The sequence below is a fragment of the Medicago sativa genome, chromosome 4 (assembly GCF_051527215.1).
Source record: "Medicago sativa cultivar Bolivia chromosome 4, Bolivia_mono, whole genome shotgun sequence".
In the NCBI taxonomy this organism is placed as follows: domain Eukaryota; kingdom Viridiplantae; phylum Streptophyta; class Magnoliopsida; order Fabales; family Fabaceae; genus Medicago; species Medicago sativa.
In genome coordinates this window covers 33,066,877-33,133,716 of record NC_140752.1, presented here as the reverse complement: position 1 = coordinate 33,133,716, position 66,840 = coordinate 33,066,877, and the positions used below count along the sequence as shown (strand labels likewise).

The 66,840-nt window shown below is 34.8% G+C and overlaps 5 protein-coding genes and 1 long non-coding RNA gene across 16 annotated transcripts; 3 read left to right on the top strand and 3 right to left on the bottom strand.

Moving 5' to 3' along the window:
* Positions 1–632: 632 nt before the first annotated feature.
* Positions 633–3,087, top strand: LOC146928872 (uncharacterized). Its single transcript, XM_085701048.1, has 3 exons — positions 633–795; positions 1,848–2,214; positions 2,823–3,087. The coding sequence occupies exons 2-3, from the start codon at positions 1,857–1,859 to the stop codon at positions 2,870–2,872; spliced, it is 408 nt and encodes a 135-aa protein (XP_085557174.1). The 5' UTR covers positions 633–795; positions 1,848–1,856; the 3' UTR covers positions 2,873–3,087.
* Positions 3,088–9,106: 6,019 nt separating this feature from the next.
* On the top strand, positions 9,107–15,241 carry LOC146928871 (uncharacterized). Of its 8 annotated transcripts, none has more exons than XM_085701032.1 (7): positions 9,107–9,243; positions 9,384–9,493; positions 10,001–11,208; positions 11,460–13,016; positions 13,099–14,043; positions 14,136–14,282; positions 14,360–15,241. In XM_085701032.1, the coding sequence occupies exons 5-7, from the start codon at positions 13,375–13,377 to the stop codon at positions 15,008–15,010; spliced, it is 1,467 nt and encodes a 488-aa protein (XP_085557158.1). In that variant the 5' UTR covers positions 9,107–9,243; positions 9,384–9,493; positions 10,001–11,208; positions 11,460–13,016; positions 13,099–13,374; the 3' UTR covers positions 15,011–15,241. The 8 variants fall into 8 exon arrangements, with proteins under 8 accessions (XP_085557158.1, XP_085557160.1, XP_085557157.1 ...); XM_085701034.1 differs by having other exon boundaries at positions 9,167–9,310; positions 10,372–11,208; XM_085701031.1 differs by having other exon boundaries at positions 9,167–9,310.
* Positions 15,242–15,440: 199 nt separating this feature from the next.
* On the bottom strand, positions 15,441–16,270 carry LOC146928870 (uncharacterized). The gene is made up of 2 exons (XM_085701040.1): positions 16,003–16,270; positions 15,441–15,922 (listed from the first exon to the last, which is right to left on the bottom strand). The coding sequence occupies exons 1-2, from the start codon at positions 16,147–16,149 to the stop codon at positions 15,536–15,538; spliced, it is 534 nt and encodes a 177-aa protein (XP_085557166.1). The 5' UTR covers positions 16,150–16,270; the 3' UTR covers positions 15,441–15,535.
* Positions 16,271–16,449: 179 nt separating this feature from the next.
* LOC146928869 (uncharacterized) lies at positions 16,450–19,023 on the top strand. The gene is made up of 3 exons (XR_015005893.1): positions 16,450–16,834; positions 18,588–18,656; positions 18,777–19,023. It is a non-coding gene; the product is annotated as an uncharacterized LOC146928869 (long non-coding RNA).
* A 228-nt stretch (positions 19,024–19,251) lies between these two features.
* LOC146928868 (putative FBD-associated F-box protein At5g50270) lies at positions 19,252–25,247 on the bottom strand. Its single transcript, XM_085701045.1, has 4 exons — positions 25,117–25,247; positions 20,952–21,957; positions 19,978–20,106; positions 19,252–19,880 (listed from the first exon to the last, which is right to left on the bottom strand). Exons 2-4 carry the CDS (start codon positions 21,936–21,938, stop codon positions 19,593–19,595), a joined length of 1,404 nt encoding a protein of 467 aa, XP_085557171.1. The 5' UTR covers positions 21,939–21,957; positions 25,117–25,247; the 3' UTR covers positions 19,252–19,592.
* Positions 25,248–25,373: 126 nt separating this feature from the next.
* Positions 25,374–34,695, bottom strand: LOC146928867 (F-box/FBD/LRR-repeat protein At3g14710-like). Of its 4 annotated transcripts, none has more exons than XM_085701044.1 (6): positions 34,550–34,695; positions 31,474–31,606; positions 29,280–29,492; positions 27,634–28,636; positions 25,925–26,053; positions 25,374–25,843 (listed from the first exon to the last, which is right to left on the bottom strand). In XM_085701044.1, exons 4-6 carry the CDS (start codon positions 28,615–28,617, stop codon positions 25,535–25,537), a joined length of 1,422 nt encoding a protein of 473 aa, XP_085557170.1. In that variant the 5' UTR covers positions 28,618–28,636; positions 29,280–29,492; positions 31,474–31,606; positions 34,550–34,695; the 3' UTR covers positions 25,374–25,534. The 4 variants fall into 4 exon arrangements, with proteins under 4 accessions (XP_085557170.1, XP_085557167.1, XP_085557169.1 ...); XM_085701041.1 differs by having other exon boundaries at positions 29,441–29,492; positions 34,550–34,683; XM_085701043.1 differs by lacking the exon at positions 31,474–31,606.
* Between the last annotated feature and the right edge of the window lie 32,145 nt (positions 34,696–66,840).

Sequence of the window (66,840 nt, the reverse complement as noted above, 5' to 3'; positions counted from 1 at the left end):
GGACACGCATCATGTGACTCATGATTCAGGAATTGTAGTGCATATACTATCTAATCTAAAATTGACATACATGCAAGTTGACTCTATGATGTTTATGAAGTGAGAGTCATGCCAAAATAAATTAATTACTCCACAATGGCTATATAATACCAAGTCGACACAGAGAATTATATGTAGTTCATGGATCTAATAACTTTTGTTTATTTTGAGGCAATATAGCAACAATTGTACTTAAATATTAGAAAAATATAAAAAATTGTGGAAAGACATTATCCATATATGCTATTGGCATCACTTATATGCATTGTTCATGGATCTAATTGAACGAAATGGTTTCCAGTTTCCACGGCACTTGATTGCCGATGGGTGAAACTGAATTTCGGCAGTTAACTGCCGAGGATTTCCTCGGTAGTTAACTGCAGCCGGTTTTCTTCAGAATTCGGCAGTTAACTGCCGAGGGGTATTTAGGTAATTTACTGGTGTGTCTCAGCCAATGCATATGTGTCAACAGCAATTTTCAAGAAAGAAAGGATATATTGGTAATTTTCACAAATAGAGGCATGATGGTAATTACCAAGGGCTGGCAAAAGGGTGATAAAAGGGTGAGAAAAAAATTCAGACCCTCTCCTCTCTTATATTCTCTCTCGCGATCTGCTCTCTCCTTTCTCTTGTGTCTCTCTCCCTCTCTCTCTCTCTCTCCCTCTCCCTCTCTCTCTCTCACGGTTTCTCTCCCAAAAACCTCACTCACCCAAAATTCTCCATTTTTGACCTCTTTAATTTCTCATTGGAAGCAAGGTAAGTGAGAAGAATTTCTTTCCCCTCTTTTCTTTCTCTCAATTCCAATTTCTTCAATTACATGGAATTAAAGCTTTACATGTGTCATTTTACTTGTATTGAACATGAATAATGGGTGTTGTTAGAAGCTAATTTGAGGTGGGTTGAGACATTCTTATGTTGTGTTTAGTTAGTTCTTGAATTAGATTATTATTGGTTAATAATTAGTTAGATTGTTAGTTTCCTTCATAAAACAATTATTAGGCGACAAATTTTACATAACAAATATGGTTAGTTGATATGTATGAGAGGAAGAATGTCAATGACAATGCTCATGGCAGCTGTTAATTAGTTAGGTTGTTAGTTCCCCTCCGTTGTTCAATCAATGGGCTGAAGCTGTTGTAAAGGTTGTTGTGGAATTAAGGATTGGCATTTAAACTGTAGACTAGACTAATTTTTTATTTTTATTTTATATTTAATTTTGTAAACCGATGAATTTATTATTCATGTACACCTTGAAATAAAACGTACCTTGCAATTATGTTTAAGGCAAGGATTCAATTTTCCCTATAATTCGACTATGTTGTTTAATTATCCAGTATCAAGTTGTAATGTTATGTATAATATTTTAGAAAATTATACGGGCGTTACGGATACAAACACGGACACCGCTAATAATTTGAGAAAATCACATAATTCAGTGTAATTATTTGTGTCGGTGTCATGTCGGACACGACACATGTCCAACACGTGGACACGCCTAATATATGAGTAGTGTCTGTGCTTCAGCCTATCAACCACACCCTCCGGTCACTAATATAAGCAAAAATCCACTTTTTAGATACATTCAATTAATAATGTATGTAGTCTTTATTATGTATCACATACATCATTAATTGAATGTATCTAAAAAGTGGATTTTTGCTTATATTAGTGACCGGAGGGTGCAAGAATTATGGCCTTTAATCAACTAATGTGGTAGTTGTGGTGTAAGGTTATTTAAAAAGCCAATTGTTTTTCATTCAATAACACAACTTTGATTTTTCTCATGCTTAACATTAATTATTACCCAGTAAGCATTGATGGAGACAAATGAGAGCCCACCTGCGGAGACAAATGAGACCCAACCGGCGGAGCCGAAGCAGAGGCTACTCAAAAAACCCTTTTTATGGGGATCGGGAATTATAAATATTAGGAAGCAGGTGTGCCCTGACTTGGAAATGCAGTTAGGCAGCGTGAAGATGATGGACGCTATGGTAAACTACTTCATGAAAGCACTTATTAAGGAAGCAACAAACCATGTTGATTCAAATGGTTTGGATGTAAGGGAGATTATGGCCGCAGTTAATCAAGTCTTTCCTGAACAATTGGCCAAAAATGCTCACCAACGTGGTTTAGAAGCTGTTAATCAAACATTACCAAAAGGGTTGGAGAATCGAGGTAAAGTTGATAACCTAAATGACATGATTTAATATAGTTGTTTTAAGTTTTAAATATTTTTGTTTCTGTTAGGATAATTTTATGTTTCATGATAATCCTTTGTTACTACACCTTACTATCACACCATTGTATGCTTTTATGTATTAGTTTAGCTTATGTGATGGTGTGAGTCAAACTATAAGAATATGTGTCTATAAGAATAATGAGTATCTCAGACCTTTTATCAAACTATTAAACACCAAATTTGTTGTATTTAGCAGATAAATAAACTTTTATGTTAATTCATAAAAGTTCTCAAGAATTGTATCTTCATCCCTTTTTTTCATAAACTACCTTGACAAGCTTATGAATAATACATAAAAGCTTATTTATTTGCATAAATTGTTTTTCTACCTTGACACAAGCTTATGGATAATACACAACAAAAGCTTATTTATTTACATAAGTTGTTTTGCATAAGCTTAAAAATAAGTCAATTCAAACAGACCCTTGTAGTAGCATGTTTCCAATAGTTTTCAATGATTTTCTTTACAATTGTAAACTTAATTATTACAATTTTCTTGACAATTGTAAACTTAATTTTTACACACTTCAATTGTGATATGCAGAGGTAGGTGATGAAGAGGTCACTAGAATCTTGGAGTCAAGACAAATGTAAGATTAACGCGTATGCTAGTTGACTTGGATTTGACTAGGGTTATTGGATAAATTATGTGGTGATATTTTTTATCAAGACTTATTATATGTTGCTGGATTTATTTTATAGTTTGTTTTATGTTGTTGTATGATGGTGTGTTTATTGAGATTTGTTTATTGTATGAGTAATAATGTGGATCTATTTTTTCTAATAAGAGTAGCATTTGTCGCTGTAAATTTGGAATTGTTGTTTTTTTTTTTTTCTTAATAATTGTTCCATGTGGTGACAATCGATTTATCACAGAATCATCCATATAATCATCCAGCCATGGTTATGTTATTCAAACGAACATAATCATCCAGATAATCATACACAGAGCATGTATCATGTCATGGGTCACAGACGAAAACCCGGTGTATAACAAATCACGCAAACCAGACGCCTCCACAAGCTTCCAAAGCCACCTCAAACTCTTCTCCGGCCTAGAAAGATCTCTCACCTTTCTCTCTCCATTTATAGACTTACACATCCCATCATGCCACATCTGAAAATCAAAAGAATTAAGACATTGTCACTACAAATTTTAAAGAATTTAAAGAATTACACTAAAAAAATTTAAGAATTTAAATACCATTATGATGGTTTCACCCAAAGAGGGATCGCCACATGCCTCGCGTAGTCGGACAACAATACCGTGGTCTCAGGACCTCCAGGAAAGGGAGGCCCTAAAACAGGGTAGGGCGGTATCCTCGGAGCACGACGACATCGAGGGTCGGGCTGAGCCTCGGGCACAATATCATCCGCCGCAAGATAATCTGCCTCAACATCATCTGACACCTCCTCATTCTCTCCCTCCTCCTCACCCCCTGCCTCCTCCTCACGCGGCTGATAAAACATATTATCCTCCTCCATCTGATCGTATCCCTCAAATCCCCCGCATATCCGGCATAATCATGCGCCTATGTCGGATCAAGCACCTGCAAGGAGTAATCCATCTGTGACTTTGAGCTATCTCCAACTACCCTCGGGTCCCTGCGCTTTTGAGTCTTTGGAACATACGGGTTTTGCTCCACCCGCTCCCTCCGAGAGCTAGCGGTAGTCACCTGTTTACCTTTGCACATCCTGGCCTCTCTAATAAGCCGCTGCTGCTCATCATCTGACCCAGACATATCTCTGCATATACAAAATAAAAAAAAAAAACATAAATAAATGGACAATGTATTTAGGCATATATGGCTATTATATCATTATGTCGAAACTAATCAAACTTGCCAGAAAAAAAAATGTAAACTTAAAGTCATTATAACATATATATACATTATCAAAATTTAACATATTTACAAAAAAAATTACACAAAAAAAAAAAGCAAGATTATCTCACTTAGGTATTTCATCAAACACCTTAAGTGCATTCTAAATTTCTAACACAGTTAGTGCTATTTGAACATCTAAGCAACAACATTGTACCTATATTTACTCTAATCAACAATTCCAGCAACAATACATTAAAACATCAAAATCATACTTAATTTGCAATTTTGTAACCTAACCTAAAACTAACTTTTTTTAAAAAAATTAAGTAAAATAAAGTCATAAACAACCTACATTGCATGTAAATAGGATTAAGATGACTTGCTTGTGATTTACTTCAAGAAATTAGGATGATTTTCGAGCAAAATGAGGTTTGGGTGATTTTGCATTGAAAATGGAAGTGTTTTGCATGTAACACTGTAACCAGAAACTGGAGTTTCTACGTTCATATCATAAACATTGCAAAAAACTAAGTAGTGAAATGTCTTTCATGGATGCTCAGTAACAAAATACTGTATATTTGGTACCAGAAACAGACGTTGTGTTGAGTAACGGGAAACACACATGAGTCAAAATTGGCATATTATCATATACTTGTTTTTTTCATTGGAAGATCTTGCTTATGATCTGAATGACAACTTTAGCCACTAATGGTGATAGCCCCATTTTAGTTATGAAGCAATGCATAGTTAAATCAATTTCCAATTTTAAACTAAATGAATCATAAGGTCGTAAAAACTCACACACTTTACCATCCAATTTTTTGTTGAAAAACAAGAACAAAGTATTTAAATTTCCACTAAAACTGTAAACATGCTATGTATGGAAACAAAGAAAAAAGAACTATATTTCTACGTAATTATAGTTATATGGAAATTGCATGGTTATTACCAGAAGCCATTTTCAAAAGCTAAACTTGGATTCACAGTTGCTTGAGGAAATGTTTTTCTTTCAAACTGCATATATTCAAATTAAGGAAGACTATGCCATGCTTGTGCTTTGATGATGTCACTCTTTAGAAAGGGACCTTTAACTCACGTTACAAAGAGAGGAAGCAATTGAGTACCGAGTTTCATGTATGATACGATGAGAAAAGCAGTTACATGATCGTGCATTCATTTCTGTTCACATTTTATTATTTTTTAAATATAATATTAATTTTAGAATAGTAATATGATGTGTCAAAGTTATGGGTTTTGATTTATTGAGTGTGTGTATAGTTGTTATACACTTACAATCATTGAACTTCAAATAAATATCATTAGATAGATGGTGGCGTTTATGATGGGAGCATCAGTTAATTTTCCCATGATGGGAAATGTCCACTGCTGCAGTTGATATACTAATTGAATATTGGCTGGCTTAGATTCTATGAATGTAATTTTGTACAAGTTTAAAAACTGTACCAATTTTCATATCCCATTTGACATTACTGCAGCCTTTTGGATTAAATACATGGTATTTCTAAAGCTTAGTTTCCGTAAAATAATGTGTATTTACTTTTTATAAAATGTCGAAACTGAAAATTGGTGAAAATTCTATTAGGATTAAAACCAAAATATTTATATATTGAGAAATGCTAGCAACACTCTCTTTTGAACACTCTCTTTATTACTCACTCTCTTATTGGTTTAAATCATTGTGGGTCTACACTTTGAAAATTGAACCTCCACAAAGTGGTGGGACATACATTGATTTCATCCAATAAACAAGTGAGTGTTAGAGAGAGTGTTGAAAAGTGAGTGTTGCTAGCATTCCTCTTATATATTATAGAGGCTTGTGAGAGGTGGCATTTAGGGTGGGAAGGGGAAAGAGTTTCCCACTATGGGAAAGATTTTTTAAACCATGAGATCAAAGAGGAACACTAATCATATTATAGTCTGCCCACATCATATCTTTTTTCACTTTGTCTTCAACCTCACTCACCCACCCATCCTTCTCTCTTGTCCATACCCACCACCACCCGCAACATCACCCACAACCACTTTCACCATCGGTAAAATCAGAAGAAGCAACACGAATCGGCTAATTACGCTAGCAACACAAATTGGAAGAAGCTGCAAAAAATCCCCAAGATGTGAAGGAAGCAGATGACTCATTTTTTAGTGTGTTGCAATTGAATTAAATTAAATGATTTTTTTATTGTGTTGCCATAGTATTTGCCCCTTGCTCATCGGTCATGTTTGCAACTGAATTGTAAAGGAACTTGTTCTTTGTGAATTTATGAGCAAGGAGATTCTCTAATCTAAGAGTTTGCTTTCCGGCGAAACACCTCCGGTTACAATTCCGATAACTCCATAACTTCTTCCATATCCAAGATCTTGCTTTTTTGACAATGGGAAAAGTTGTATTTTGAGATGCGGTGGTGCGCGAATATGTTGTCGTCGTCAATGGTGAAAGTGGTGGTGAGTTTATGGGCGACGATCCACTTCAATCCATCGTCGACGAGTGGATCTCTGGTATTATAATCCGACACGATTGGTCGGATTTTGGTGATGTTTGCGGCACCAACGAAGGGAGGGAGTATTGTTTGGACGGAGGAGTAAACTGGAGCATGAATCAGAGTTTTGTTGAGAAGTTGATTGGAGATGGTGTCGCCGACGAATATTGGGTTTTTGGGGAAGATGATCGGAGATTATTAATAACCCTTCTCATTCTTTTTTTTTTTTTAAATTGACTAACAAAAAAATCTAGTATGTAGAGAACATAGTAAAATTGTGTACTTGATTAGATCTAATGGTTTGAAATTTTTTTCCCATAGTGGGAAACTCTTACCCATTCCCACCCTAAATGCCACCTTGTGAGACATGATAATTTTTTTTATCACTTCGTATGATATTTTTTAATTAGTAATAGTGCAAATTAATATCTAATTAATATAAATGTCAAATTTACAATAAATTTATATTATGTTTTTTTTTACGAAATCAAAAATCACAACGTACAAAATAAAGAGTTTTTTTTTACTAACAAATAATGAGTTTAATTAGCATGTGTTATTATAAAAGAATTATTTTACATATGCATCTAATGATGTGTTGTCATGTCAATTAATGAACGTGACAACTCATGTCTTTTCATATTCATTAATTGATACGACAGCATATCGTTGAATGCATATCTAAAATAATTGTACATTGACAAGATATATGAATTAAATTCTAAAATTATTTATGGAAGAAAAGAAATAGTCATAATAAAATAAAAATGTTAATTAAGTAAATGACCTTTGAAAATATCTAGAACTCCGTATTTAATTTCAACAAAAACTTGCATTTTTTAATCCTGTAGCATTTTCTTTTAGCATTTTTAGAGACAAAAAAATGTTTATGATTTTTTTTAAAATGATTTAAAATATTGATGGAAAATTAAAAAAAAAAAAGATAATGAATACAATTTTTTTATAGGAACTATAAAGTTTGATTTCATTATAAGACCATTTGCTTTGTTAACTCTAAAATAAAATATAAATTAACGTTTTTTTTAAGTTTGATTTCATTATAAGACCATTTGCTTTGTTAACTCTAAAATAAAATATAAATTAACGTTTTTTTTTTGGTACAGAAAATTAACGTATGTTTATGATTTTTTTTTAAAATGATTTAAAATATTGATGGAAAATTAAAAAAAAAAAAAGATAATGAATACAATTTTTTTATAGGAACTATAAAGTTTGATTTCATTATAAGACCATTTGCTTTGTTAACTCTAAAATAAAATATAAATTAACGTTTTTTTTAAGTTTGATTTCATTATAAGACCATTTGCTTTGTTAACTCTAAAATAAAATATAAATTAACGTTTTTTTTTTGGTACAGAAAATTAACGTTTTTTAGTGTGAGAGAAATAGTAAATGAACTTTGCCCCTCCTGTTATGGTTCAGTCTTGAAAAAAAGTAACACATGGATCTAAGTCATCCAATATATAAATATTATATCAGTGGTTGGATTAGACATTTCCTATTATGGGAAAATTAGGTAACCCTTCCCACCTTAAACGGCACCTAGATAGATTACACCTTGTATCAACATATCCGGTCACATTTTTATAACTTCCATATTGCACCATGAAACAAACACCACCAAATCACTACTACTGTATTTTTTGAAAAGCATGAGCTCTCTTAACCACCTTACGTCTTAACTAGATGGAGTTAACTCTGGTGAGTTATTGAAATAATTTTAACAAATAAAATATAAAAAATATTTACTTCATAAGTGCGACAAAATAAATAAAATTCAGTGCAAAAGAGCTTAGATGAAATGACAATCGTCTCTTCTAGCTTAACCAAAATTATGAGACTCAATCCAGTCTTAGATATACAACAGTATTAAAACTCTTAGGAAAAATTTATCGCCCATTTAGACCCTACAAGTCTCGAATGATTATTCTCCGTAGTTACATGTGCAACGGATACCCGATTTACGCCAAAAATAAAATTAAAAGATAAATTAATCAAAATCAATATTACACAACAAAATACAATAAAAAAATTCGTTAAAATGACATAAAAAGAGACAAGCCGACACAATGGAACATATGTCACTCTTCAAGCTAAATACGTAAGAGACAATAATCAATAATCTTAACCACAGTGTTAAAAAAAAATACCACTGTTGAAACGCGAATAAATTATATTATCTCAGTGTTTGTATATTAAATTAAATGGTATAGTGGCCTTCCTGCATTGAGCATTTTCAAAACGTATGGTTGATTAGTGAGGTTAGAAATGGTAGGTTACGGGGTCTATAGGGTTTTGCGTGCAATAGGTTGGTGATGGAGTTTGTGGTATCCCCAATGACTTTTTTTTCGCCGTTGGATTGTTATTGATCTTTTGACGTGTTGGTGTATATGCCTTTGATTTTGCTTGGCTTGTTTGGTTTTCCTTTGCATTGGGACTATTGCTTTGTCCTTATACGGCTTGGGTTTTATTTTATAATTTTTTCATAGAAGTTGCATTTATGAGACATTGTTGCATGTACAAGTGGTTCCTCTTGTTCTCCTACTATAAAAGTCATGCGTCCACTACTTTGTTACTCACAATTTTACGCTCTCTTTGCGTGGTTTGTTGAGTTATGAAGGTTGTCTTTATTTTGTCCTTTGTCGCAATGGTTATGGATAGCTCATATGATTTGTTGAGTTATGAAGGTTGTCTTTATTTTGTCCTTTGTTGCAATGGTTATGGATAGCTCATACGATAAGTTGTCTGCCGTTGTTTCAGGGAAAGATGCTTGGAGATTTGCTGTTCGTGTGGTTAAGATGTGGGAGGTTTCAATGTTTTTGAAACCAGAACAGATAAGCTCGGTGGAATTGTTCTTGGTTGATCAGATTGTAAGTATTTATTTGTACAAGGCTTATATATTGTTTGATTGTGAGTATTTATCTGACGTAGTCAGTGGCGGATCTTCATTTATTTTCTTGGGGGTGCCAAATGCTTTTGTATACTCCACTTTTAATGAACGTTTATATATTACAATATTTCAAGTAATATCATACAATAATAAGTGATCTGGTGGTTTGAATCGCTTTAAATAAGTGTTGTGTTGCGGGTTTGATTCTCCTTGGGAACATTTTTTTTGATAAAATATTAAAAATGCACAAGAAAATATCAAAAATATACTGGCTAAAGGGTCGAACACACGACCTTTAGCCTTGTGAAAGCACCCCCTATCCGCTAGAACAACTGGAAATTGCTTGCTGTATTATGGATAATACTATATATATAGTAAACCTGGGGGGTGCCATGGCACCTGGTGGTCTCAATAGAGATCCGCCCCTGGACGTAGTGACGTAGTGTGGTTAATTGAAAAAATTTGTGGATGTTGATATTTGTTGCAGGGGACAAAATTCACACAACCATTAGAAAGCAAATGTTATATAGGTTTTAGGACAAGTTATCTGAAGAGGGCGTTTACAAGTTGTCCAATTTCACTGTGTTGCCGAATTCTGGTTCTTATAGGACTACACATAGTAAATATAAGTTGATGTTCCAGACGAAGACTAGAATTCAAGCTTGTGAAAGTGGTTTGATTCCGCTGCATGGTTTCAATTTCACCGTTGTATTGGAAATCACCACTCACACAAAGGATTATGATTACTTAGTTGATGATGATATTATAGTTTGTGCATGATTGGTGATTTGTTGTTTATTTGTATTAGGCATGCTTTTTTTTTTGGTGAGTTTATATTTATACGCCGTGTTTATGTAGATGTGATTGGGCTCTTGAGTGGTATCTCGTCTGAGAGGGAGTATGTTAGAGATGGTAAGATGACAAAGATGATTGTTATTGAGCTAACTGATTATATGTATGTTGATTGTTGGTTTTCTTTTACTTTTAGTAGAATTAATTATGGGTAAACAGTGCTTTTAGCCCCTGTAATATAGGGCACTTTTGGGTTTAGCCCCTGTAAAAATTTTTTTTTTAGATTCCACCCTCGTAAAATTTTTTTGTTTTGGTTTTGGCCCCTGACCCCCTTTAGTCAGCAGAATCTTTGACGTGGCGCTGACGTGGCTTTCTTTTTTTATTTTTCATTTTTTTTCGCTGCCACGTGTGTAAATGCCTGTCCACGTCATTTTTAAATAAAAAAAATTAAAATTTTAAATTTTTTTATTTTATTTTTTTTGTAATTAACTCTTTTTAAAAACATTTTTTTATTTAAAAACGCAAAATCAAAAAACAGAATATGAAGGGATTTTTGGTTTTAACCCCTATCATATCAAATTTCTCAAACAATTGAAAGAGAAAATCTGATTTGAGAAGAAGGTAAACCCTACGTTACTGAGAAGAGTGAAATCCGTACAAACCAAACCCAGAAAATCTAATCGATTCACAGGAAGGACGAAGATCAAGATGAAGTTGAAGAAGAAAAATGTTGCGAAGGAGAAAAATGTTGTGAAGGAGGAAAAGGGTGCGAAGGAGAAAAACGACGGAAGGAAGAAGATGGAAGTGTCTCAGAAGGATGCGAACATGATGAACGAAGGAACATCGAAGAAGAAGAACGACGAAACCTCGAAGAAGAACAAAGAAGTTCATGTGCTTCGTGATGTAAGTGATTTTGTTTCCATTTCTGTATGAATGAGTTTAAACTTTATGAATATACATGTTTAATGTTGTTGTGATCCCATTGACATCAGAAAACGAACCATGTGTAAGGGAAAACTGAATTTGTTGCTTGTCTTGTGTATGCTGTTATTGTTTGTCTTGTGATGCATGCTGGGTATGTGTGTGGGGTCCATTTGTGGGGTCCATTTGTGACACGTGTCTGATTATTATTGGTTTAATTTTTTGTCCAACAGAATAAAACATTGTTCAACTGCATTTTTCACCATGGTGGGGAGTTTTTTAGGGAAGAAACCATGTTCTATAGAGGTGGGGTGGAAACAATTGTCTCTGATATAGAACCTGAGTGTATGAAACCAGCAGTTATTAAGGAACTGGTTAGCACTTGGGATTATGACAAAAACCACTTCAGGATTTGGGGTAAGATATGCAATGAATTTGTTGAAGTTAAGGAGGACCATATTGCAGATGAGATTAGTATTGCTGCTGTTGGTGATGCAGAAGATGCTCATATATATGTGGAGCATAATGTCAGTGACATTAGCGTGAAAGTGTTAGAGCCCAAGTGTGTTATGTTGGGTGGATCTAGTGAGGAAGATGATGACAATTCCTGTGTGTATAGTAGTGATGATGGTGGTGCTAAAGGTGTGAAGTTTGATGACAGTGAGGATGAGAGGGGTGCTCCAATTAATGATGGCTTTCAGGTTGATGAAGTTGATGCACCAGAGAATGGAAGCAACAGAGTTAATCTTGGTGGGAAGTCTGTGAGGATAAAGAAGTGTGCTTCAAAGTCAGCTATGAAGAAAAACACCCCTAAAAAGTCACCTATGCATAAACTTAAACTGAAGGCACATGCACATGAAGATTCTGATGAGGATGATGGAGAAGAGTATGCAAGTGAGGAACTAGATAGTTCAGACCCAGATGCATCTGACAGTGAAAAAGGCATCAAATATGAAAAGTTTAGAAAAGAGCAGTTGAGTAAACACTTTCAGTTTAAGTTAGGGATGGAATTCAAGTTAATAAAAGAGTTTAAAGATGTTGTAAGAGAGTGGAACGTGCTGAATGGGCATGAAATTACCTTTTTGAAAAATGAACCTCATAGGGCAAGGGCAGTTTGTAAGGGTAAATGTGGGTATTTGGCCTTTTGTAGTCAAGTGGGTACCAGCCACACGTTTCAAATAAAGACTCTGAAGCCAAAACACAAATGTGCAAGGGATGTGAAAAACAGATCTGCTAATTCAAGGTGGGTGGCTAACTTTGCAGTGGTCAAAAAATTGCAAACTACTGAGAAAGTGACAATAGAAGACATCATGAATGACATGAGGACAAACCATTCAGTGGGTATTACCATAGGCAGGGCTTGGAAGGCAAAGCAGATAGCACAAAAAATTGTTGAAGGTGATGCTGATAGACAATATGCTATGATTAGGAGATATGCTGCAGAACTTATAAGGGTCTGTCATGGAAATAGTGTGAAGATCAGTGTGGATAGACCAACTCCATCAATTCAACCCAGGTTTGGTTCCTTTTATTTTTGCTTTGATGGATGCAAAAAAGGGTTTGTCAATGGATGCAGACCATTTGTTGGGGTAGATGGTTGTCATCTGAAGACAAAGTATGGGGGTCAACTTCTGATAGCTGTTGGTAGGGACCCAAATGACCAATATTTTCCATTGGCCTTTGGGATTGTTGAAACTGAGTGTAGGGCAAGCTGGAAATGGTTTATGGAACTATTAATGGATGACATTGGGAAGGACAAAAGATATGTTTTCATATCAGATCAACAGAAGGTAACTAATATCTTATGTTCATGATATAATTGCATGTTTTTATTTAATATTATGTTCATGATTTTACTTGATAATTTTTCAGGGATTAATGAGTGTTTTTGAGGAGATGTTTGAAACCATTGAGCACAGAATTTGCTTAAGACACCTTTATGCAAACTTCAAAAAGAAATTTGGGGGAGGTACTCTGATAAGGGATCTAATGATGGGAGCTGCCAAAGCCACATACTATCAAGGATGGAAGGTCAAGATGGATGAGATTAAAAAGGTGGATCATGGTGCCTGGGAATGGTTGATGGGTCATCCAACAAAAACCTAGTGTAAGCATGCATTTAGTTACTACTCTAAGTGTGATGTACTTATGAATAATTTGTCAAAGTCATTTAATGCTACCATCTTAGTTGCTAGGGATAAGCCTTTTTTGACAATGTGTGAGTGGATTAGGAACTATTTAATGAATAGAATGTCTACTGCTAGAGTTAAACTTGATAAATGGCAACATAACATTATGCCTATGCCTAGGAAGAGACTGGATAAGGAGATTTTTATGAGTGGACACTGGACACCAATCTGGTCTATAGATGAGGTATGGCAGGTGCACCATAGTTATAATGGCCAACAGTTTATTGTCAACATTGACCAAAGAACTTGTGCATGTGGTTTTTGGGAGTTGGTTGGGATTCCCTGCAGGCATGCAGTTGCTGCTTTGGGTTACAGGCAAAGGAACCCTGAACATTATGTTCATGATTGTTATTCAAGAAGGTCATATGAACTATGTTATGGTAATGTTGTCAGTGCAATTAATGGCATGGATATGTGGCCAGAAGTTGAAGAAGAAGAAATTCTCCCACCTAACTATAAAAGAGGCCCAGGAAGACCTAAGAAACTTAGGATCAGGGAGTTTGATGAACTTGGTGGTAGGTTTAGAAGACCTGGAGTTGCTTACAGATGCACAAAATGTGACAAAATGGGTCACAATAGGAGGAGCTGCAAAAGTGGAGTTCAGAACCTAGAAGCTACAAAAAGGAAGGTAAATGTGTGATTGATTTATTTTCATATCTATTTTTTGTTATGCTATAAATGCACTTTCTAATGTTATGATCTGAGTCATTGTTGTTTCAGAGAAATCCAACAAAGAAAGACAACCCTGGCACATCAGGAAGCATTCCTGAACCTGAGGTCACTAACCAAACTGCTGCTGCAAGTGAGCCTACAAACACTCATGTTGGAGCTTCAAACATTACTCAATCAGTACCTGCTAAAAAGAGGGTAAGACTTAACTAATATGGTTTTTGTTTTAGTTCCTGTCATAGCCTATTATAACTAACCATAATTTTGGTTTGCAGAGGAAAATTACAAAACTCAGAGACAAAATTGAAGCTCAACCAGTCAACATAAGCTCAACCAGTCAACAAGTAAATGAGCCTGAATATCTCAACACATATCAATCAAGCCAGCCTCAACCTGTCAACACAGATGAAGCAAGTGAGCCTCAAGCAAGTCAATCTAGTATCCCCCAACCTGACAATGTTGTTGCTGATATGTTTGATGACCTACCAGACTCTGTCTTTGCATCTTTACCTGACAATGTACATGAGATCAACAGTGAGAAACATGCTGATCCTGAACCTGAGATCAACAATGAAAAACATGCTGACAAGTGTGGACCAAAGCTGAATGGGCCTAGGATGTGTAATGGCCCTAGGATGCTAAATGGGCCTAGAATGTTTAATGGGCCTAGGATGTTTAATGGTCCTAGGATGCTGAATGTCCCCAGGCCTAGTAATGGTCCAAGGATGTTTAATGTCCCCAGGCCTAGTAATGGACCAAGGATGCTGAATGTGCCAAAGGTTAAGAAGAGATCCAGTGACAGGCTAAGGAAACTTAAGACAAAAAACATCAAGGGTCCAGGTGCTTCTGCTGATGAGCCTTATGAAATACAAGATGAAACTGAACCTGCTGTCATGCCTACACAAGAATCTGCTGTGGCAATATGAAAGAACTTAGTGCATTTTAAGTTATCTATTTTTATTTGTGTAATGACTGTTAGCACTTTATGTGCAGTCTTTTGGTGTAATGTCTTTTGAAACCTCAAGCACTTTATGTGACATCTTTTGGTGTGAAGTCTGTTGAACCTAGCACTTTATATGCAATCTTTTGGTGTGAAGTCTGTTGAACCTAGCACTTTACGTGCAATCTTTTGGTGTAATTTATGTTGAAACCTACTACTTTATGTCTAATATTTTGGTGTAATATACTGTTCAGACATAGCACTTTATGTGCATAATTGTGATGGAATGTCATATTCGAACATACCACATTATGTGCATTTTTGTCTAATAACTCATGTTCTTTTCATTCTTTTTTGTCATTAAATTGCAAGTGAATTAGAAAGATAAGCAAATTTATATACAAAACCAAACTTCATTAATAGAGATAACCATCCCAATTGTCATTAACATCTTAACTTAGATAGAAAACCAATACACAAGGGATACACACTAAGATTAACCAAACTACAATTACATCAAATTAAAGACAACTAAAAAAAACATCCAGGACAACACAAGTGCAATCATCAGTCCTGCATTTTTCTTCCTTTCAAGCTGCAGCTTCTTCTTTGTTTTCATATGCTTCTCTGAGGCCGTCTCCTTCCCATACTCCTTGCCTAGTTGCTTTCCAAATTCAATACCAATTTCCTTTCCAATGTCCTTGCCAAATTCCCTTAGGTTTTCAGACAACAGTTCACACTTCTTGCACAAAACTTCAGCATTTGAAGATAGAATTTCTATGTTGCTCGAGCCACCTTCAACCTCCGAGTTCTTCTCTGCAATTCTTTCAAGCAATCTTCTTACTCTAGGTGTGTCAAGTTCATCGTCCCATATATACAACTTGCAGTGGTTTTCATTCTACACAAAACCAATTCAGTCTTTTTACATTAAAAGGAATATTTTGCTAATTATACAACAACCAAATTGAAATCACTTACCTCCCAATAATTTCTGCATCTCCAAAATTTCCTCTTTGGATTTTCCACTGTGTTTGACACCCACAGTTTCATGAAATCATTGCACCAACATTTGGGTGAGTTTCTTCCATTAGAGACCCCACTGGAAGATGCTTTGCTTCCTCCCATTTCACAAACCCTAGATTAGTGACCGACTCTTCAACCAATTCGAACTCTGCACAAGAATTCGATTTTCAGGACAAAGAAGAGGAAAATCCAAAGAAGAGGAAGAGAATGGAACGGACGAACGAAAGCGAAGGAGAGAAGACAAGAAGAGGATGAGAATTGATCTGGTTTTTTGTATTTAAGGATTTTTGATTTTACGTTTTTAAATAAAAAAATGTTTTTAAAAAGAGTTAATTACAAAAAAAATAAAATAAAAAAATTTAAAATTTTAATTTTTTTATTTAAAAATGACGTGGACAGGTATTTACACACGTGGCAGCGAAAAAAAATGAAAAATAAAAAAAGAAAGCCACGTCAGCGCCACGTCAAAGATTCTGCTGACTAAAGGGGGTCAGGGGCCAAAACCAAAACAAAAAAATTTTACGAGGGTGGAATCTAAAAAAAAAAATTTACAGGGGCTAAACCCAAAAGTGCCCTATATTACAGGGGCTAAAAACACTGTTTACCCAATTAATTATTATTTTTTATTAGATATGTTATTCATACACACGAATGTAACTTGGCTGTGGAAAGATTGAATGTGCATTCTTTGGTGAGTACGTGGATGAGATCAAGACACTTATTGGTAAGGCAATGGAGGAAGGTCCGATTGTTGTTGTTCAATTTGTGAAGGTCAAGATATTCAGGGGTTAGTGTTATTTATTTTTATTTTTTTTATAAGGTAATGTGTTACATAGTTTTGGTTATATGTATGGTACTTCCTTTTTTGTGTTATTTTTATGGGTAAACAGTGCTTTTAGCCCCTGTAATATAGGGCACATTTGGGTTTAGCCCCTGTAAAAAAAAATTTTTAGATTCCACCCTCATAAAAATTTTTTGTTTTGGTTTTGGCCCCTGACCCCTGTGACTCAGCAGAATCTATGAGGTGGCACTGACGTGGCATTTTTTTTTTTTATTTTTCAATTTTTTTTTGAATGCCACGTGTGTAAATGAATGTCCACGTGGCATTTCTGATTTTTTTAATTAAAAATATTTTTTTAAAAAAAATAAAAAAACGAAAAAAATTCTTAAAAAATAAAAAAAATTCTGAAATCTGAAATTTTTTTAAAAAATTGGAAAAACAAATAAAAATGAAAACAAAAATCTGCAAAATTTTAAAAATAAAAAATAAATATGGTAAAATTAAAAAAAATGAAAAAATTCTGGAAAAAATTAATAAATTTCGAAAAATTCATATTTCCAAATTTTTTTCAATACCGGAAAAATGAAAGAAATTCATATTTTTTTTCGGAAAGTACTTGTCATTCAAGCGTATAACGGAAAAAAATTCATATTTTTTTTTTCGGAAAGTACTTGTCATTCAACCTAAGCTCGGAATACACAAAAATTCCCGGAAAAAATACTAATGAAAATTTCAAAATTTCGAAAAATACACAAAAAACCTAAGCTCGGTTTATAAATACACATATTTTTTCCCTTATTCTCGGTTTATAAATACACAAAAATTTCCAAAAAAAAAATTTGGAAATAAATACACTGAAAAAACCTAAGCTCGACATATTTACTAATGAAAATTTTGAAATTTCAAGAAATACTAATGAAGATTTTTTAAAAATGATTAATCTTCAAGAAAATTTCGAAATTTTTTTAAATATTTTCCAGAAGTTTTTCACAATTTTTATTTTTCATTAAAATTTTAATTAGAATTTTTCCAGAATTTTAATTAAAATTTCGAAAATTTTAATTAAGATTTTTCATTAAAATTTCGAAAATTTCATTTTTCCAGAATTTTAATTTTTTTCAGAAAATTTCGAAATTTTATTTTTTCAGAATTTTTCATTATTTTTCATTTTATTAGATTATTTTATTTTTCTAATCATTTTTTATTTTTATTAATTTTTCCAGAATTTTTAAACTTTTTTCCGTATTTTTTAAAAAAATTTCATTTTTATTAATTTTTCAATTTTCCAGAATTTTTTAATATTTTTTTTCAATTTTTTTATTAATTTTTCATTTTTCCAGAATTTTTTAATATTTTCAGAATTTTTTTATTAATTTTCAGATTTTTTTTAAATTTTTTAATTATTTTTAATTTTTCCAGAATTTTTTAGTTTTTTTTTAAAAAAATAAAAAATGCCACGTGTACCCCAAAAAAATATAAAATAAATTTAATTATACAGTCAACGTGACACGTCATCAAAATAGGTGACGCAGCATGCCACGTCAAAGATTCTGCTGACTCAATGGGGTCAGGGGCCAAAACCAAAACAAAAAAATTTTATGAGGGTGGAATCTAAATTTTTTTTTTTACAGGGGCTAAACCCAAAAGTGGCTTATATTACAGGGGCTAAAAGCACTGTTTACCCTATTTTTATCAAAGACAAAGCTTCGCTTTAGAATGTGATGGGACTACTAAGATTTTTGTTAATGATGGTGTCCAGACTTCATCTTCTACTGTGAATGTTGTCGGCAAGGAGGTTTTTCAAAAAATATGAAGGTTCTCCTGGCAGGTAGTTGCGAAATTATATAAGATGTTTGTTTGTTTTACGTTGTTAATGTGATATTTCTTGATATATGTTTTTAATCATGATAATTTAATTAATTTTCATTCTATGCTTTTTTTCTTGAAGGGGTCTGAACTCTGGAGAACTTATTTGGATGCATGACCGAATACAGTCTTTGTCCAAGACCAATAAACGTTTGTGCAGCGTGAATGGTTAAATTAGTTTGTATATGTTTTTGTGGTAGCGTGTTTTGTATTGTTATGCCCGTTTTGGGTTAACAACTGTGCCTTGTTTGTCTTTCAAAAAAAATTTTTTTGTCTTGTTTGAAATTGTGTGTAAGCATTGTATATGTATATTTTGTAGTAATCATAAGTTTTTTCTGCCTTTATTTCCACCCGTGCGCTACACACGGGTACTAAACTAGTTCTTAACAATTGTCCACATACGCGCACAGGTACTAAACTAGTTCTTAACAATTGTACACACAGGGACGGGTGCATATATGTCATGGTGTTGCTATAGCCACACCAAAATTTTGCCAAAAATTATTTACATGTGAAGGGTGTCTAAAAATAAAATGTTAAGAGAAGTTAATGACTCATTTTGTTTCAATTATCAATTGTTAAGAGTTATAAATGAACTTTATGTAATAAAACTATTAAAACTGTTATTTTGGGTGAAGAGAAGTGCTAGCAACACACTCTTTTTAAATCATTGTGGGTCTACACTTTAGAAATAGAGTCAACACAATGTGATGGGACGTACATTGATTTCATCCAATAGAAGAGTGATTGATAGAGAGTGTTGAAAAGTGTGTTGCTAGCATTCCTCTTTAGGTGAAGAGAAGTGCTAGCAACACTCTCAGTTGAACACTCTCTAATACTCACTCTTTTAAGCTAATTTTTATAACATTAATACTTTGGCCACATTAAAACCTTAACTCTATATCCTCCCCACCCTAAAATAAACAGAAACAAAATTGAGGCTACCAAATGAGTACAGCTTATTCGAAAATTCTTCCAATGCCTCAGCTTCGTCAGGGCCTTGGCTTTGACTATATTTGTAGAAATGCATCCTCTGTAGCATCATACAATTTTGCATAAAAAATTTAGCTAAATACAGCTCATGCTCGGCTCCATCAACGTCTACAAAAACCACAGCATGGAGAGATGCAAAACACCTTGGCACAACAGCAGAATTTAAACGCTCTTTCGTATATCCATTTATTCCCTGACGAAAAACCATCAAACAAAGTATAAATAAGACAAAGTATAAATAAGACGCTAAAAGAGCATAAAGAAAAGTGGATAAAAAACTAATTACCAACCTTGAGAACTAGTTTCTGAAGAGCCGGTGATTTTTGAAGTAAAGCTAAGAGAACATCAAAACTAACGAAGCAAACCTCTAATTTCGTCAACATTGAAAATACACATAGTTGTGGTGGTGGTGCCAGATCCTGGGTAACACAAAGAAACTAATTCATATTGCAATACAGGAATAAACTTATATTATAGATTATAACAAACTTATGAAATACATGAAAGAAATTTGGGACAAGTATTTTATGAATACATCAAATTACCGAGGTGTAACCCTTAGGTAGTGCAAGTATTACACGACATGAAGATAAACATCAGCATCTTTATTGAACAATGTAATCTTTGTATGTCGGAGACATACAAATAACTTCAGATTTACATGAAAAGTTTATAGAGATGATTTGACATAGATCATCAATCCAACAAAGAGTTTATCACACATATATATATGGGGGCTTCTAACTTATTTACACTCATTTTTATTAAGGTGCAAGTTAGCAACTTTCACTAATTTACACCCACTATCATCATTTTAAAATATTGTTTCCTTAAAAGTTTGTCTTTATTACATGTTTTGTACCTTAAGCATGTCATTGTCTTTTTTGTTTCTTTTTTTAAGGATCTTTTTTAAGCTAGTTACAAAATTGCCCTTCTATTTAAAATTAATTAGAATATAAACAAAAGGGTGTTTTAGTAATATAAGTGGGTGCAGCTTGCTAACCTGTACCTTAGTGTTTTTAGGTGGGATGTAAGTTAGCAGCCCCCATATATATATATACCGTGAGCTTAGCTCAGTTGGTAGGGATATTGCATATTATATCCAGGGGACGGAGTTCGAACCCGGACACCGCACTTCTCCACATTTAAAATGTGTGAGCTCTAGCCACTAGGCTACTTGACAAAAAAAAAGTTATAAATAAAATATTGAACATTTAGCATCAGCAATGATATCGTTTTTAAAAAAGCTAAATCATACACTTACCCCGAATACCTCAAACCTGATACATTTTGCATGACTGAATTGGCTGAGAATGCCAAAAATTGAGTGATCTGACACATAAGCTGGACCCTTATGTATAATGATTTTAGCATAAGCACACCATGGGGACGGTGTTAAAATGTCTTGTGGTATATAATTACCCACATAAGTGAATTCTTGCAGATGTGAAGAACTTACAAAATTGATAGCAGAGTTGTCCTCACCATACAACATGTGCATGTCATTTTGAATGAGAATGCTTTGAAGTAGAGGTGCATGTACAATGACCGTTCTAGAATCAAGAAACCAAGAGCAGTTTTTAGCCTCAAAATTTATTAGGTGTGGGAATCTAAGGTCAATATGGTTGCGGGATGTGGGTGAGTCGGTGTTAAAGTTGATGCTACACAGCTTGAGATGTTTTAGGTTTCCAAAATGAATATCAGAATTTGAGGGAACTTTAATGAGGGAAATCGACTCAGCCTGCAATTCCAATTCTTCTAATAGCACAATGTTTTTAAAAAGCGAATTAGATGTAAAAGCAGAGGGTAATTCAAAATGTGAATGGATTCGAAGATTTTTTAGTGTTCGGTCTAATAATATGATACAAAACCATACCTCGAGAAGGGATGGGTCGTATTGACGAGAGAGGGAAAGGGAAATGGTTTCCATGGTTAAAGTGCGAGTAAGAAGCAGTGCTCTGGTAACAAAGCTTATAAAATTCTGCAACTTGGGAGAAGGGGAAGAATCATCATGATCATCATGTAAGCAGAGTTTGGTGAGGGAAATCCATCGGTGTTTCCATGGTTTAGATAAGACACAAGTGCGAACGGCATCTTTGGTTGGGAGAAAAGAGATGATATGAGTTATAAGTGATTCAGTCAACTTGTTGTGGAATAAGTCTTCTTCTTCTTCTTCTTCACATGTTGCTTTATTCTTATGACGCTTTCCGCTTTGTGTGCTGCAAGCGGTGAGAGTTAAACCAGACTCCATGTCTCCTTCCAAACTTAATCTGAGACGGAAAGAAAATAAAAAAATATCAATCAATGTCGGGTACAAAAAGGGACCTACGCAATTAACATTCACAAACTACTTTGCTCTCAGATTAAAAATCCTAGATTTTGAAACTTTCTCAAAAATGCTAAAATTAATTTTATAACGATCCAAACTTAAAAATATTTACAGATCTATACTCATACGGACTCACACAATAACATTAACAAAGGTAATGAACACCAGATGGGTTAAAATCATAGATCTGCTGGTTTAAAACTTATAGCTCGATTAAAAAATCATATTTTGAAACTTTCTCAAAAATATTTACCGACTTACATATCAAAATCCTAATTAACACTAACTTGTTAAAAATCACAAACAAACTAATGAGTCAAAATCGTAGATCTGATCTCAATTAAAAATCAGATTTTTGAAACTTACACAAAAACACTAAAATTTTGTAGGAGTAAAAGTATCTGTTTTATCGCCATTCCATAAAATTTTGAAAGAAGGAGAAGTAATACAATGGTGTATGATGTTAATAAGATTATGAGGAAACTTACAATCATTCAGACAATTTTTCACAAAATTCCAATTAAGACGGTCATAAGCCTTCTCAAGATCTATCTTAATGGACATAAACATCTTTTTACCTTTCATCCTAGACATAGAATGCACCATTTCTTGAGCCACAATAATGTTATTAGACAAGGAGATCCGTTGTCTCCATATCTTTTTGTCATTTGTATGGATCGGTTATCTCATATTATTGCTGACCAAGTGGAAGCGCATTATTGGAAACCCATGCACGCAGGTAAGTCTGGCCCTCAAATATCTCATCTTCTTTTTGCTGATGATCTCCTTTTGTTTGCAGAGGCATCTATTGAACAAGCTCATTGTATTATGCATTGCCTTGACCTTTTCTGCCAAGCTTCTGGGCAAAAGATCAATAGTCAAAAAACAGAGATCTATTTCTCGAAGAATGTCGACCAACAACTCAGGGAGGACATTTTACACCACACAGGTTATAAACAGGTCAATAATATGGGCAGGTATCTTGGGGCGAACATTGACCCAGGCAGAGCTACCCGGGGAAAATTTAGTAATATCATTGACAAGATTCAAAATAGGTTGAGTGGCTGGAAACAACAATGTCTGAGCTTTGCTGGAAGACTTACTTTATCTAAATCAGTTTTGAGTTCCATACCCTATTATCATATGCAATATGCTAAGCTCCCTAAGACTATTTGCGATGAGATGGAAAAAATTCAAAGGAGATTTTTGTGGGGGGATACAGACCATTCCCGCAAACCTCATCTTGTGGGATGGGACGTGTGTTGCCTTCCTAAATTTGATGGAGGCCTTGGCATCAAGAGACCTCATCATATGAATGAAGCTTTTCTTATGAAAATACTTTGGAATCTGATTACTAATCCGAATGACCTTTGGTGTAAGGTGCTCTATAGTAAGTATGGTAGGAACAATGATCTTAGGGTATCTATTAAATCTCAACCCTATGATTCTTCATTGTGGAAATCGTTAACAAGCATTTGGGACCAATTTCAGCAGCAGGTTGTGTGGCAGTTGGGGGATGGGAATAATATCAATTTCTGGTTGGATAAATGGGCTCCTAATGGAACTTCTCTTATCTCTATCACTAATCAATCTTATATAGACACGACACTCTCTGTGAGGGATGTGGTAACCCCCTCAGGAGAATGGGATTATAATTTCCTTATTTCTAATCTACCTTCTACCTCTGTCTTTCAGGTTCTTGCCATCCCTGCTCCAAAAGACATAGACGGAAGAGACAACATTGGTTGGGGAGGAACAAACACTAGGGAATTCACAGTTCAAAGTGCCTACATTGCTCATAGTAGTACAGTTCAACCAATAGAGGGTGATTGGAAGGCCTTGTGGAGTTGGAAAGGCCCTCACAGAATCCAAACTTTTATGTGGATGGCAGCCCATGAGCGTTTGCTCACTAACTTTCGGAGAAGCAAATGGGGTGTAGGAGTGTCTCCTGTATGCCCTGGGTGTCAGAGGGACAATGAAACTATTCTTCATGTTTTGCGGGATTGCCCCATTGCAACCCAGACATGGAATATGTTAGTACCTTCAAATCAAATCACTAACTTTTTTTCTTTTAATTGCAGGGACTGGATCTTCAAGAATATTAATCATAAGCTGTTTGGCGCTCAAAGTAAGAAGTGGACATCAATTTTTATGGTCACGTGTTGGTACATGTGGATGTGGAGGAACAAAGCTATTTTTGAAGATGATTTTCAGCGTCCGACAAATCCTACCTTCACTATTTTCAAGATGGTGGAAGATATAGACAACTACACCAACCATCCTTTGAACCTTCGCAATTACGACACCATTTTCATTGGTTGGACAAGGCCTGAAGAGGGGTGGATTAAACTTAACTGTGACGGATCCTACAAAGATACTTTGGGTCTAGCCGGTTGTGGTGGTCTCTTAAGGAATTCAGATGGTAGATGGCTTAAAGGGTACTGTCGCAAAATAGGCACTTGTGATGCTCTCACTGCTGAAATGTGGGGAATGTTCTTGGGAATGCAGCTTGCTTGGAGACTAGGATTTCATCGCCTTCAAGTAGAAAGTGATTCAAAAACTTTGGTTGACATGATCAAAGGGAACGTCAAAATTAATGGCAAAGCACCCACCTTGATGTGCCGTATTCAAGAGCTTTTAAAGTTAAACTGGCAGGTGCAATTCAACCATACTTGGCGGGAAGGAAATAGAAGTGCTGATTGGCTTGCTAATTTTAGCTTCTCTTTAAATTCTTTTGCCATTCATGTCATGGAGACTCCTCCTAGTGAGGTTTCGAGTCTCCTTTTTGATGATATTTCTGGGGCTTGTATGCCTAGGAATATTCATGTAACTTTGTAGTTTTTTTTCGCTTGGGGCTTTTAGCCCTCTTTTTCCACCAAAAAAAAAAAAACACTAAAATTTTATAACGATCCAAACTTAAAAACAATTCGTTACTCACAGATCAAAATCCTAATTAACATTAACATGTCAAAATCAAAGATTTTTAAACTTTATCAAAAAACCTCTCCTTTGTACAATAACAATCCAATACAAAAAACTTGCTATCAAAAAAAAAAAAACAAGTTTATCTTCGAGAAATCAGAAACAAAACAATTATTACCTGCTGCTGCAATTCTGAGAACCTAGAACAAAACCAGCGGCGGCGTGAGTATAGGAGAGAGAAGGATGTTTAAGGTTTAGAGGGAGTTTTGGTAGAATTTATTTTTCTACCAATAGGACTAATTTATTAATGATTTTATTACACGAGTCACGAAACCATAACGCTAGAATCGATTTTGGAGAACCTAGAATCGATTTTTTTTTCTAATACACGAGTCACGAAACAAACCCATGACCACATGTTTAAAGTGACCAAAATTCTTACCAATAGGACTAATTTATTAATGATTTTATTACACTTTTTATTTTTACATTGGACAAAAATTATTTAATATCTAACCCGGACAACGCCGGGTCTCTAAACTAGTAGTACATAATTTTTAAATTTAATAAGCAATAACATTAATATTTTAGCCACACTAAAACCATAACGCTATTTTCCTCCCTGAGTGCACATGAAAATAAACAAAAACAAAATAGAGGCTACCAAATGAGTACAGTTTATTCGAAAATTCTTCAAAAACCTTAGCTTTGTCAGGGTCTTGGCTTTGACCATCACTGTAGATATGCATCCTCTGTAACATCGTATAATTTTGCATAAAAAATTTAGCTAAAAGCAGCTCATGCTCGTCTCCATCAACGTCTAAAATAGTCACAGCATGGAGAGATGCAAAATACTTTGGCACAACAGCAGAATTCAAACGCTCTTCCGCATATCCATATATATCCTGATGATAAACCATCAAACAAAGTATAAATAAGACGCTAAAAGAGCATAAAGAAAAGTGGATAAAAAACTAATTACCAACCTTGAGAACTAGTGTCCGGAGAGCCGGTGATTTTTGAAGTAAAGCTAAGAGAACATCAAAGCTAACGAAGCCAACTTCTAATTTCGTCAACATTGAAAATACACATAGTTGTGGTGGTGGTGCCAAATCCTGGGTAACACAGAAACTAGTTCATATTGCAATAGAGGAATAAAATTTGATTATAACAAACTTATGAAATACATGAAAGAAATTTGGGACAAGTATTTTACGAATACATAAAGTTACCGAGGTGTAACCCTACACCTTACACCTTAAGGTAGTGCAAGTATTACTCGACATCAAGATAAACGTCAACGTCTTTATTGAACAACGTAAATGTTTGTATGCCAACGACATACAAATAACTTCGGATACATCTCATATACTCCCTCCGTTTCAAAATGTGAGCAAAAAACAACTCATTTCTTTGTCCTAAAATGTAAGAAAAAAAGACGAACTTTTATCCTATTTACTCTTGTTTCTATAATAAAAAAAAACATTTTTTCCCAAAAAAAAAAAAAAAAAAAAACTTTGGCTTATTCTCATGAAATTAAATGCAAACATTCCATTTTCTTAACAACTGTGATTTGATTTTTTTTTTTTTTCCTTACAATCTGGCACCGAGGGAGTATATATATTATATATATGAGAAATGATATTTGTATATGACAACTTTTGTGACAATTCTTTCTCTGGTCACTATTATAAGTGAAACTTTGTATTTTAGATTCATTCAATTAAGGATGTATATCGTCTTTATTATAGACCACATACATCATTTAATGAATGGATCTAAAATGCAAAGTTTTGCTTAAAATAGTGACATATGAGGGTGTATGTTTTTATCTATCTCTCTATTGCTAAATCCATTTTTTCATTGTAAATATATGGTTGTCAACCAAACAGTTGTTCAAATATTATTGAGTAATATAATACAACTACAGTGTTACACTAGTGTAACTGAGTTGTCTGTTGGTCTAATACACACAAGAAGTTATAAATAAAAGGCTTATTCCATCCAACGGTCCTTCAAGTTTATTGATTGTTGCAAAGTGGTCTTCTAACTAAAGAAACGTCTTAAAATGGTCCCTTATAGTTTCTTCCGTTAAAGGTTTTGCTCTATTTCGCCAGTTTTTAACTCTAAATGTCTAAGCTGGACCAACATTATAGGTAGTCCATCATAGACATTATTAAATTTTTTAATTTAAACTCGGACAGTTTGGATTGTGCGTGTCTATTGTATCATATCATGAACCACCTACATCTAATTTCCCCCCTCTTTCTTCATTTACTTCCGCCCACTTCTTCATTATTTTCAAACTACCATTCATCTAATTTTTTCTGATAAATGATAGTTTGAAGATGATGTAAAAGTGGGAGGAAGAAGATAAAGAAAGAGGTGAAAAATTAGATGTAGATAGTTATAATACAATAGACACGCACAACCACGGTTAACTTTTTAAATAAAAGATTAAAGAGTTTAAATTAAAAAATTTAACGAGGCCTACGGTGAATTAGCTACAATGTTGATGCACCTTAGACATTTATAGTTAAAAACTGATAGACCAAAACCTATAATGGAAGAAATCTTAAGCGACAACTTTGAGACGTTTTTAAGTTAGATGACCACTTTGCAACTATCAATTAAGTTAAGGGACCACTAGATGGAAAGAATGGAAGAAAAAGAAAAAAAAAAATCATACACTTACCCCGACTACGTCAAATCTGATACGTTTTGCATGACTGAGTTGGTTGAGAAGACCGAAAATTGAGTGATCTGGCACATAAGCTGGACCCTTCTCTATAATGACTTTAGCATAAGCACAACATGGGGACGGTGTTAAAATGTCTTGTGGTATACAATTACCCCAATAAGTGAATTCTTGTAGATGCAAAGAACTTACAAAATTGATAGCAGAGTTGTCCTCTCCATACGACATGTGCGTGCCATCTCGAATGAAAATGCTTTGAAGTAGAGGTGCATGTACAAAGACCGTTCTAGAATCAAGAAACCAAGAGCAGTTTTTAGTCTCAAAATTTATTAGGTGTGGGAATCTAAGGTCAATATGGTTGCGGGATGTGGGTGAGTCGGTTTTAAAGTTGATGCTACACAGCTTGAGATGTTTTAGGTTTCCAAAATGAATATCAGAATTTGAGGGAACTTTAATGAGGGAAATCGACTCAGCCTGCAATTCCAATTCTTCTAATAGCACAATGTTTTTAAAAAGAGAATTAGATGCAAAAGCAGAGGAGGGGAGTTCAAAATGTGAATGGATTCGAAGATTTTTTAGTGTTCGGTCTAATAATATGATACAAAACCATGCCTCGAGAAGGGATGGGTCGTATTGACGAGAGAGGGAAAGGGAAATGGTTTCCATGGTTAAAGTGCGAGTAAGAAGCAGTGCTCTGGTAACAAAGCTTATAAAATTCTGCAACTTGGGAGAAGGGGAAGAATCATCATGATCATCGTGTAAGCAGAGTTTGGTGAGGGAAATCCATCGGTGTTTCCATGGTTTAGATAAGACACAAGTGCGAACGGCATCTTTGGTTGGGAGAAAAGAGATGATATGAGTTATAAGTGATTCAGTCAACTTGTTGTCGAATAAGTCTTCTTCTTCTTCACATGTTGCTTTATTCTTATGACGCTTTCCGCTTTGTGTGCTGCAAGCGGTGAGGGTTAAACCAGACTCCATGTCTCCTTCCAAACTTAATCTGAGACGGAAAGAAAATAAAAAAAATATCAATCAATGTCGGGTACAAAAAGGGACCTACGCAATTAACATTCACAAACTACTTTGCTCTCAGATTAAAAATCCTAGATTTTGAAACTTTCTCAAAAATGCTAAAATTAATTTTATAACGATCCAAACTTAAAAATATTTACAGATCTATACTCATACGGACTCACACAATAACATTAACAAAGGTAATGAACACCAGATGGGTTAAAATCATAGATCTGCTGGTTTAAAACTTATAGCTCGATTAAAAAATCATATTTTGAAACTTTCTCAAAAATATTTACCGACTTACATATCAAAATCCTAATTAACACTAACTTGTTAAAAATCACAAACAAACTAATGAGTCAAAATCGTAGATCTGATCTCAATTAAAAATCAGATTTTTGAAACTTACACAAAAACGCTAAAATTTTATAACGATCCAAACTTAAAAACAATTCGTTACTCACAGATCAAAATCCTAATTAACATTAACATGTCAAAATCAAAGATTTTTAAACTTTATCAAAAAACCCCTCCTTTGTACAATAACAATCCAATACAAAAAACTTGCTTTCAAAAAAAAAAAAACAAGTTTATCTTCGAGAAATCAGAAACAAAACAATTATTACCTGCTGCTGCAATTCTGAGAACCTAGAACAAGACCAGCGGCGGCGTGAGTATAGGAGAGAGAAGGATGTTTGAGGTTTAGAGGGAGTTTTGGTAGAATTTATTTACGGTAGCTTTTAGGGTACAATTTGTGTACTTGTAACAAACATATAACAGGGATTACCTCATGCTGTTTGGGTTCTGTTCTGCCCTCTCTGCTGTGGTTAATCCAATGGCTGAAAAACAATAAAGAACATATAAATAAATGAATGGTTGAGATTTGAGAATCCACATCCAAAATTTTATGGTTTGTATTTCTTAAAAAAACAAAAAAAAATCTACTGTTTGGATAAATGTTGGGCCCAACTTTTTTCAATGCTAAATGGTGCACACAATTTTGTTAGTTATAGGTTTTTAATTTCTTTTATCTTTTTTAATAAAACTAATAATGTTCTCTATTTGAAAAACTAAAGTTTGTTATTTTTAAACAAAGTTTGTCTTTTTTTAACAAAGTTTGTTTTTTGTTTTCTTGAAAATTCAAATAGATGTCACATATTGTGAATCTAGTATTAGTTGAAACCATAATTAAAGTCTTAATTTTGTTTAAAGGAGTTGGAGGAAAGTTAATTTTTCTAAACTTTTGATTATTTTGCTTTAAATTATTAAAAAATATGTGTGCAATATTTAGATTATTAATAAGAGTAAATTACACTCCCTCTTTCAGAAAAAAAAAAAAAAGAGTAAATTACACTCTCCTCCCCTAAAAGATTTTTGAATTACACTTCCCTCCCCTCTTATGTTAAAATATATACTTCCCTCCCTTGAAAAGTAAAATTTATACTCATCTCCCCTTTGAGATGCTTGAATTGCAACCCTCTCCCTTAATAATTAAATATGCCATACACTTTAATCTATTTTAACATAAATAAATATTTTTATGATATATGCTAATTTTAAACTATCATTTAAGAAAAATAAATTCATTTCTTTATAATTTAAATGTGAATGATAATTAAATTTAAATATTTTATTATTATTTATAATTTAGAGTATAAAATTCACTTTTAAATAACATAACCTACTCACATAACCTTTTTATCCTTCTCTCTGTACTAACTATCATCACCACTAATTCATTTCATTTGCAAACTCAACTCCTCATGTCACTTTTTTTTTTTTTCCTTCTACTTTCTACCAATTCTTACCATTATTGTGATACTCATTAGCTTTTCACGATTGTCACAAGATCATTCAAGTTTCAAGGTTCTAAACAAAGTGTATTTTTTCATTATCAACGTGTCATGGAGTAATCACATAGGGAGTTAAGTGTTCTTCAAGTATGTTGTCTATTTTTATTTATTTTATCAATCTATTGTATTCTTCAATTTTCCTTCTTCTATTATTTTTTTTTTCTATTTTCCTACTCTCTTTTTTTTCTTTTCATTTTTCAATTATTTGTTTTTATTTTCCTACTCTCTTTTTTCCTTCAATTTTTTGTCTTATTTATTGGTTGGATTTTCTTTTGAGCAGATTTATTGGTTGGATTTAACCACAACACTTATTCAGTCTTGCCATGCAAGCCTGTAATCAAAGCAACTTACATTGAAACACACTCAATAAGCATTGTTTAACAAATTAAAAAGGGAAAATGAATTAAGAAATTTAAGTAAAAGAATTGCTTAAGAAGAATGATGTTAAGCATCTTCATTTTTTTCCTTGATTCCATTAATTAAATTAAATTAAAAAAAAATCACTACCCACGTATCTTTCCAAACTCTCTTTCTAATAAATTCATCTATTAATTAACTAAATAAAAATGGAAATGGATGGAAATAAAATATTATCAATCAATCAATTAAATAATTAAATTATAAAACTCTCTTCCTATTATCAATTAATTAAATTAAAAAAAAAAGTATCCTATTAAACACACACCACTCCTTCTATAAAAAAACACACATCATTCTTAACCACAATTTTCCAAAAAAAAAAAAAAAAGGTAAGAGGAAAATAACTACCCACGAAAAATGAAAAATAGCTAAGGAGAAAATAAGTAACTACCCATAACCGTGAACCGGGATCACTGTAATTAAAGTAACGCCACCATAAAACAATCAAAAAGAAACTGAAAATTGAAATAGTAATATCAATGATAATTAAAAAAAAATGAATGCAGAAGAAAAAGAGACATGTAAGTGAGAGCAAGAGTGAGACTACCTATTGCAAGAATGTGATGAAGGAATATATAGAGACTAAAGGATAAAGGTTGTAGAATGGTGCCAAAGTGCAAGGACTGTGGGAGCATGTGAGAGAGAGGAGACCAAAGTTGCAGAAAATGCATAAGATGGTGCTGCAATTTCAGTGATTTGTTTCACAAAAATAGGAAAGGTAAAAAGCAAATGGGAAAGGATAAATTGCGATGAAGCTCAAAATGTAAAAACAGTGTTGGGGTGTATCTCTCTTCTGTTATGTTTTTTCTTTAATTTTATTTTGGCATTCTGTGAAGTTTTTGTGTGTTTTGTGAGACAGCTCTTTTCCTTTTGCAATTTTCTTTTTCAAAATTTGTATTTTTTCTTGTGTTTTAAATTTGTCATTTTATTTTTGTTTTAACTAGCAACATTATATTATGAGTAGATAATCCCAAATAAACTCTAAGTTGAACCCCTTATACTATCAAGCAACATTTTACATATAGGTTGTGTTTTGTAATACAAATAAGCTAGTTTATAGCTTCATGGACTAGCTTATAAGCTTGTTTTGATAGAATGAGACGTGTTTGTTAAAAAAAAAAAATTATTAGCTTATAGCGTTTTTTGAAAAGCTATTTCAAGTAGCTTTTGAGCTTATAACTTTTAGCTTTTTATACTTTCTTCCAATTTTAACCTTATTAATTTAATTTTATTATTTTTTTTTTCAAGTAGCTTTTGAGCTTATAACTTTTAGCTTTTTATACTTTCTTCCATTTTTAACCTTATTAATTTAATTTTTTTTTTTTTTTTTAACAAATCAAAATGAGATATATACTAAACCACCGATGATTCCCTCCGCACAAGGTGTGCAACGAGGGAACACCGACAAAATAATTACAGAGTTAAGGTGTCAAAAAGAAGCACCAACCAGAAACAACATTACAAAAAGGCACCCATACAAAGAGTGGGATGTCTCCACCACTCATGAAAAGAATAAACACGAACCACCTGTTTTGATTTCAGCCAAAGGAATGAATGGAGTTTAACTTTTTCAATGAGTTAGAGAAGAGGACACCGTATTTTTGAACACCCGGCTATTCCTTTCCCTCCAAAGCACCCAAATAGTGGCAAACCAAATAATTTTATTATTTTTTAATAAACAAAACTACACACGTTTTTTTTTAAGGAAAAACTACCCACGTTTGATTTCAATTTCTTATAGTGGTTGTTTTATAGGGGTGTTTTATATCACTTTTTTTAGGGAGCATTCTTTAGGGTGTGTTTGGTTTAAGAGAGAAGTTGTGAAGAGAGAAGTTGTGAAGAGAGTATAGGAAGAGAGAAATAGGTGAGAAATAGAGTAGATTTGACTTATTGTTCGGTATAAGAGAGAAATGAGAGAAATAGAGAAGAAAGAAGTGTGTAAGAAGTGTGTTAAACTTTTGAAAAGACCAAAATATCCTTACTAAACTTTAATATACAATTTTATTATATATGAATTAATTTCTTATAAAAATTGATATAATTTTTTACATTAATTTAATTAAGAAACTAAGTAATTTTTTTACAAAGAAATTTGATAACTTATTTGCTTAATTAATTATTTATTTACAATTTTACAATTTAGTCGGTTAAACTATTTCATTAGTTAACTTTTTTTCTGAAGGATTTAGTTAACTAACTACTAGTTTATAAAGTTAACTTTTTTTTTGAAGGATTTAGTTAACTAACTACTAGTTTAATTTTATTTATTATAATAAAAGAGGATTCAAATAAAGAGGTAAAAAGGCAAGAGAGTTGCGTATTAGTTTTTGTATTTACCTGCTACAACAAAAACCATGAAAACAGTACAATAGTGGTAACAAAAAAAAAAAAGGACAATAGTTTTATATCAGCCACAATGTCAGGGATAATTTTGGAAAACAGAAGAAAGTTCACATCTCTACACTATTTCTTCGTACATCAAGAGAGAAATAAAACAGGCATGGGTCCCACCATATTTGGTCTCTCTCTTCAATCTCTATTCTCAACCAAACAGGAGAAGTTGCTTCTCTCTATCCAACTTCTCTCTTCCCTCTGTCTCTCTTTCTTATTTCTCTTCTACCAAACACTGTTAATGTCTTCTCACGCTTTTTATACTTTTGTTGTTTACTTTTTTTTTAGTTTACAATAAATAGTGAATCAATTTTAGTTAAATAAAATTCAAAAAAAATATCTTCAATAAAAAATGTCAAATTCAATTTATAAAGTACATTTATCATTTTGTTGATGAAAATAATTAAAAATAAATTTAAATAATTAAAAAGAAATACATTAAGTAAAAAAATATTATATGTATAATTTATGAAGAAAAAAAAAAACAAAATAAAAACATATCCTTTTATTTTATATTTATCAACCACTCCAACAACTGATTTTATGAAACACTTTAATTTAATCACATAGGGAGTTAAGAGTTAAACCAGACGCCATGTTTTCAGATATCAATCAATGCCGGGTACAAAAAGAGAGCTACGCAATTAACATTCACAAACTACTTTGCCCTCAGATTAAAAATCCTAGATTTTGAAACTTTCTCAAAAATGCTAAAATTAATTTTATAACGATCCAAACTTAAAAATATTTACAGATCCATACTCATACGGACTCACACAATAACATTAACAAAGGTAGTGAACACCAGATGGGTTAAAATCATAGATCTGCTGGTTTAAAACTTATTGCTCGATTAAAAAATCATATTTTGAAACTTTCTCAAAAATATTTACCGACTTACATATCAAAATCCTAATTAACACTAACTTGTTAAAAAACACACAAACAAACTAATGGGTCAAAGTCGTAGATCTGCTCTCAATTAAAAATCAGATTTTTGAAACTTTCTCAAAAACGCAAAAATTAATTTTATAACGATCCAAAGTTAAAAACCATTCCTTACTCACAGATCAAAATCCTAATTAACATTAACATGTCAAAATCAAAGATTTTTAAACTTTATCAAAAAAACCCCTCCTTTGTACAATAACAATCCAATACAAAAAACTTGCTTTAAAAAAGAAAAAAAAACAAGTTTATCTTCGAGAAATCAGAAACAAAACAATTATTACCTGCTGCTGCAATTCTGGGAACCTAGAAGAAGGGCAGCGGCGACGTGAGGATGGGAGCTGTTGGATTAAGAGATAGATCCAACCCGGAGAGATGTTTTAAGGTTTAGAGGGAGTTTTCGTTGAATTTATTTATGGTAGTAGCTTTAGGGTACAATTTGTGTACTTGTACACAAAGTACATATATGGACAGCAGCATAGAACCAACACGAGAGAATCTCACATCCAAAAAGATACAGTAGAAACTCTTTGAATTAATACTCGCTAAATTAATTTATTAAAAAAAAATACTCGGTAAATTAATAAAAACTCTAAAATAATAAATTTGTCCGGTCCCGACTTGGGCCAATGTAAAAACTTGAAAAACTCGATCAAATAATAAGATAATTAATTTTTAGAGAGATCCCTTTATAATTTTCGGTCTTAAGAAAATCATAAATTAATAATTCATAGAAACTGAAAAAAAATATATTAAGAATATATTGAACATATTTGTTTCTCTTGTTTACATTACATTTACTGTACTTCAAAAGTCATTATTGATTTCCAATGCATATGAACACAGTAGTTACTAATTTACGTTGAGTCTCAAGGTTCGCTACAACATAATTATAAGAGTCATAGACTAATTTGCCTTTTTGTTTGGAATGTACAGTATAATTACTTAAAAACTCTTTAAATTAATAATTATTAATTTATCGATAAATTAATAACTCTCTAAATTAATAAATTTATCCGGTCCTGACATTATTAATTTATAGAGTTTTTAACTGTATATGGTTTGGATAAATGTTGGGCACAACTAATGCTAATTGATCTCTAAAAAAAAAAAAAAAACTAATGCTAATTGCTAAATGCCCCGCACAATTTTTGTCACTTATACTTTTCTAATTACTTTTATCTTTTTCAATAAAACTAATAATGTTATGTATTTGGAAAACTAAAGTTTGTTATTTTTAGACAAAGTTTGTATTTTGTTATATTGAAAATTTAAATCTATGTCCCAAATTGTGAATCTAATATTGGTTGAAACCATAATTAAAGTCTTAACTTTGTTTAAAGGATATTGAGGAAAGTCAAATTTTTCTAAACTTTTGATTGTTTTGCTTTAAATTATTAAAAAAATATGTGTACAATATTTAGATTATTAATAAAGATCATATATGACACAACATGAAAGAGAGCAAAGCGAGAGCGAGTGGCGGGCAACCGCTCCGGAGCACTTCACCGGCTGTGAGATACACTGGGGGGGTCGGGGTCCAGCCAGGGTGGCAGAAATTGGGGGGATAGAGGGGATTGGTCTGTGGTGAGGTCAAGGAAGAGGAAAGCAACGTAACCGGAAAGCGGAAGACGGGGCTGGTCAAGGGATTTAGCGCGGCAAGGAGGAGCGATTTCGGATAGGGTTCAGCGGAGGCAATCACATGTTCGGTTCCATGGGGTTTCTCATCATCGGTCTCAGTCCAAAGGTTATTCCGATCGCAATTATGGAGGTAGGGTTTCCAAGAATGTGGGAGGGCAGTATTCTTCATCTGACAGGCGTGAGGGTGCTCATCAGCAGGTTTATTCACGTACAGAATCTGTCTCCAACATTGGCAATAATGTATCATATTACTTCACGAACTTCCCTGAATTTATGATGGTCTTTAGACTGCGTCAGTGCTCTGAGGTGTTTGGGATGTTGTCTATATTTTTGTGGCAAGGCATCGCAACTCACGTAGACAGTCTTACTGTTTTGTGCGGTTTGCAAAGGTTAAGAACATAGAGAAATTGTCGCAAGCTTCGAATAATGTTTGGATTGGTGAATTCAGAGTTTGGGCTCGCGAGGCACGTTTTGATAGGTTTTCTCAGTACGATGCGGAGCCACCGATTTCTAATCTTGGTCGGCAGGGTAAGGAGGAGGGGAGAAGGGAGAGGGTGTCGAAGGAGCGAGTTGAGGGAGAAAAAAATGATAGGGCTGGGAAGGAGAAGGATGGCGCAGGAAGGAAGGGGGAAGTGGTGAAGGAGAAAAAACAGTGCAAGTGGGAGGGTTGTGGTTCGGTTAGAGGGAGAGGGAAAGAAAAAAGGCGTTGAAGTAGGAAGAAGAAGGAGGGGGTCAGTGTTCCGGTAGGAGAGAAGCTGGTGGCTGATGGTGAGGGGATGAGGAAGGAGGAGGGCAGAACGGTGGTTGAGGGTGAGGGAGGTGGCGAGGTGCTCAAGAATGGGAAGACGAAGGCGGAGGTGAAGGTTTCACTAGTGGCTGGTGCGGCTGTTCAAGCTACTTCTTTTAAACATATTCATGTGTATCAGTCTGTGCATGAGGATCGTTCATGAGCGAATTTGGGGCTGGTAGCTACGGTTGTGTCCGGGGACTCAACTTTATCGTTACAGCAGAGGGTGGAGGATGCAGGGTTCATAATGTTTGTGTTATGCCTATGGGGGTGATAGGGTGTTTCTTCATTGTTCTGGCGAAGAAGATATGCTTCATGTATTTAACGAAACTATTCTTTTTTTTTAATGTTATTTTCTGAATTTCATAGATGGTCGTCGAAAGATGTTAGATATGAACGGGGGGCATGGATTCATGTTTATGGGACACCGGTGCATGCATGGAATGCTAAGTTCTTTAAATTGTGTGTCATGGACTGTGGTAGGTTTATAAAGGCAGATGATTGGAGGATGTCCGTGGGGAGATGAAGGAGCTAGTGAACGGTATTCATAAAGATTGGTGTCCGAAGGAGATTTCAAAGAATGTTCTTGTGCGTGATATTGTTAGTTTCGATGGGAACCAATCTGTTGAAGTTACGAAGGTTCAACAAGATATCATTGAGCCTCAACTTGTTCATAAAGAGGTGGCAGTGGCGTGTACCCAACATATTGCTACGGTGGATGTTCCTGTTGAGGGGAACACAGGTTTGCTTCGGCCTCACCAAGCTGGAAGTAAACGTGCCAGTTCTTGTCCTCCAAAAAGATGCCGTTCGCAAAATTCGGGCCCTTGGAGTCTTGATTGATTGACATAATTCTCTCATGAAGAGGCAGGGGTTGTTTTTTCATCCAAGTTAAAGAAAGCGGACACCAAGCAAGGTTCCCAGTTGAAGCCGGTTAGCAAAAAAAAAAAGGTAAAGGGAGCTTTGAAGCATCTGGTTCATAATTTAAAACGTGTAGTTTGAATGCCGGCTCAAGATAGAAAGGAAGTCTTGAAGGTTTTGAAGAAACAGGCTAAGAAGCAAAAAGTGAATAATTCATCAAACTCTACATTTTCAGAAAATAAGGTTGTTTCCGAATCTTCTAATCATTCTAGTTCTTCAGTTAATAAAGATTGGGAGAATTGGGTTTTATTACATGGTAATTCTAAAGTGGCGGATGAAGATGTGTGGGGGATTGGTAAGGCGATTGGAGTTAAATATAAAGGTGATAACATGAATCGTTTTAATTTGTTGTCGAGAGCGGGAATACATGAATGGAGGGCGGCTTATGAGGTGGAGGCCGTGAGTGGAGGTGTGGATGAGGGTAGGGTTGGTGGCGACGGGATTAGGTGTTGGTGTCTGTGTTGGTGGGGTGGTGTGAAGTTCTCAATGAGGGTGTTATCATATAATATTCGTGGTTTAGGCGGGGTTGAGAAGAAACATGAGGTGTGTCGGTTGGTTTCTAAGAAAACTCCTTTTGTTTTGTGTTTGCAAGAGTCGAAGCTAACTTTAGTGGATGATATGATGGTTAAGTCTATATGGGGTAATTCTCCATGTGGGTTTTCGTTTCAACCTTCAAATGGCGCCTCTGGAGGTTTACTATCTGTGTGAGACAACAATGTGGTAGAGGTGTGGTCCTCCATGAGCTTTGATCACATGTTGGTGATTAAAGGTAGAGTTGTTATTATCGGTCAGAAAGTAAGTGTAGGGGATCGGTGTTTCGTCAAGGTGACACGAATATCTTCAATAAATTTATTGATAACTCTATGTTGATAGATTTGCTAATTTATGGCTGTTTATTTACTTGGTACCGTGGAGATGGGGTTTCAATGAGCCGCTTGGATAGGTTCCTGTTATCGGTTAATTGGTGCGAAGTGTGGCCTAATAATATGCAAGTGGCGCACCAAAGGGGATTATCTGATCATGTCCCTTTAGTGCTTCTTATGGATGATGTGAATTGGGGACCTCGACCGCTCAGAATGCTAAACTGTTGGACTGACTTCCCTGGTTATTCTAAATTTGTGCGTGATAAGTGGGGCTCTTTTGATATTCAAGGATGGAGTGGTTTTGTGTTAAAAGAGAAGCTTAAGTTAATAAAGGGATGTCTGAAAGAATGGCATCAAGAGCACTCTCAAAATATGGTGGGTAAGATGACAGTGGTAAAGGATCAGATTTCATGTCTAGATGCTAAAGGGGAGGAGGCCGATTTGGTAGAGGAAGAGGTGTTGGAACTTCGTGAGTTATCTGTCAATTTTCACTCTTTGTCTCGGATTCATGCTAGCATGTGTTGGTAGAAGGCGCACATGGATTGGTTAATAGAAGGCGATTTTAACTCTAAATTCTTCCATAGTATTATGTCTAGCAAACGTCGTCGCAATGCTATTCAAGTAGTGTATGTTGATGGTGTTTAGGTTGATGGGGTCTAGAATATCAGAACAGCGGTTTTTGATCATTTTTCTCATCATTTCAAATCCGAAAATTTAGAAAGACCATGCGTGGAAGACCTTAATTTTGCAACTTTAACAAATGCGGAATCTGTTTCTTTAATACGGCCTTTTTCGTTGGAAGAGGTGAAACTCGATGTTTGTGACTGCGAGAGTTTTAAGAGTCCGAGGCCAGATGGTATCTCTTTTGGTTTCATAAAAGAATTTTGGGATGAGGTGAAGGATGATTTTATGAGGTTTATGAAGGAGTTTCATCGAAACGACAAGTTGACTAAAAGGGTTACATTTATTGCTCTTATACCAAAGGTCGACAGTCCTCAGCGCCTTAATGATTTTCGACCTATTTCTCTGGTTGGGTGCATGTATAAAGTATTGGCTAAGGTTCTTGCTAACGTATTGCGGATTGTCATTGGAAATGTTATATCTGAGTCACAGTCAGCGTTTGTTAAAGGGAAACAAATTCTTGATGGAATTCTTATTGCTAATGAGGTTGTTGATGAGACACGTCGTTACAATAAGGAGATGCTTTTGTTTAAAGTTGATTTTGAAAAAGCATATGATTCTGTCGATCTTAATTATCTTTATGTCGTAATGGTGAAAATGAATTTTCCAACGCTGTGGAGGAAGTGGATTTCAGAGTGTGTTGGAACGGCGATGCCATCAGTGTTGGTGAATGGCAGCCATATAGAGGAGTTTCCTTTAGAGAGGGGACTTCGGCAAGGGGATCATCACTCTCCTTTTTTATTCTTAATAGCGGCGGAGGGGTTCACTGTGTTGATGACATCTTTGGTGGGCGCTGGTCTCTTCAAAAGGTATAATGTTGGCCGTCATAATGAAATGCATTTAATCCACTTGCAGTTTGCCGATGACACTTGCAGTTTGTACGGTCTATGCGGACTGTTTTGCCTATGTTTCAGGCTATTTTTGCGCTGAAGGTTAACTTTCACAAAAGTATGTTCACGGGAGTGAATGTTTCAGATTCGTGGTTGACTGAAACTGCTTCCGTTTTGAATTGACGCAAGGGTTCTATTCCTTTTGTGTATCTGGGGTTGCCTATTGGTGGTGATGTGCGTCGTCATAGCTTTTCGAAACCTGTGATTGATCACATATTATCTCGGTTGTCAGTATGGAGGAGTAAGTTTCTTTCTTTGGGGGGCCGCCTCATTCTTTTGAAGTTTGTCCTATATTCGCTTCCGGTTTACTTTCTTTCCTTTTTCAAGGCACCTGCAGATATAATCTCTTCTATAACATCTATCTTTAATATGTTTTTATGGGGGGTTGTGAGGTTCATAAAAAATTACTTGGGTCAGTTGGGACTCTATTTGTTTATCGAAGGAGGAGGGAGGTTTAGGTGTCAGGAGGTTAGAAGAATTTAATTTATCTTTGTTGGGAAAATGGTGTTGGAGGATGTTGATTGATAGGGAGGGTTTATGGTATCGGGTCTTAAAGGCTAGGTACGGTGAGGAGAACGGGAGATTGAAGGAGGGGGCAGTGTAGTTCTAGATGTTGGAGGACAGTTGTTGCTGTCCGTGAGGGAGTGGGATTGGGGGTAGGAAGTTGGTTCGATGACAATACTCGTCGGATTGTGGGAGATGGTAGTAGTATGTACTTCTGGACAAATAATTGGGTTGGTGGAGTTCCTTTAAGAGACAAGTATCGTCGGCTCTTTGATCTTACTGTGAACAAACATAGTACGGTGGCGGAGATGGCGTATTTAGGTTGGGAGGTTGGGGTGGAGCGTGGGTGTGGAGAAGATGACTTTTATCGTGGGAGGAGGAAAAGTTGAAGGAGTGTTATGCTTTACTATCTGACATTGTTTTGCAGGAATATACTAATGATAGATGGAGGTGGTTGTTAGATCCTATTCATGGCTATACAGTTCATAGGGCATATCAGTTACTAACATCTTCAGATGAGCTTGCGGATAGACATTATTTATTCTATGTTTGGCATCGAAATGTTCCTTTAAAAATTGCTCTGTTTGGGTGGCGGTTACTGCGCAATTGACTTCCAACAAAGGACAATCTTCTACATTGGTAGGTTGTTACACCCGACGATACTTTATGTACTAGTGGTTGCGGCAATGAAGAGACATCTACTCATATTTTTCTAGACTGTTTGACATTCATACGTCTCTGGCATCTTGTTTGGCAATGGCTTCAACTTACATCCATGTCTCCTTTGTCGCTTCAAGATCATTTTCTTCAGTTTAGTCATATGGCGGCGATGCCGCGGTTATCTCATTCTTTTTTCAAAATCATTTGGCTGGCTTGTGTCTGAGTGATTTGGAAAGAGCTCAACAACCGGGTTTTTAACAATAAGATGGCTGATCTGTTGGAACAAAATGTGTTTAACATTACCCTTTAAGTTTTGATGATAACAAGATATTAAAAAATGTCAATTGGATATGCTAATATTTGTTCAAGTGTGCAGGACCATAGATAAAAATTTAAATGTCTTTTGAAGAAAAGCATAGGTTCTGAGTACAAATGAAGAGCAATTGAAGAAACAAAGGAAGCTTGGTCAAGAAGGCATCTGAAGAAAAATGATTCTGAAGTCAAAGAGGTTCTGAAGACTAGAAGTTGACGTCATCAGAAGCACCCTCATCAGAAGCAGATCACCAGAAGCTGACGTCATCAAAAGTTCTGAAGATCATCAGAAGCTGAAGGACATCAGAAGCTAGGAGATTGAAGATTCAAAAATGGTTTGAAGATGTTATTCACTTGTCTTTAATCGAAAAGAGTTAAAAGCTTGGATCAACGACTATCTTAGAAGGATGTGAAGGCATTGAATGCTTGCTCGTTGAAAACGCAGAACAAGACAAAAGTGTACAACCACGTTCTCCACTACTCTATTTTTGTGTCTGCATAGTACAAGACATCTTCTGAGAATCAAACTGGTAACTTTCCATACTTGGAATCGATTTGAAATTGATCCTTCATAGGACAATAACCAAATCAAGCAAAAGATCATTGGTGATTGATCAAAGCTCCTACAACGACTACAAGACTCAATTTGATATGCTGGCAAGTTTACAACGTCTCTTTCACACCTCTATATAAAGGAGTGAAGACCTGAAGCTAAACAACACTCTTACAACATTTTACAAGTGCCCAAACTCTGTCAAAATCATTGCACACCAAAGTTTACTTAGAATTTCTTAGCAAAACTTTCATATCTTAGAAATTCTAGAGTCTTAAGAGTCGTATCTGATTTGTATTGTGAACATCACTGATTGTATATCAAGTGTTCAACCTCAAACATTTTTCTTTGTAATTCTATTTGAATAGAAGTCTCTTGATTTAGTGCTTGAGCATAGGAAGTCTCTTGCTTGTGTCCTTGAGCATAGGAAATCTCTTGCAGTTGTGCTTGAGTTAGTTTGAAGTCTCTTGCTTGTGTGCTTGAGCAATTGTAATCAGATATTGATTTTAGTGAATTCTCCTCGGAAGTGCAACAAGGGGGACATGACTACTTCCGGTTTGTGGAAGGAACCTGTATAATTGCTTTGTGTCCTTTCTCTTTCCCTATCTCTTTTATCCGCTGCAAACTTTATGTAACATCCCGCTAAATTATCGACATATCGCAGTATCACTGAACATGTCGGAGAAGAAATATTATGAAGGGTTAATTATTTAATGGAGAATATTTAACATACAGTGTCAGTTACACACACATGTTCAATTATCAGTGTCAGTTATAGTGTGGCTTAGCAAGACTTTTAATAAAAATAAAGAGCAATGATTGTCTTTATAACTAAGCACTATATTTAGGCCACGTTTTCCCTTTTCTTTTCCCCTTCTATTATTTATATAAACTACCCCACCTTCTTTTATCCATTCCTTCTCATTTATCCTCCACATAAAACAATTTCTCCTCCTTCCTCTCTTTGTATCTCACGCCCCTCTCCCATACTCTTTCCAAATCATCATTTTACCCTCCAATTCCATAGGAATCAATTTGTAAGCTTTCTTTTGGAGTACCCATGGGTGGAATAATCACAAGGTAAATGTCAATAACTTTTTCCCCTTCCTTCAATTTGCTAGCCGATTCCCCATATGAATTACCCATTTTTAATCTTTGTTGGAATTGTTTCATTTAAGTCTTCAGGAGTACAATTATGTTGTGCTGATGATGGTGGTGAATTGCTATGATGCATAAAGAGCTTAGAAATCCCTCTCAAGGTGAGTTATTAGGAAGTTTGAATTTTTGGAGAATGAACTAGAAGTAGAGAATTGGGATTGAAGGAAATTAATATAGAAAAATGGTATCAGAGCAGACCTCTCCCAGTACGGTGTGGTTCGGGGACGAACCAAGCGGAAGCTGGTGGGCATGTAACACCCACCCACGTCGTGGCTTTCGATATTCCGCCAGTTGGATACGAAAGGTTCTCGCCAGTTGGAACGGGCACTATCCGTAAGGATGACCCCACGATAATAGGAGGAACTGAATCACATCGGAATGAGAGGGATCCAGAGGCTGTGTAGGTATGGGACTACATGGTTGAAGGAAGGCTTATAAGAATTGTTAGGTACTACCCATATCAACAAGATGCATCTTCTTTTAGGTAGCTCATTCCATAAGAACTCCACAGTTAAACGTGCTTGACTTGGAGTAGTCTTATGATGGGTGACCTACCGGGAAGTTTCCCGGTAAGCATGTGAGTGAGGACAAAGCATGCTGAAAAGACTCGTGTTGGTTTGTGGGGTCAGTCGACAATCCTAAAAGCAGTCTAGGATGTTTGTGGGGTCTGAATCCTTCCTTCAACCATGTAGTCCCATACCTACACGGCCTCCAGATCCCTTTCATTCCGATGTGATTCGGTTCCTCCTATTATCGTGGGGTCATCCTTACGGATAGTGCCTGTTCCAACTGGCGGGAACCTTTCGTATCCAACTGGCGGGATATCGAAAGCCACGACGTGGGTGTTACATGCCCACTAGCTTTCGCTTGGTTCGTCCCCGAACCACACCGTACTGAGAGAGGTCTGCTCTGATACCATTTTAAAACATCCCAGACTGCTTTTAGGATTGCCGACTGACCCCACAAACCAACACGAGTCTTTTCAGCATGTTTTGTCCTTGATAGGGCCAAACCGCAAGTGCACGACCTATCGAAGTAATAGTAGTAAGAAGAGTATCGTTCCGTTAGGGAGTTGTTCAATCTAATTAACTTTAATAGAATGATTAGAGGATGAGAAAAGTTATAAAAAGGGGTTTTGTTGCTGAAGGTAATTAACAATAATAATAAAAGAGCCTTGGGATCATTGGTTCGTCATAACAACGAATCCTCCACAATCAAACCTTAAACTTATAATTCTACGTTATTCTTAATTTCTAAAGACAAGTTTCTCTTTAGCATATCAAAGCTTCTCTCGAAGTCAGTGAGTGTATCCCTCCAACAACCACACCTATTCTCATGGGTGATTGCCTTTGGGACCCTTGAAGATCGAAACTTTATGTGTCTCAAGGTTTGCTAGACTATTCTCATGTTTCGCAAACCTTGTCTAAATTCACTTGTTCGAATATCAAAGCTCCGCGTTCGCTTTATGAATTGATATTTGAGATGATGAATTAACCATTATCAAACCCTCCGCGTTCGCTTCCACAGTTTGATAATAATTAATTCATGTTAAAGCGGTGAATTTAGATTAGGAATGAAGGTAACATATAATTAGGGTTTAAGGCTTGGATTGATTCGGATTACGTCATTAGACTTATCCAACAATCCCAAGACAAAGAAGTCTACACACTCATGTTCATCGTAGACATGGGGGAAGAAGAGAGAAAACAATAAAGTAAATTGCAAGAAAGAAAGTAAAGGAAAATAGAGACTTTTATTGAAATAATTAACTGAAATATTCTAAGAAGAGGTGAATGTTTATGATGGAGAGCCACTCTATTTATAGCTTTACAATTGACTTAAAAACTAAGCAACTATAAGGGCAAATCAGTAAAGCTGCAACGGAGTAACTTGGGCTTGAAGAAAAGCAGCAAAAGTTGGCCTGGAGGGTGGCACGGCCGTGCCAGATGTTGGCACGGGCCGTGCCAAGCTTCTGACTTTGTAGAGACATATTTTTGTCTCGTATCTTCGTATTTTTGCACTGCATTTGCTCCAGTCCTCTTTCTTTTGCTCCAAGACACCTTCCATCATATATTCATTCCTAAAATAAAATAAAAAACAATTTGAAGTAAAATATTCAAAAAGGAAATAAAACTAAAATAAAATAAAACTAAATCTAAATAAAACGGTACTAAATAAAGCATTAAAATAGACTAATCTATGACTCATCAAACTCCCCCACACTTGAATCTTTGGTTGTCCTTAAGCAAAAGGCAATAGATATAGCAGCAACAAAAGATTAATTATGGCAATACTATTGAAAACATATGTCTCAAAAGAAAGGTTTTGTTCCAAGTACACTAATCACAATTTCAAACATTCCTCGTGAACCTATTCAACCCAACATCAAGTCTCAAGTGAGTGTGTGTGTGGAGTACAACCTTTTTCTTGCTCCTGTATAAGACAGATATTATGACGAACAGGTTCTATCCTTAATGCTAAAGTAACCGAGAAAAGTCCTTTCTTCATTTCATATAAGAGTGATGGGAATTTAAGTTAAAATTAAATTAAATTAACAATTAAGCACAAAAGGGTTGCAGGTGCTTAGGGGGCTATCCATCCTAGCATTGATGAATTTATTTGTCCTTTCCCCCTAGCATTGATGAATTTATTTTATTTTGAGTTCAAATTAGGGAATCACCACCACAATTAGGAAGTTGGGGATTGTCATTTCCCCCACATGTTGGTGTCATTCTCCCGCCCCATTATAACTTTAACAATTAAGCATATAACAACTGAGAACATTTGATTATTTTCCCACACAAACTTATATTACTTTTACTCTGAAGACTTTAAAGGGTCTAAGTTAACACTAAAGATAGAACGTGCTCCTTAAAATACCTATTCATACACTTGCTCAAAGATTGCAACTGGGTGCTTTTCTCATTGGAGATTTTTCACAATAAAACAAGATGTGGGTATAGCAAGAACATAAGAAACACAAGAAACTACTTTCATGTACAAGAAACAACCTTTAAAGAAGAGACAAAACAAAAAAATTTATGCCATATTTGACATTAAAAACAAGCTACTAATCATGCCTCTTGCTATAAAAACAAAACAAAAGAATAAAGTTCAGGGGAGTTTGGGAACACTACGACTCTAGACACTTTATTAGCCCCCCCCCCCCCCCCCCCCCACACACACACACACACACACTTAGGGGAAGCATTGTCCTCAATGATTCAATGGAAAAGAAAATAATAGAGAAGAAGAAGGAGTGGAAGAAGAGTATGAGAAAGAGAGAAGGGAAGAGAGGAAGAGGAAAGCTCACAATGTCTATTGAGGTCCATAAGGAGGACCTTGGAGTTGTAGGTGTTGCATCATCTGGCGGAGCATCTCATTATTTTCTTGTGTTAAGCGGTTGCCCCTTTGAACATCGTTCCTTATTCCGGAGATTTCAACTCCTTGTCTTTGTTGCTCGGTGCTCATTCTTTCAATTTCATTGTGAATCCATGCCCATCTTTGATCTTCATTAAGGTCACCGGCTTCATGGCCATGGTGTTCCTCATGGTGCAAGTTTGCACCTTCTCCTACATCATGGTGCAAGTTAGCACCTTCTCCCTCATCATCATCTTGCTCACCAAGAACCTGCATATCATCAACATGCAACCAATTTTCTTCCACCTTGGTGGTAGTCCGAGATGGGTTAGGAAGTAAAAACATGATTGGTACATTTAGCTTGAGTTGGTAATGGAGGGGTGGACGATGTTTAATGAAATTCATAGCAATGAGGGTTTCCATGTTAAGCCTATTGTTTCCCTCAATTGGTTTGATCCCCTCATCCTCACCAACACCAAAACACCTAGCTATGTATGTAATGATGCCTCCCACCACTATGTTTCCCCTACCGGCTGGTCTAGTACCTATAAAGTCTAGGTAATCAATCAAATAAAAGCCGGTGTTTATGGGGTGGTTGTAGAGCATTGCCCATAACATGAACAACTCATCGGTTCTAGTGTTTCCTAGCTCGGTTCTACCCCAAATAGTGCAAGCCATGACCCTCTGAAGGTACCTAAGTACGGGGTTGTGAATGTTGCTAGCTTTGTTGGCTCTAGGGACATAGTTGTCAAGGCCGGTTATACGTTTCCAAAAGTCAGCTGGGTCATAGTTATCCGATTTTAGGCTAGGGTCCCAATGATCATGAATATACCCTCGTTGACAAAACCTAAGGCTTCACAAAAGTGCCCAAGTGACATATCATAATCAATATTCATTAACCGGAAAGAAACTCTATGGTTTGGGTTATCAAAATTCAACTTATCTTTGGTAAAAACAATTGAGCTCAAAAATTCATAAGTGAAATTTTCATAACCCCGCATAGACTTCAACATATCAGTCCAACCTAACTTTCCTATCAACCTAGAAACATCATCTAAAAGCTCTAGCACATCTAAAGTATGAGAATTAGGATACCGAGAAGGATGCAAGGTTTTAGAGATGAGATTTTTATACATGTCTCGTTGCTTGTTGTCTCGGAATTGGATTCCATGATTCTTAACTTGTGCTTGCTTCTTTGGGGGAGGACCGAAAGATCTTGCTGGTTCCTTTCCACTTCTTCTTCTTGAAGCCATTTGACCTTTGGTGTGGATTGGTTTGAAGGTTTAGGGTTTTAGAAGATTTTTGGTGGGAAGGATTGGTTTAGGGTTGAGGTTTATGTTTTAGTAAGGTTTATGAGTTGGTTATGTGATTGTTTGAGAATTTGTGGTTTTTGGGTTTGTAACACCCATACTAGACGTATCTAGAAAGTCTAGCAAGTGCGTTAATTTAGTACTGGATACATTAAAAATTTACAACAAATAAAACTTCGAATGAATACATTATACAACTAAATGTGTTCGTACATAAAAATATAGCTCAACATGTCCAAAACATAAAAGATGCAACCTTGTACGTCCATCTCATCCTTCAACGGTACGAACGAACACTTGTTGAATCATCCATTCGGCAACTAGCTTGACGTCCATCCTGTTTATCTGAAACAAATAAGGATTGGGATGAGACATAATGTCTCAGTGAGTTCCACCTAATCCTAGGCTATAGGCAACCTCAAAGGAAACCTACGGTCACCACGTGTCTACTTTACAACCTGACGGTTGATTATACGTGTGTGGAGACTTGCATGCTTAGACTATAACTTGCTTCTGGATGGAAATCCAACAGCCAAGACTTTAGAAATGGAAATTCACAACAGAATGTTGGTGAAATTCTGCACTGATTGCTTCTTTCAAAGAGGAGGAGGGTCTGATCAACCTAACAATCAACAGAAGCTGGCAATCTATTTCATGGCTACATTTGAGAAGATCTATTTTCCAAGATATGTCATGGATCATCTTTGTTGGGCAATTAATGAGGGCATCAACAAAGAGAGAAAGCAAGTACCCTATGGGAGATTGTTGTCTGAAATCTTCCATCAAGGTAGAGTGCTGGAGACTCTAAAGAAAACAAGGGATGCTTCTAATAAATGCTTCAAGGTTTCTACAGTTGAGAAGACAATCAGTAGCAGGTCCTTGTACTCTATGCATGTTATCAAGAAATCTCCTCAAGATGAGAAGTGGATGAAGATGACCACAGCAGAAACTGAGATTATCAGGGATTTTCCTTCCATCTTTAAGGAAAATAACCCTGAAATCTTAGCTGAATCAGTTGCTGCCTATGTCATAGGATCAGGTGACAACTCTCAGGAGGAAGTTGCCCCTGTTAAGGTAAAAGGCAAGAAGGTCAAAGTGGTTACTGTATCAGAAGCTGCTGCTGATGTTAAGCCTAAGAAGAAGAAAGTTACTGCTGCTTCTATTCCTAAGAAAAAGAGAAGTAGAGAAGAAACTATCATCAGCGAGAAAGATATAGGACAAGCTTCTGATGAGGTAGAAGAAGAAAAGGAAGAGCCTAAGAGGAGGAAGAAGAAGGTTGTTGCACCTATCTTCACTCCTATGGATGAAGTTACTTCTGATGAAGCTAAAGCAGCATCTGACTATGCTAACCAGATGCTAGCAAAACAGAAGGAAAAGCAAGCCAAAATCATTCAGGATAGGGATGCTAAACTCAAGAAAGCTGGTTTAGATAAGAGTGAGGACTTCTTTGAAGAGAAGATGGCTGAAGTAAGGAAGATTGCTGATAAGTCTGCAGAGATAGTTAAGAAAAAGGCTGGTGCCTCAGAAGCTGAAGTTCCAGAGCCCACTCCAGAAGCTGCTGATAACTCAGCAAAGATTCCTCAAGTATCCAACGACTTCCACACACCTTGTACCTCTTCATCTATCCCCTCTGAAGACACCTCTCTCTTAGATCACCTAGAAAGCCATTACTTAGGTGAATTACCCAAATCTAGCTTCAATCTTAACTCACATACAACCTCTGAAATGGCTTCTGAAGCATCTGCTTCTGAAAAGGTCATTTCAGAAAGCCCCCAACAATAACAACCTGAACCAGAAAAGCCTTCATCACAAAAACAACCTACACATACCTCAGCTGAACCACAAATGACCACCCCAACAAGTCCAAAACAGACCGTTCCTGAACAACCAGTTCCTGAACCTGAACCTGAAACTGTTGCTCCTGAACATCCTGTTCCTGAGCCAACCCAAATGCTTCCAATTTCAGTACCCTTTCAAATAACCCGTTTTGATGGGATCTCCCTAGCCACAAACATGGATACTGACTCTGAGGATGATCAATATGATCATGCCTCTGCCATGGCTATAGATCCTGACCAACCATCAACCAGCAACACCCTAACTACAAATGGACAATCATCATCTAACCAAGCCATTGTACCCATAGCCCCTCCAAAACCTTCTAAACAACCTTCACCACCCACCATTTTCCTGGATTCTCTCATATTGCAAGGTGTGTGTGAAGACATTACTTCTGAAGTTCATAGGCTGATTGAAGGCAGAAGTGACTTGGGTCATAAAATCAGCTATCACAAGCAATGGAGGAGGATCAAGGAGATGGTCATCAATCTAATTTCAACTCTGCATGATTCATGTCTACAAGCTCAGGAGGAAGCCAAGCAGAAGTTGAAAAATTGGATTAATGGGTTTGATGAGGATATAGAAGATATATAAGTCCTTGGAACTTGAGTGAAACATCCAATGAGCATTAGAGGAAGAGAACCTGAAGATTTTCTTCCCAACTACATTCATCCCAAGGATCTGGACTTGACATTCCTTTCCAAGATTAATCTGAAGAATGTTGCACCTGATCTGGCTCTAGTTCAGAAAAACAAGGTGCTGAAGGAAAGGAACAGAGAACTAGAAACAGAGCTACAAGAGCAGAAGCTGAAGATAATGAAGTTGGAAGCTGATATGGGAGAAGCTAGAATTAGGGAAGACAAGTACAAGTCAGAAATGGATCAGAAGTATGCTGATACTCAAGAGCTTCTGAAGAAGATTTTAGAGAATCAGCTTAAGCACATCCTTTAGTTGCACACCTTAAGCTTGTTTTGTTTCTATATGCTTCTGAATATATGTTGTTTTATTTCTGCTTCTGACTTAGTTTTTCGCTCCTGATTACTTTATGCTTTTGAACTTCACTCTTTGCTTCTGAACTCTGTGTCCATTTTTTGCTCCTGAGTAATATTCATTGTTTATATCCTATGTATACTCAGTTTGTTCTCTGATAATATTGTTTGATATTTATGCTTAATTTTTTTTTTAAGATGGTTTACATTTTTTTTGCCCTGAACCTTTAATCTTATGTTTTTTCTCATCTCTTCTTTTTGTTTATTTCTTTTTGTTAATGACAAAAGGGGGAGTATATGTGATAGTATTTAAAGGCTCTGAGCCCCATTAATGATATTTGAAAATTATTTTGAAAAACTTCTATCATTTTTACCTGAAAGGTATAAGCTAAACGAAAGAAGGAGTATGAAATTTCAAATAAAATTAATTGAACCATTCTTCTTATCTCTAATCTAATTCTTTTAATTTTATTTAAGCTCTGATATTATTGTGCGCAAAATGAATTTAATTAACCTGGATAGAACTTAGGGGGAGCTTACAAACCTCACCTTAAAGACTATAAGACTCAGGGGGAGTTAGAGCTTACAAACCTCAGACTCTGAGCTTACAAACCTCATAACCCCAAAGTCAACTTGTTTATTAGATTAACAACAATTGATCGATTTTAAATACTATTGTTTTTCATCATCAAAAAGGGGGAGATTGTTGGAACAAAATGTGTTTAATAATGAACCTTAAAGAGTTTTGATGATAACAAGGTATTAAAAAATTGTAAATTAGACTAGCTAATATTTGTTCAAGTGTACAGGACCACCGTTAAATTTTTACATCATTTATTGGTTCTGAATGAGCAAATAAAGAGCAAAATAATTCAACAAAATTGAAGCTTAGGCGCTCCTGAAGGCAAAGTGCTCCTGAAGACAAAAAGCGCTCCTGAAGTTAATCTGCTCCTGAAGAGAGAAAAGCGCTCCTGAAGTTAAGTGCTCCTGAAGATTAGTGCTCCTGAAGACTAGAGGTCCAAAAGCGCCACATCATCATCAGAAGCTACATTATCAGAAGCTACCTCATCAAAAGCCATTTCACCAGAAGCTGAAGTTCAACTGGATTTGCAAAATCCAAGGATTCAAGAGTTGTTTCATGGATCGAAATTAATCAAAGAACATCAGAAGATTAGTGAAACTTTGCAATGGTTATTTCAAAGGTGTTTGAAGGCATGTGCTTGCAATTTTGACGAAAGCGTTGACATTGTACTATTGTACGAACTATACAACCACCTTCTCCACTACTCTGTTTTATGTCCACGCTACAAGACAAGAAAACAGCTCCAGAATACGGCTTCGCCTGCAAAGATGTTCCTTTGGATTAGGAATGGATTTCAAACTGGTTCTTCATAGGACAACAACCAAATCAGGCAAAAGATCATTGGTGAAAGATCAAGCTTCAACAACGACTCTTTTGATGTGCTGGCAATTTCACAACGTCTCTTTCACACCTCTATATAAAGGAGTGAAGACTGAGAGATTTGGTAATGCTGAACGAAAGACTCTCAACATTTTAATAAGTGCCAAACCTCTGCTGAAATTGTTCTGCATTCACTTAGAATTTTTGTGTCTCAAAGTCATATCTTAGAAATTCTTAAGTCTTAGAGTCTGTATCTGATTTGTATTGTGAGCATCTCTGATTGTATATCAAGTGTTCAACCTTAAACAATTTTATGTGTAATTTTGTTTAGTTAGAAGTCTCTTGTAGTTGTGCTTGAGCAGGGAAGTCTCTTGATTGTGTTCTTGAGCATAGGAAGACTCTTGCAAAATGTGCTTGAGCAAAGGAAGTCTCTTGCTGTGTGCTTGAACATTTGTAATCAGATATTACATTCTAGTGAAATCTCCTTGGAAGTGCAAGGGGGACTGGACTACTTCCGGATTGTGGAAGGAACCAGGATAATTGCTTTGTTTCGTTCTTCTTCTCTCTCTGTTTTATTCCGCTGCATTTAGATTCTGATTATCACTTCAGAAGCTGTCTCACTTAGCTTTTGACTAGTGTGTTCAGTTTTTAGGAGAAACGAAGAATTTTCCAAAACACAATTCAACCCCCTTCTTGTGTTTTTCTCACCTTCAGTGTTTTCTTTTGTGATTTTGTCATCTGAGTGTGGCGTTGTGTTGTTCGTCGTCTTGTGCGGCGTTGTTTTATTTTGCGTCTTGTTGCGGTGTTCGTTTGGTTCATATTGAAAGATCAGCTTAAGTCAATCACAGATTCAATCGATGATTTGGACGCCAACGTTGCAGATCTGGAAGAATGGGTATTATGGTGATTTAGATTGCATCATATTTTTTGTAGGCAGTTTGCCGTTATATGCTATTAACTTGGGTGTTGTGAGTTTGTTCGCAGATTCATCCTTTACGTTTTTAGCGATGTTGATTCTGATGTATTCTATCAATTTGAATGAATGAATATCGTTTTGTTTTTGTCAAAAAAAATATAAGTAAAATATTATTTGAGCAAATTAAAACTAAAAAATATGATGTAATAAAACCAGAATGAGGCACTATGATTGACTCAACAACATAAAAATGACACATGTTAATTTTTCATTGAATTAAAAATGACCACTTACGTATAAAAGTCAATTGTTTTACTTGATTGCTTTATTTTTTTTTTTTTTTGGTATAGTAGTCTAGTGGATGGATCTCACACAATTAAATGTGGAGGAATAGGGTGTCCGGGGTTCGAACCCCGGCTCCTGCATAAATTATGCAATGTCCCTACCAACTGAGCTAAGCTCACAGGGACACTTGATTGCATTATTAATCAGGAAATCAAGGAAAAGATATCATTATTCATTTACCACAGTTTAATGATTGCCTAATCAAAATTAAAACAAATTGATGCAAATCAAAACATTGCCTATTTAAAATAAATTAAAACAACAGCAAAATTTGTCAATTTTTTTTGTCCTATAAGATCCAAGATTTGTAGCAACACCAAAATAACGTATAGAATAGTCTGTTTAACTCCTTCTTAAAGTTGCACACCAAAATAATGTATCTCAAGATTTCTTCTTTTGTGTTTTCTTTTTGTGATTTCGCCGTCTAAGTGCGGTGTTGTGTTGTTCGTCGTCTTGTGCGGTGTTTGATTTCGCGTCTTGTCGCGGTGTTCGTATAGTTCCTATTGAAAGATCGGCATCAGTCAATTACAAATTCAACAAATGATTTGGGCATCAACGTTGCAGATCCGGAAGCATGTGAATTTCGGTGACCTAGGTTTTATCATATTTTTTGTAGGCATTTTGCCATTTTATGCTATTAACTTGGGTGTTGTGAGTTTGTTCGCAGATTCACCCTTTACGTTTTTAGCGATGTTTGTATCTGATGTACTCTATCGATTTGAATGAATGAATATCGTTTTGTTTTTGTCAAAAAAAATATCATAAGTAATAATAATGAAAAATAAAATAAAACAATGAGAGTAATAATTAAAAATTTATACATTTATGAACCAACATTTTTTTTGAGCAATTTATGAACCAACATAATCACTATAATTATGACTTTTTTTTTTTATTTTTTACAGAAACCATAATTATGAAATTAAAAACATAAGTTTCCAAAATATCTATATCTAAAACAAATGTTGTTAAACCAGACTCTTTTTTTAAGTCAACAGTGACTGAAACTAACATTTTAAAAGCCTCCTAATGTCTGTCTGTCTCCCTGCTTAGCAAAAAAAAAAAAAAAACTAACATTTTAAATGTAGAGAAGTGGGGTATCCGGGGTTCGAACCTGACTCATGCATATACTGTGCAATGTCCCTACCAATTGAGCTAAGTTCACGGGGACAAAAACCGGACATGTCGATGACGTATATCTTAATCTCATATCCGATATAAATTAGATAAAATGAAATGTACAATTTTTTAGTATGAATATCATAAAGGCATTGTACCCTTCTTTAAAAAAAGATCAAAATAATAATAATAATAATAATAATAATAATAATAATAATAATAATAATAATAATAATAATAATAATAATAATAATAATAATAATAATAATATGTTTTTATATTATACAGTACGATCTCATCAACACATTTATAAAGAACAATGGAAAAATTGCTTCAATAAGACATATATGTCACAATGTTACTAAACTACCATAGTCATATGTAACATCTCATTGCTCACAAAAAAAAAATCTCATTGCTCACAAAATAATTATAAATAAAATTTGAAATATAATCTATTTTGTAAACGTTCATCAATTCTAAATCAGCTAATTTACAAAGAATGTGTCCATGCTTTATTAGAATAAACATTAGAACGACTTCAAGTAAATTTGAAGTTACAAAAGAACAACGTAACAAATTGGGTCTCTCATCTGCATCATATTTACTATAAAAAAAAAAAAATTCTTCTCATGCTCCAACTTTTGCTCTAATATATATATATATAGGTCTTTTTTGTGCCTCTATCTTTGAATAAAATGAAACAAATACACAAAAGTCATCCAAAATCAAAGAGTCATTAATTAGTCATAGATCAAACCACAAATATTACGGTTGAAATAGATAATAAAAAACTTGAATATAAAAGCCAAGAAAATAGAGGCAGAGGGCTAAGCAGAAATGTGTTTCACTTAGTTAAATGTTAATATTCAGTGCTTGTGTGGAAATGTTGAGACTCGAAAGCAATATATATAGAAAAATTAAATCGTAAGAATTTGAATGATGAAAGTAAGATGACCGAAATCAATGGGATATGATCAGTTAATTTCATTTTATCTAAGAAATAGAAAATGGATTGATTATGAATTTAGATTGATGGGGAGGAGAAATAGATGAATGAGACAATTGAATAAGAACGTGGTATTTATAGGTTAACGGTATAAATGAAATATTATGCAAAACAATATAAAAATAAAAAATATGATGCAAAAAAGACAAAACGATACATTACGATTGGTTCAACAACACATAATGACACACGTCTAAATGTCATTGGATGATAATTTTTAATGACATGATTATGAATTTTCAACCACAAATGAGCTTCTGTTACAATTTGATTTAAATTAATAATTGAGCAAAATTCTAGAGATCGTGAAATCATTGTACTGTGAAATCATGATATCAAATAAAAGGATTTTTAATTAATGATATAAGTTCCTTACAAAAACTTAATGATATAAGTCAACATTATTGTACCATTTTTGTGTTGATTTGAAGGTGATTGACTACATAAAATGATAAATATTTGAATTAGTACATATCTCGTACATTAATACATATACAACTCTACAAATGTAAAGATTCATTAAAATATAGAATTTTGCACAAAAAAGATTATATATAACTTTAATCAATTTTGTAAGATATACAACTGTACACTTTTCTTTTTCTTCTTCTTCTTATGAGAAATCACTATAGTATCTAACTTCAATTCTTACAATCTCGTGCTTCTTTTTTTTTGGTAGTGTGCAATCTCGTGCTTCTATCTTTGAATGAATATAGATGACTTAAAAAAATCGAACAAATCAATGAAATTGTATCAAAAGATAAAAAAAACTATCATATATCTCTGAGAAAAACCCTCACACACACACACATACTCCCTCCGGTCTCATTTATAAGCAAATTTCTACTTTTTAGATTCATTCAATAAATGATGCATGTGATTTACAATATAAACCACATACATCATTTATTGAATGAACCTAAAAAGTCAAAATTTGCTTATAATAGTGACCGGAAGGAGTGTATATATATATATATATATATATATATATATATATATATATATATATATATATATATATATATATATATATATATATAGACACACACACACACACACACACTCCCTCCGTCCAATAATATAAGCAAAAAAAAACTCATTTTCTTTGTCACAAAATATAAGCAAAAAAGACAAACTTTTATCCCATTTAATCTTGTTTTTTAAAAAAATCTCTTTTTCAAGAAAAACTTTTGTTTATCTCATAAAATTAAATGCAAATTACATTCAATTTTCTGTCTCTTTCATTTTTCCATAACCAATAGCCAATAAAAATTGTTTTTACAACTTCCTATAAAACTTTTTTCCAAAGAAAAATCAAAAAACTATACTCCAAATTCTTATGTTTTAGTTTTCTTAATAAGTGTGATTTTTTTTCTTATAATTTAGGACGGAGAGAGTATAATATAGATGCCAACCAAGTATACTGCTGATTCAGCTTGTGGCTCTTGCAGAAAAGGTGAAGCTCCAAGCGTATTGGTGGTTGAAATCGCACTATGTTTTGTTCGATTTTGATTATCCCTATTGGAGGTTAAACCCCTTAAGTTGTATTCAAGCAATTGTGTAATTTTTTTCTGATTCGGCTGGTTGTGGCCTAACTTTGTTGTAATTATTGTGGACGGTTTCTTTAGCACACCTTGTGCTTGAGGAGTTGTCTGCTTTTTTAATATAATTTTGCTTAGTTTCTTCAAAAAAAAAAAAGTATAATGCTGATTATACTTACCAAAAATAAAAAATACTGTATTTACAAAGTTATATATGGAATGTACATGAAAAACTACCTAAATGATTTCATTAAAAAAAATACTCCCTCCGGTCACTATTATAAGCAAAACTCCACTTTTTAGATACATTCAATAATTAATGTATCTAGTCTATAACAAAGACTAGATACATTAATTATTGAATGTATCTAAAAAGTGGAATTTTGCTTATAATAGTGACCGGAGGAAGTACATGGTATCTCATTAGGATTCATTTTTTTTTTTTATGGTGTTAAATGTGTCATTTATTACGGGTACACTTTAAAAACATAACATTTAATACGGATATAAAATCTTAAGTGTTAAAAGTGCCATTTAATATTCCTTCATAAAAGTGTCATTTAATATAGATATAAAATTTCGATTTATTCGGATACACTTTATTATGGTGTTAAATGTTGGGTTCCCTTATATTTCTATACAAATGCCAATTAAGTCCTCTTAAAAAGACAGGAAAAATACACAATCAAGTATACTACTGATTATTCTTACCAACCATGTTACACTAGTTTAAAAAATAAAACAAATACCGTGGTTAAAGTGTTATAAAAAGAAAATATTTTTTTGTTTACTCTTTTCAGAGGGTAAAGAAATTTCATCGATACAATTTAAGCGTAAAAATATAAAATAAAATAAAAAAGCAATCACGTATCATATCAATTGAGCCAAAAAATTATGAAAACAAACAAACTTACGAACAAAAGAAAAAAACAACCAAAAATACGAAAAAAAAAACTATCTACTATAAAAACGGATAAAAAAAGATAAAAAAAATGAACAACCACCTGATATTTCAATTTTCTTTTGAAGGAGATATATCAAAAACGAAATCAATTTTCAGAGCCATTTGGATCGTAAAGAGAGATACAAAGAAGACATATAGAAAAAGAAAAGAAATAGAAAGACAACTGGCTTTCCAATAGGTCTTATTTATAGTATATTTTACAGGATAATTTCGTAAAATAACAACATTTAAATCGACCAATCATATTTAAGCTCATATCTTAGTCATTAAGCAATACATATTAATGTAATTTTTTTTTTGTTAAAGCGTATTGGCCAATCATATTTGCGGTTGACATCATAGTCATTAAGCAATATACATTTTATGGCATCAATTCCATAAAAAATATATTATTATTAAATTCCTACATTAACCTGACAATCAAAACGTAAGATTATGTTTCCTAAAAAATAAAGTAAAACTATGTAGTAAAAAAATGTATTATTATTATTATTATTATTATTATTATTATTATTATTATTATTATTATTATTATTATTATTATTATTATTATTATTATTATTATTATTATTATTATTATTATTCTTATTATTATTAACAATAAAAAATGAGTATTGTAGCCAAATCCATTTATGGGCATGATCACATATTATTAACAAAAAATATATTTTTACGTCTATTGATATCATTATTTTTTGTAACAAAACTATTATTATTAAAAATAAAAATTAGTTTGTTATATGAATTCATTAATTTCATAAATTCATTAGTCTATATTTACATTTGAATAAAATATATTCATCATAGTCTTAACCAAATAAATTGTCTCATGTTGTTGTTGTTGTTGTTGTTGTTGTTGTTGTTGTTGTTATTATTATTATTATTATTATTATATTATTATTATTATTATTATTATAACGAAAATAAAAATATTGATTTTTGTTCGTATTTCTTTGGCATTCAATAAAATACATGATATTAAAATTATATCATAATATTTCACAATATTATAATTATTATAAGAATAAAAATATGGCTTACATTTTATATTTTGTGATAAATTACAAATTTGCTAATCTTTTTAATAGGCTAAAAATATATGAAATTTATTCTTGATATATTTTTATGTTATAATTGAAAATATCATATTATATAAAACAACCTCATTAAAATTTCATTCCTTAATATCAACTATAAAATATATGATAATTGAAAATATCATATTATATGAAACAATCTCGTTAAAATTTCATTCCTTAATATCAACTATAAAATATATGATAATAAAACATTACATTACACGATTATACAAATAATATAATAATACAATATAATTGGTCTTTCAAAAAAAATACAACATAATACACATGGTAGAGGAAAGAAAAGAATTGATATGAGAGAGTACAGAGAGAGAGGCGGTTCTTCTAGGGTTTTTCTAGGGCAACCGCGCCGGAGCATATCGCCGGCAGTGAGATACAACGGGGGGAACGGGGTCCAGCCAGGGTGGCAGAAAAGGGTGGGGATAGGGGAGATTGGACCGTGGTTCAGTCTAAGAAGAGGAAAGCGGCGCAATCGGAAGCTGGAAGACGGGACAGATCAAGGGTATCAGAGCGACATGGAGGAACGGCACAGATTAGGGTTAGGGATAGGGGAGGGCAAGAGGACAATGGTGGTTTTCAACAGTACAATTCAAGGTGGAGGAGGTATGATAGGCAAGCAGACAGTAAGGTTTCCGAAGGTCAGGGAGGTCAGTATTTCCCACATTCCAAGCGTGATGCAGCTACTGTACAGACAGGTGCAGTCGCCTAAAATCATTCTGTTACAGGCAGTAAGGTAGCATTTTATTTTACAAATTTTCCTGAAGGATTAACTGTGTTCCAATTGCGCCAATACTTCGAGGTTTGTGGTATCTTGAATGATGTGTACATTGCTCGGAATAGAAATATTAGAGGACAATGTTATGGATTTTTGCGATTTGAGAATGTTAGAAATGTTGAAAAGTTGGCCTTGGCATTGAACAACGTTTGGATAGGGCAGTGTAGGATATGGGTGCGTGAGGCGCGGTTTGATCGATTTTCTTCTGTTTCTGATGTGGTAGTGACGGAGGAGAGAAGGGAAGGGGATGGTAGGAATGGCCAGGCGGTGGTGAGGGTGAAGAATGTTGGTATTAGGAATGTGAGAGTGGGGAAACAGACGGCAGTGGTAACAGGTGAGGGAGAAAAATCTTTTACTGTGGGAAAGGTGGATGTGAAGGTAGATGGTGATAGGAGGAACCAGAAAGTGCGTAAGGTGGAGGAGGGTATTAAGATAGGGAAGGTTGAGGGAGAAGGGAGGAAACCGAGGGAGGGATAGGTGGTTGAGAAGGCTGTTGTTACGTCTCTTTCACAACCATGTGGGGAGGAGTTGGTGGCGAAACCAAGGGGTGTTTATATCAAATCAGTACCGGAGGTAATGTCACGCTTCATTCCTACCTACAAATCAAAAGAAGCGGATCTTGAATGGGCAAAAGCTGGTATGGTGGCCTCGGTTATTACAGGAGATACAACGTTGGCTTTACAACAAAGAATTGAGGATGCGGGGTTTATGTCGGTACTTGTTACACCTTTGGGCGGGGACAAAGTATTTTTACATAGCACCGGTGAGGAGGACATTTGGGAAGTCTTCAATGAAGCCATTCATTTTTTTGGAATGCTTTTTAATAATATTCATAAGTGGTCGGTAACGGACGTCAAGTATGAACGAGGGGCATGGTTACGAGTGTATGGTATTCCCGCCCATGCATGGAATGATGATTTTTTCAAACTTTGTGTAATGAATAGTGGTAGGTTTATTCGCGTGGATGACTGCACTTTGGAAAAGGCTCGGTTGGATTTTGCATGAATTTTGATTTCTACGCCTAATATAGAAATTGTGAATACGAATGCAGAATTTTCTATAGATGGTTGTGTTTACGTAATTAAGTTGGTGGAGGAATGGGGCTGTCACCTTGGGGAGGATGCTTTTTTGACAGAGGTGGAGCCGGATACTATGCCGGAAACGTATCCGCATGTGAATAATGTTCCCAATTTGGAGGAGGTTCAAGGGGAGTGGGAGTTAGATGACTTAGTTGACGATTGTTTTATCTTGGTTTTCGGGTGTCAAACATTGATTACGTTTGAACCTTTTTAACCGGTGATATCTTATTTTTTCTTGGGAAGGGAAAAAGTAAGCAAAACCCTTGAGAATCGAGGTCCGGGAGTTGTTTTCGCTACGGGAAGGTGTTAGGCACCCATAACGACTATAGTATTCTATAGGAACCGTCTTTAATTTCTACGCGCGCGCTTTATTTTTAAATGCTATTTTGAAAATGTTATTAATCCTAAGAGTTTTCTAAGTGAAGAATTGGAGGGAGAAGAATGTTTTTGGATTTTTATTTTAGTCGAATTGAAGGAATTTTGTTCCTTGCCTACGTACCTGTTTAAGGGATCAAATCCACCGTAGTTCTCTCTCAAAAATGTTTTTGTTTTTGTTGGTTGATTTTAAGTTTGAAAATTGGATTTTGAAGAATGGAAAGAGGCCTCAAGGGCATGAGATTGGGAAATTGTGAGGTTGAATTAGTCATTTGCAAAAATAAGTCAAAGTATGATTAAAGTTTATTGAAATTTGATTAAGAAAATGAAAAGGAAAATCAATGGGGTTTTGACCCCAAGGTTTGTTGTAAAAAAGATTTGGGTGAAGTTTGTTCATATTTTTTTAGAAAGTTGATTTTTTTTCTCTAAGTATAAAGCCTAAACATTCATCTAAGCATACAATCCTAAACATACATCTAAACATGCATATTCTAGCTATATCTAAAGTGGCGTGTGTGCATGTGTCGGTGCTTGTGTCGGTGTACATCATTAGAGTCCATTTTCCTTTACATCATACCCTAGATACATTCTATGGCCTCTTTGCCAAGAAAATTAAAAGTGCATAAAGGAAAATATTACAAAACTCCTAAATGTTTACATTCTAACTTTGGTACAAATTAAATTGCAAGAAAGAAATAGAGATGAATATGGGATGAAATGGAAATGCTTATGAAATGATGAAACATGAAATGAAAGGAGTTAGTAGCACATGACAATATCAAAAGAAATAAAGCAAGAGAAACACTAGAACATAAAGGATAGAAAATGAGTGCAAACATGGCTAAAATTTGTTCATAGAATGCAAGAACCATATGACCTATAATTCACACATTCCAATACATTTTTAAAGGTTTAGAATCAAGTCTTGGAATGGGAATTAAGGCAACATGATTTACTTGGCATTTTAAAATAAATTTTAAGCATATTTGCATTATTAACTACTCAACTAACTTGTAAGCTAAGTAACCAACTAAAATTCACCATTATGCAACAATATTAAACACAAACAGCAACTAAAACCCTATGAGACCAAGTGGTATAGGTCACAAGTGCTCATCAAGCAATTGGGATTGAAATCAAGCAAAGTTTCACTCAATTTTAGCACAAAATATCACAAAATAATAGGAAAATTAGCCACATTATCTTTTACCAATTTTTATTATGCAAAATTATCACAAGAACACCACAAAATTATCAAGAAATGTGTATGAAAATTTTTTGGAATTTTTAAGGAATTTTTAGACACAAAAACATATAAAATTTTCACAAGTTTTTAACAAAATAGTAAACAATTGACAAGAAAATATCACATACTTTTTAACCAAGATTCAACATATAACAATATTACAAAAATATCAAGAAAATGATTAAGAACACATAGGAATTTTTTAGGAATTCTTTAAAGGATCTTTTAGGCTAAAAAGTGCAAGAAAATTACTAATCCTAACAAAAAAAAAATGGTAAACAAATAGAAAGAGTGCTACACATATTTTTTACCAAGATTCACCACATAACAATGTCACAAAAAAAGTCAAGAAAAATGATTAAGGACACGTAAAAAAATTTTTAGGACTCTTATCATGAAAATCTAACACAACAGGGGGTACGAATAGCAGAAATAGCAAGAAACACGCAGGGATGGGGGGCGCAAAGAGCAGCATATGCACAGGCCAGGCAGAATGGGCTCCAGGGAGGAAATGGACCGGGTTAGGGCTTGGTGTGGGTTAAACCGGTTCAGGGAGAGTATAAAATCCACAGAACCGGTCCAACTCACATTTCCCATTCCAACTTCTCTCTCTAAGTCCATCTAGAGAGAGAGAGAGTCTGCAACTCTCCTTCTTCCTCTTTGTTCTAAGGCCGGTCATCTTCTCCGATGAGAGAAGGAACTCCGGCGACGGTTACCGACGACGGTTTCCGGCGCCGGTGACTCAAACTTCTCCGATTCGAAATATTTTCATGTTTTCTGAAATCCTTTTTTTTGTGGCGATGACGAATCCGACCTTAGAATTCTCAGACGAGCCTTGGATCCTACTAGATCTAAAGAAACAGATTCGAACAAAAACAAAATAAGAACAGAAGAGAGAAAGAGGTTTACCTGATGAATATTTGGAGGTTATGACGAAGGAAGACGATAGAGCAAGTTGTTGCCTCGTCCTGGCTTCTGGTAAGTATCTGAGTTCAACCTTTGGAGGTTCTTCCTCTTCTCTCTCTTCGTGTTCTTCGTTTTCAACGAGTATGATGAACCGGTTCGCCTTCGCTTTGATTCCTCTTCTTCTCTGACTCACGCACGCGCCTCCTGTGATCGGTGCTTGAGTTTGTCACGCTCCGTAACGAACTCGCACTCGAATTGCAACGTTCGCGTGATTCTTGCTCGATGATGATGATGTATCTGAGAGCTGCTACTGATTCTGATCGATTAGATTGAACTTAGGGTTTTGACTCATGGATTTTGACGGAAAAATTGGACAAATTAGGGTTTGTTACAATACGTAACTAACTCTAATGGTGTTTGTTTCTCTGGAATTTTTGATTGCGGTTCAATGATGATTCATGTTGATGATGAATGTTAGTGACGAATTGTGATGATTTCTGGGGAAATTTGATGAATTAGGGTTTGAAGATGATGAATTCGTTCATCATGTTCTTGAGTTTTTCTGCGTTTTGATCTTTTTGTGGTGGAGAGAGAATGAAATTTCTGTTTTTTGATGATGTGTACAGAAAATGAATGGTGGTTGCTGACTTTGACTGGTGAGTTGGCTTTTATAGCTGACACATGTATGGACTGGACCAATGGGGTTTTGATACGTGGCATACCCTTGTAACAAACTTCTGTGGACCACTAAGACTCTGACACGTGTACATAATAGATGATTTGGACAAAAGAGGACTAAATTGCAAAATAACAAAATTAAAAGGCCTAAAAAGAAAATTAAAGGGACTTGAATGCAATTTTGGACACCTTGGACTTAGAAAAAAAAAACTAAAGATAAAATTGGAATAAAAAATGGTAACTTGACTAAACGTAAAGTGAAACGATTAAAATTGACAAAACGGACTAAAATGAACCAATGGCCTAAATGAGGTACTTTAAAGTACCTCTCTGCCGAAATTTCGTGTGAAATGACCAAAATGCCCCTGGGGCTGAAAATGACTCAGATGCAATTGAAAAATGGATTTTTAACAGAAATTGAATCAAAGACTCATACAAGCAAAATTAAAAGACTCAGAGACAATTTTTTAGGATTTAAACAGGGTTTTAACACATGAAAAGACCAAAATGCCCCTAGGGGCAAAACTGACTCAAAATGACTTCAAATGCAATTTTTGGCAAGGGTTTCGACATAGAATGAAACAAAGACTTATTCAAACTACTTGAAAAGACTCAAACAAAATTTTGAAAGACTGAGAGACATTTGACATAGGAAATGACTAAAATACCCTTGCATGTAAATTTTGCAAATAACATTGAAATAAAATGCAGAGAAAGATGCAATTGATCAGAGACATATCAGATGACTTATAATGCAAGAAAAGAAGAATTGAACAAGTATTTTTAGGTCCAAAATTAGGGTATAACAGCTGCCCCTATTTAAGTTTCTTTGTCCGGAGAGTCAAGAGACGAAGTCTTCGATTTGACGGGACGAAGATACTTAAATATTAACATTTGCACTGCTTTTGGACATAAAAATACATTTTCAGATTTTCAAAAAAAACATGAAGGCCATGCAAGATTTTGATTATGAATGCAAGACAAACAACTGGAGTCTATGGAACCTGTCACGTCACTGGGGATTCGAGTGAACATTGACAGGGTAGACAAACCAGGGAGTAGAAAATAGGGTACAAGTTGTTCTTTGGGTCGAACTAGCCACTTGACCAAGGAACACAAAACAAGAGATAGGTGCAAGCTGTTCTTGGGATTGAACTTGGCACTTGACCGGAAACATAGACATATAGGCAGATACAAGTTGTTCTTTGGATCGAACTTGACACTTGGTTGAAGATACAAACAGACAGGCAGACACAAACTGTTCTTTCGGATTGAACTGGCTGTTTGGCTGGAGACATAGACAAAAGGGTTGATACAAGCTGTTTCTTTGGATCGAACTTGCTTGTTGGATTATCACCACGTCATGTGGGAAGGTGCAAACTGTTCCTTCAGATCGAACTTGCCGTTTGACCGATAACAAAGCATAAGCTGGGTACAAACTGTTCTTCAGATTGAACTTGCCGTCTGATTGATAACAAAGCATGAGCTGGGTACAAACTGTTCTTTTGAGATCGAACTTGTCGTTTGTCCGGAAGCATAGGTATATAAGCAGGTACAAGTGGTTCTTTTTTGGATCGAACCTGGCGCTTGACCAATAACAAGATACAAATTGAAAGTCTGGTTTAACAAAATACCGATTGAGGGTAAATTGTCATTGACTTGATTTGAGGGTAGACATGGCCATTTTTGTTGGCCCAAGAGTAAATTGAGAGTGAATTGACATTGATTTGAATTGGATTGACATTGAAAGAGGGGCTGTAAGTTGAAATTGAGCAGAGACATAAACATAGACATTGGATTGGAGAGTTGCAATTGACATTGAGATTGGATTGGAATTGAATTGAAAGTTGAAATTGACATTGACATTGACATTGGATATTGACATTGACATTGACATTGACATTGACATTGGATATTGACATTGAAATTGGAATTGAAATTGGAGATTGGAAATTGCTTCGAATTTGACGTTGAATTGAAATTGAGATTGGAGATTGCATCGAATTTGACAGTTGAATTTGAATTTGACAGTTGGAATTGAAATTGGAAAGTTGAGATTGCATCGAATTTGACAGTTGGAATTGAATTGAATTTGTCATTGGAGTTGGAATTGAAATTGAAATTGAGTTTGACAGTTGACAGTTGGATATGCAACATGTATGTATGGTGTAGCAAGATTATTGGATGTATGAGCACATAAAATGCATGTTTATGCATGTATGAATGCTTGAAATGCATGATTGATTGGCAGTTTGACAAGGAAGTTTCACAGAGATAGACAAAACATTGGAAGATTGGGCACGTAGTGGCTCGTGCTGAAACATATTCACAGGGGGAAACCTCTTTGGAGAGACCGTCGTCGAGACGTATCGAAACCATGGCTGAAGGCAATAAAACTTGTAAAGGAAAGGATCCTTGGAAGGTTCTTGGATACAGGTCGCCGTTGCTAGGCGTGTCAGTGCTGGGTAAACATTGGATGTTCGCATCTGTGGTCAATGCTTTTTCAATATTCTTTTCATTTTTCATTTTCAATCCCATTTTTGCCTGAACCGCCCTTTCGGGTTTTCGATTCACCGGGGAATAAATATTCTTTTCATTGCCCCATTTTTGCCTGATTTGCCTTCATAGGTGGTCAATCAGCGGGGTGCTTATTTT

What these genes read in the sequence shown, in the direction of transcription:
- LOC146928872 (XM_085701048.1), top strand. Translation starts at nt 1,857, where the DNA reads ATGGAGACAAATGAGAGCCCACCTGCGGAGACAAATGAGACCCAACCG. An exon ending in AAAAGGGTTGGAGAATCGAG is followed by an intron (nt 2,215 to 2,822) that starts GTAAAGTTGATA and finishes TGTGATATGCAG; the next exon opens with AGGTAGGTGATGAAGAGGTC.
- LOC146928867 (XM_085701041.1), bottom strand. Translation starts at nt 31,597, where the DNA reads ATGCATTTTCTGCAACTTTGGTCTCCTCTCTCTCACATGCTCCCACAG. An exon ending in CAGAACCCAAACAGCATGAG is followed by an intron (nt 28,637 to 29,440) that starts GTAATCCCTGTT and finishes TTTCCGTCTCAG; the next exon opens with ATTAAGTTTGGAAGGAGACA. An exon ending in TCCGGACACTAGTTCTCAAG is followed by an intron (nt 25,844 to 25,924) that starts GTTGGTAATTAG and finishes GTTTATCATCAG; the next exon opens with GATATATATGGATATGCGGA.
- LOC146928870 (XM_085701040.1), bottom strand. Translation starts at nt 16,149, where the DNA reads ATGGGAGGAAGCAAAGCATCTTCCAGTGGGGTCTCTAATGGAAGAAAC. An exon ending in GATGCAGAAATTATTGGGAG is followed by an intron (nt 15,923 to 16,002) that starts GTAAGTGATTTC and finishes GGTTTTGTGTAG; the next exon opens with AATGAAAACCACTGCAAGTT.
- LOC146928871 (XM_085701038.1), top strand. Translation starts at nt 11,014, where the DNA reads ATGAAGTTGAAGAAGAAAAATGTTGCGAAGGAGAAAAATGTTGTGAAG. An exon ending in AAGTTCATGTGCTTCGTGAT is followed by an intron (nt 11,209 to 11,459) that starts GTAAGTGATTTT and finishes TTTGTCCAACAG; the next exon opens with AATAAAACATTGTTCAACTG. An exon ending in TCATATCAGATCAACAGAAG is followed by an intron (nt 13,017 to 13,098) that starts GTAACTAATATC and finishes ATAATTTTTCAG; the next exon opens with GGATTAATGAGTGTTTTTGA.
- LOC146928868 (XM_085701045.1), bottom strand. Translation starts at nt 21,938, where the DNA reads ATGGAGTCTGGTTTAACTCTCACCGCTTGCAGCACACAAAGCGGAAAG. An exon ending in TCAGGTTTGAGGTATTCGGG is followed by an intron (nt 20,107 to 20,951) that starts GTAAGTGTATGA and finishes TGTGTTACCCAG; the next exon opens with GATCTGGCACCACCACCACA. An exon ending in TTCAGAAACTAGTTCTCAAG is followed by an intron (nt 19,881 to 19,977) that starts GTTGGTAATTAG and finishes GTTTTTCGTCAG; the next exon opens with GGAATAAATGGATATACGAA.